Here is a 66,814-nt window from a genome sequence, read left to right as displayed (position 1 = left end):
AGTTTTGGCAGAAGAAGAGAGCTTTTCTCCTACTTGTAAGTAATTTTTAGAAGAGTCTTTTGACTAGATAATAAAACAAAGACAACCTTCACTTCTTACCAATTTCTCACTGTCCCTCTTTCTCTTACTTGCTTGTTTTAGCTTTGCTGCCCCTGAAATGCCTCCTTGAATGCTTGTACCATAGGGAAGGGCTCACAGAGCTAAGAATTGAGATGCTGTCTTGACAGCAGGTGCTGTTTAAAGCAGGGGTTAATGTGCTTTTCTGGCCTCAGATGAACCCAGTTTCAGGGCACTCCCGTGTCCCAGCTGTCCTTTTCCTTTCCTGCTAAACATCATCCCTGCTTTGTATCTGCCACCATAACTGCAGGTTGGAGGTGCTCCCTAACCCAGTTCTGTCACAGTAATCTGGGTCAGCCTCAACACTTACAGTACTATGTTTATTTTTGTAACTCTCATCACTTCAGCAGTTGGGTTAGAGAGCCCTTTCATGTGCAGTTATGCTGACAAAATTGAGGGGGAAGTGAGCTCTGGAGGGGGTTGAATGGAGCAGGACAGGAGTGCCAGTGGCCATGACAGCAGGCTGACCATTCCCTAAAGCACACAATAAACAAACCTGAAGAGGAGGGACAGCGCACATCAGCTTTTCAGCATCTTGAGCTTTTGTCCTCTCCTGATAATGAGAGTGGGTGGGAAGTATACAGATTTAGAAGTTCATTCCTAAATTCATTATGTGCTTGCATGTTAACAAAGTCTAAGTTCTTTAGCTAAACTTGTTTCACCTTGCCACCAGCCCTTCTTCTCTAGCCGAAGTGACTGATTTGAGACTCAGCATTGCAGTGAGCCTTGTAGGGTGCAGGTACCAACCTACAAAAGATTTTCTGAAGAGATGGTCATTACAGTTTCTCAGGTATGCCATCAAGTTGCTGAAAACGTGCATGGGCATCAAAGTAGTGCAAAAGCTGATGAGCTCAACCTCCATGGAAACAGCACAGCAGCAGATGGATTTGCTGAGGAATGTAACTGTTGGCAAATGCTAGGATTTTTTATTTAATATCAAAAAGGAGAAAGCTGCAAAATTTGGAGCTGAACTTCCCTGAAGTTTAGTAGAGGAGCTGGGAGGAACTGTTTGTATCAGAAATTTTGGCCTATCTCCTTTTTTGATATTTAACTATTGTCATCAGTGAAAGAAAGAAAATAAATCATCTGGACACTTTGCCTTATTATTAGCCATGTTTGGTATTTTCCTGTCTGCTCTTTCTGTAACCCTTCTTGCCTCGATTTCCATCCTTCATTTCACTGAGATTGTTCTACATTCTCGAGCCGTTTCTCTATAAAAAAGCCAGCTACAAAATCTTTAGACATTTGCCCCTGGAAAAGAAGCACACTGTAAATAATATACAGGAGTAAGAGCCTCATGAGGATCTGAGTCCAAGCAGATGTCACTAACTTGGTACTGAATAAAACAGCTCTACTACCTCTGAAAACAAACCAGCCCTGCTGTCCCAGCCCTGTCACCTCTTCAGTAATACCTGATCACTGGAGCAGGCTTGGCAATTCAAGGAAAGCTGTCCTTTGCTTCTTGTGAAACTGGCACACAGGCATATAATGCCAGCTCAGTGTCGAATTGTTATGACACTGGAGTCACTAAACATTTTACACACAGTTGGAAGCAGCTTTTACACGACTTCCATCTCCTCAGGCTTTTCAACCTCTCTTTTCAGCCTCTCCCTTTAGCCAACAGAATGAAAATGTCAAGAGTGTTCTCAGACCCACTCGCCTGGGTACATTCACCTTCTGAGTGAAAACGAGTTTGTGGCTGTGAGTGCAATATACATTTATTGAGCTATCTCCAGAGATACCTGTGGTCACTTTTTCAATTCAGCCCTAAATAACTCCATGTTGAGGTGGAAATAAGGCAGCCAGTGTAAATAAATAGATGTTTTGTGCCTGCGGTTTAGATAATTTAAACTGTCTTTTAGAGTTGAGGTAGAGAGTTAAGAACTGACTGTGGAGGAAAAATCTTAGCAGCTACTCACACCGCAGTACATGGCCAACCCCCAAGCAAGGATGTCCACAGAGGACAGTGCCTGAGTGCTTGTAAGTGTTTAGATTCACACTTAGGTTTATAGCAGTAGAATTTTCCTGTAGAGCCAAGCTTTTAAATGTTTAATTGAATGGATTCTCAGATTTATATCTGTATTTGATATGCACACATGCATGTGTTTGTACCCTCGTATACCCATGTGGTGAACTGCCAAAGCAGGTGCTAAATTATGCTTAATCTAACTTTCACCTTTGATCACCTCAGTCCTTAGCCCTGGTTGCTTGGGAAAACTTTTCTTCAAGAACAACTTTTTGGTTGTGAATCCCCCTGGGATTTTGTAGCTGGAAATCTCAACTCTAATTAGAACAAATTTATCTACTTGTAAATGGGAACATATATCTGAGGTTTCATACCTCAGACAATTTCCTTTAAGCTTCTCCACATTGGCCAAGAGCAAAAATTTCCTTTTCAAATACAAAATACTTCTTTCACTCAAAAATCAACAATCCAATCAATCAATTATTCTGTCTGCTGGTCTTGCTGTATGTACAATATTAAATCCCCTGAAAAGTGACACTTGTAAGAAACAATTATCAATATATGTCATTATGAGGGCTTGAAAAGAAGGCTTTCTGCTGCTGGGTAGCTGAGAATTCTAGAGGAGCACAGCAAGTGTTTCCAATTGTAGCAGGTTAGAAAAAAACAAGATTTTAAAGTCATCCTGAGTGACAGAACTGCTGTTTTAGGGAGTTCCTTAGACATTTTAAGATGCACTATTTTTATTTATTTTCCCTTCCAGGTCTCTACTAAGACAAATTAGCAGCACAGGTCAAGACATTAAAAAAGCAAACTTTAATAAAGTCTCAGATTTTGGGTTTGTGCCTGTAAATTTCTTGGCATAAACAAGAGGCAGTGGCATGGCACAGTAAAAATCCAAGTGTCAGTCATGCCACAGTGACTAATAGAACTCACTTGTGGCCTCATTAATCATTAGTGGAGCAGGCATCCCAAATTCATGTCAATAACAGCTTTATGTCACCCCGGCAAATAAGAAATCCTCTATAGATATCCTCAGATAGAGTGAGAAACCCTTTCTGGTGTAAACTACCTGAGCTCTGCAAAGGACTGACAAGCAATGATCATTTTTCTTAGCTGAGCATCTGACCCACATTTGCTATTCATTATTACTCTATTGTTTTTTGGGAGTCAGCAGAGTTCTTCTGGCTTTGAACAAAGTGTTTGTCTTGTAATCTAACCAGACCGGGGATGTCTCCAAATACTCTTTGGGAATTTTCTAAAAAAATTGCAGTCTCTGCTTCAGCGATAGAAAATAAATTGAAGGTATTTCTTGCCCCAGGTGAAACTGATACCATCTTAGGACACTTGTGATCCCTAGACAAGGGGATCACACAAGCAATCCTAACAAACATTTACCACTTGAGTTGTTAGACTGTGAAAGGGTGGTAACTAAAAAGAGAAATATTTGGGTAAACACACCTAGATTTCTTTAAAAGCTCTTTGCTTCCTCTTCTTCCAAGTTGTGCATGTGGAAGATTTTGTTGCCTCTCCCTATCTCTGTACCTCTACAGCAACAATCATTTGGGGTGAGGGAGACGTTGCTCATGTCAGTAATACTGACCCAGCTGAAAAGCCATCACTACGTTTTTGGTAGGAGTAGTGTCCAGGTGGATTAGGTCCTTGCTCTGTGTGACCTCACTGTCACATGCACAGAAGGGAGAAGGGAGGCAGAGGAGAGACAACACAGATGTTGGGCTAAGGGCAGGACCCTCCACCTCTTTTGGAGACTGTCTACATGTTGGCCAGCTTAGTCTAGGAGCCAAAACATTCTGTGAGGAATGCGTAAAAAAATCCATTTCCCTTCTACATCCCCTCTATGTATATCTCTATATACTTGCTTCAAAATTCAAATTCTGATCAAAAAGCTAATCACAGAGTGGTGCTGATCAGGAGTCCTCCTGACTGCTGTACAAGACCTCCATGTGGCCCTTAAAGGCAAGACAGTCTCCCTTTCCAGCTCAGAGGGAGCTGCAGTTCGGACTGCTGGGCTAGAGCCTGCAGGATGCCTGTAGGGCTGTGCCAGCCTCCTGGGGCTGCATCCACCATGCCTGCCTCAGCAGCAGCAGAGGAGCATCTGGAGGAAATGTGAGTTTCAGATTTCATGGAGAAACCCAAAGAAAATGGCACAATGGACTCTTCCTTTCAACACGAGCCACCGTGCAGGGTGACAAAAGTGCAGCTGATGGGCCACATGTGGCTCCTGAGTGTATCTGCTGCTGCTGCACATGGTGCTTGGTGAAAACCCCCAGTGAGGCTGGAGTGTGGCAGCCAGATGTGTCCTCACCTCCTTCCCTCTGCTCCATACGGTATCATGGCGCAGGAGGAAGAGCCAAAAGCAACAGAGGACGCATCACCAAGCAGCCTGATTCTCCTTCCCACTGGAAAAACAAAGCTTCCTATAGGCAGAAAACTGGTGTTGCAATATTCCTCCCAAATCCCAGCATGTTTAAGATGCTCTCAAGATAGTTGAGTATGCAGTTGATGATACTTAGATGTCTGTCATTGGGAAGGTCAGAAATTTTCATCTGAAGTTGATAGGCTGGTCATATGGATGAATGGAGGACGAAAAAGAAAGACATGGACCAAAATGGTTTTTTAGATGTTTAGTGAGAAGATAAGTCATTCCTTCTCCCTAGGGCAGAGCAGCTCATGGATATGATTACCAGTGGTGGGGCATGGCAGTGTGTGAGCTTAGTCTGGGCAGCCTGGCATGCTGCAATGTGGGAGAGGATCAGGCTGCTAGCAGGCCTGTAGCTTACATCCCAGGATGCACAAGTAGCCAGTGAGGTGCCTGGTGGAGCAGTCACCCATGCACTCACATGACATGCAAGAGGCATATCTTCGTGTGTACATGCCTCCATCAGAAAATAGGAGCCAAGAGGGATAAAAACAATAGAAAGAAAAAAAGGGAAACCAAAAAAGTTAAGAGGTTTCTGGTTAATCTGGCCTAGTGATGAATTCAAAACCATAGTGAAGTATTCATTATTTGTGGGCAGTAATATTTATTTCATGCATTTACAGAGAAGAGAGGGAAAAAAAGGTACTCTTGAACACTCAAAACCAGGCTGGCATCCCTACTGGTGTTGTCTGTGTGTTCTGCATCCCCTGGATGCTCTTGGTCCACAGAAGCTGCAGTGCTTCCCACGGAGATATAATGAGTCCTTTGGAGCCAGGCCAATTCATATGGTGTTTTTCATACTGCTTATGTAACCTTCAGGTATGAGGCTTCATTTAAATTAAAAGGACCAAATGAAAGGCAGCATGTCCCTGGTGGTGATTGTTCTTTTGGCTGCAGTGGCGACATTTGCTTTGCTATCAGTGAAATTTGTGGGCAGTTGCTCACACTTGTTTGCACATCCTGAGCTGACTCAGGAAAGACCTACTTCACACCTCTGAAGCTACAGCAGATGTTTCTTGCCCTGGAGTTCATTCATGCTTTGAAAAAAGGCCATGCCCAGTCACTTGATAATGACTTTGGTACCACTATTGTAGTTCCAGAGTATAACTCCACCTTGGTGGTTGATGTGGTTCTCCCCCACACCTCGTATGTGGGGAGAAATGAGGTACTTAGGGTCATACTATGAACTGATATGAAGGCAGGTTCCTGGTGTTGAACCCAAAGTGGAGGGGCAGTCAGGGGTTGAGCTAAATGACTGCCCCTCTGCCGAACATCCTCGATTAAGGTCAGTGCGTGGCTACAAGCACTCCCAAGGTTGAGCGCTGACATGGTGGTAATTTGATCTCACTGGGCTGGTCAAAAGGGAGTTCTACTTCGCAGCGATTATTGCCTGGGGGAGGGGAGAGGAATGGAAGAGACAAACCCCCAAACCTGGAGGCAGGGAATTAGAGTAAGCGCTGATGAGTTGGCAGATGCTGCCGGATCAATGGCCGTATCATGGCAGGGAAAACAGCGACAGCCATCTCAGAGCCATCAGTCACTGTTGTTTTGGGTAAATGCCAGCAAACAGAGCAAGAGGAGAGAGAGGAGAGATGGGAGAGGGAGGCACAGCATGCTGGGCCACTTTTAATTACTTCGGGTCACATCAGACAGAGAGCTGCCCACAGTGACAGATCAGTGCCGCTCAGAGGGCTTGCACGCAACCCAGGGTAGCAACCAGGACTTATGTTCACAGAGCTCCTTTAATCCAGAAAAAACCCTCCACAATGCAAAGCACCACAGCCAAGCGACAGGCAGAAGCATATTGTGCTCATCTATGCATCCCCGTGCCGTGTGGGGCTTCCCTGGGCTGGAGCAGCAAGGGGTGTCTGTCTGACAGCGTGTGCAGCAGCACAGCACGGCTCTACAGGCAAGAGGGAGGGCAGGGCAGGCTCGGTGGTACCATAGCTTCCCTGGATGGGAGCCAGAACATTAACACATCTGAGGTAGGGCTTGTGCCTCCACATGGCTCAAGTTGCTTGCCACAGCCTCCAGAAGAGGAACTTGCCATTTTCTCACTCTTTTTCTCCTTCAAAGCCTTCAGTGGGGCTTGTGGCAGCACGAGTTCTCTTCAAAGTTTTATTTATGAGTGTTTTTTGCACCAGCAGCAGGATGTTGTCATAGGAATGGTCACTGACTTTCTGTACTTGATTGCCATCACTCCTCAGAAGCTTTACAAAATGGAAAAAAAGACAAAGAAATATCACTATCCCGTAAATATTTTTATAGCAGAATTCATCACTGCCATGTATGAATATCATCCTTGGTTTCTTCACGCACAGCAATTTCCTGTTACCTTCACTGGGATCTGCATTTGCATTCAGGTTGCACGGTCAGGTTGTTAATTATGCAAACTCACCTGGTCCTCCCGAGCTCAGCACAAATTCAAATGGACATGCCCTCATGAAAATAAGTCCTGCATTGCCCTGCTGCAGATTTTAAAATACTAGTTTCCCCAGTGGAAACAGTATTTGGTGTTTCTAGAACACTCTCATGATGTGTGGCTCCTCCTACTTTCTTCTCAGTCCCTGTTTAGGTGATGTTTAGTTTCAGGCCTTCTGTCCCTACATCTGTGCTTCAATGTGATTGCTTGTGGTTTTTGCTGGGCTTTTGACCTTGTTAATGACTTGATCCAAGTTTAAATAATAAAAAAAGGCAGGGTTGGTTTTACAGTGTGAACAATTTTACCCATAGATAATGCAGCGATGGAAAAAAATAGAGGAGGGGTAAAAATGATTTAAACTGAAATTTGCCATGATAGTATTAAATTGCAGTGGGAGCCAAAATTAAACTGCTTGTCAGCCACACCGGTGCAGATAGGAGAATTAGGCATTGTTTCTGTTTCAAATCAAATGGGTGTATAGTCCAGGGGTGCCAGTTTAGCTCATATAAAGGAGAAGCCTTCATTATAAATCTGAGAGGCCACTTTAATGAGCTGTTTTAATCTGACGTAGTTCAACTGATTGTGGTGGCTTTGGCACAGGCGTTGCTGTGCTGTGTGGGGGATGAGATCTGCTGTGAGCTGTACCCCCAGCAGAAGGTGTGTGTCCCTGGTGCTGGTGTCATATGTGGGTGTGTGCCCCACAGATGTTACAAGCACACCTGGCTGATGGGTTTTCACTTGCCCCATTTGACTTGCTATTTTTCTCTGCAGTTTCCACTCTCCACATTTTCTTCAGCTAGCTTGGTCTGGCTAACAGCTTTGGCTGGGGGGGGTCTCAGGAATGGGCAGCTTTTGTTTCCTGAAACATAGCAGCTCTAAATTACTGCCAACCTGGTGGTTTGTTTTTTGTTTTGGTTTTTTTTTTTGTTTTGTTTTTTGTGGGTTTTCCCTCCTATGATATTCACAGTACTGAGTTCTTGTGCTACTTTGTCATTTAGGGGGACAGTCTTTCTGCTGTAAACACACTGCTTCCTTCTTTCCCCAAACACCTTTTAACTCCAACAAGGTTAAAGCCTGGCATTCATATTCTTAGTCTGTCAGGCTGCTGCAAACAGTACAAGTGAAAAAGAAGAAATTTTAGTGCAGTCCTAGACTTTCTGTGCGACTTCAGAATGGTTATTGTAATGGCAGAGCTGATCAAATACAGTAGAAATGTTGTTTTAAAATATTTATTGCTATTCCAACTGATGACTATTCAACAACAACTCATACTTAATTTACTTATTTGTTTGCTATTTGAGCATCAACCTAAAGAGATTTTTCTTGCACAGATACTAGGGGAATGGCTGTTCTTCCTACCAATGCCCCTGTTCAGCTTCAAGCAAAAGTATTTGAGAAAAGACAAGAAATGCATGTTCTTCGCTGTTTTCCAACTGCTCTTCTTGATACATTATTGCTATTACTCCTAGTTCTACAGAGTCAGAAGGTCTCTGTTAGGGTACAATTGCTGTCTGTGTGACCTGGGTGAGAGCTGTTCTGACTTGCTGAGTTGGGTGATCTAAATTTGCAGGTCAGCAGCAGGATCTACAAGGCATTGTACAATCCCTTGGGAACAAGGGTCTGCTGTGAAGGTCTCGCAGGTGAGAACTCCCCTGCTTTTACAGGTTCCAGCATCAGACCAGTAAAGAGGCTCATTATCATTTGGTGACAGGAATGCTCAGTACAGGAATAAGAGCATGTACAAGCAATCACAGATACAAAGGTTAAAATCAAGTTGATAAATTTCAATGAGGAAAACAAATCAGCAATTAATGTATGCAGTGTTGGGGGTAAAAGAGGCTTGGAGGAGGAGAGGAGTTGATATATTAAGACAGAAGGTTAGTGGATGGGAGTGCTCTCAGAAGAGGATTAGAGACTTTCCAGTGGGATAGAAATATTTTTCATTTGTGGGTTGAAGATTCAGATAGGTACTGAAACCTGCAGGGTGTTCCCTGGTTGTTGTCCCACTTTCTGGTGGTAATTCTGTGCCACAGAAAAAGTCCCCAAAATATTTGTCCTCCTTCTTTTCTCACAGTCTCTGCCATATTCAGCTAGAGAGGGAGGATGGACTTCTTCAAATTTTTCTCCTCTGTCACCTCTCCTTTTCACTACAAATGTCTGTCCAGGTCAGAGCACCCTAAGATGCACATCTCTCTTCCTGCTGGATGTGGGATGGGCATTTCTGTCTTTGTGCTCTCCTTGGATGCCAGAGCAGTAATATTTTTTCCAGGAGTGCTAAATTCTTGGCATAACTATTTAAAACAAGTGAACAAACATTTTTTTTTGTCAAGCTCTTACTGTATTACACTGTATTGTTATTTTTAATACAATTACTGTATTGTTGCCCAGTGGCAACTTTTTAATGACAAATATTTCCTAAGGTTTCTGTTCATGCTTGGACACAGCAATTGCATACAGAAAACGCATTATGCACACATTGGACTGAGCGTAACAGCACCTGCTGCTGCTCCTGCTGTTACTAAAGAGAGAGCAACTAATCTCTTTAATTATTGGAAAAGAATTAGGGCTTTGATTTGTCTTATTGCAGAAACATAGATATTTCCCCCCTGTAGGCTGGAAGAAGATGCTCTTTGCCTTCCTGTGTTGTGTGAATGAGGGACTTAAACCATTGGGTAGGTGGCCCCCACCAGCAGCAACCAAAGGAAGAGTAGGGCTGTATAGACACCCACAACTCCATTGTCTATATGAGAATTGGCACCCATGGGTTTTATCCCACAATGTCAGCACTACATGCAAGACAGTGGGGCTGGTTTTCTCCCTGGAACTGTGGTAGAAGAGATTCCGTTTGGTCCCATGGGCAGCATAGGGAACAGGCTGAGTGCAGTGTTAGGCTCTCTCTAGGAGCAAGGCGAATGCAAATGGCAGCAGGATTGTCTGGGCACTGCTGGAACCTCCTTGTCTGCAGGCATGCTGCATGTTCTGGGCACGCCGGTGAACCACAGGACCACGAGCACATCAGCTGTCTCCAGCAGAGAGATGGGCTCGTCATGCAGGCAGCACATCTGCTTCTTTCCCCTGGGAGGAAGAGGTGGTGAATCCAGAGTAGAAAATAATCATGGAGAAACTATCTTCTTGATAAGGATTTTGTAGCACATTTTTAGGAAGATCTTCTTGGCCATGTGCTGCAAAGTCACTCTCTAAGGGGCACTGGGAATTAGAGGAGCTCTTGAAGGACAAGGGAGGGTCTGTTACCAGTCATTCCCCACACTTGAAGCTGGACCAGACTGGGCTGTAGTGGTCTTCTCTCAAACACTACCAATATTTTGTTAGCTTCCTTGTCTCAACTCCCCTCCCAGTCAATTTTTCTCCGCTTCCAGACCCTTATCTCCTTGTCAGAGTTAAAGCAAGAGGAGTGGAAAAGAGCATGGAAAAGAGAAAAATAGATCCTTTCCATCTTTTCAGCTCCCCACTGCCCTCCCCCCGCTCCATCCCTCCCTTTCCACAAAGGAGCTGCAAGTACAGCTGCACCACAAAAAGGACCTACCAATGGGTCTAGGACAGAAAGAGTTAAACTCAGATGAGCACTAGCTCCAACACAGTTAATCCATATAAAGCTCATGGATTTCTCTGCAGTGATCTTTGTGGTTGTCATTTGCATTTTTTTCCTTTTGTGAAATCTTTTCTTCTTTCCTTTTACACTCGTATGCATGCAGAAATTAGCATATTGTACCGAGAGTGGGAGATGTAAGAAGCCGACCCCCTGCTGTTCAGCGGATTGTGCAATCTGCAGGCGGCATCAATTTTTCAGCAGTTTTCTCATTTCTCATTACAGTCAGGGCACCGCACAGCTCCCGATTCAACACAATCCCTAGTGGTCCTACAGACAAGCATATGGGCTGTCGAATAGCCGTACTGCTACTTTCATAGCATTAATATCCTTGTTTATGTTTCCACTGTAATTAATCCTGGTATTAATATAGTTTGGGCTTAGCTTTACTAATTATGTATGGGCTAGCGGGATAATTATGCCAGCAGACTCCAGCGCTGCTACTTGACAGCAGTTTGGTAACCTTAGGAGCTGCACATAAACACTTTGGCTGATCCTGCCTCGGAAACAAGGAAGGCAAAGAGACGAGGAGGAGGGTGTATATGGTGAATCGATGTCTGATAACTATAAATACTGTTTTTAAAATAAGGAAATTTCACAAGTGCAATAAAGTTGTCCTCAGGTATCAAACTCTGTGGTTGTCATAGTGATGTGTGCATTATTAAGAGGGTGTTGTTCACTCTGGCATCTAATCTTATAATGAGGACAGCTCATTATCGGCCCAATGAGAGTTCCTTTCCCCACTGACCACATTGGAGCTTGATGAGTGCTTGGGGCTGAGGGGAACTTTTTTCCCGTGTTCCTTCCCTGCCCTCCATCCCACCCCATCCTGAATAACCTCAGCAAGCTCTTGGTACAGCATACTGCTGTGCAGGGCTAATGAACGCCTAGTGCCAGGAAAGCCATTTCCCAGTTTTCCTCTGGTTTTGAGCATGCCTGTGACTTTAATGGGTACAGGCGTTGGCCACTTCAGGCTCTTTGGCCTGCTTGTTCATTAACATTGCAGATTGGGGAGTTTAAAACAAGCCATTAGTTTGCTTTTATTTCTGCACCTGTTTCTGCTGCCTGACTGTTCCCAGCAAATATCCTTCGTGGGGTCAATGATGCCCCTTTGCGCCAGGCACATGGCTTAATGGAGCTTCCTTTGCTTATCATTAGCCACTTTGCATTTTTATAGAGCACTATTAACTGGGATGCAGACTTGCTTTTAATTCCCTTCTGAGGTTTGTACACAGTGGTCACATCCCTCCCCCGCTCCTCAAACAATCCAATTATCACAGTTTGTCACACAGACGTGGATGACCCACACACCACCTGCTCTGCTGGCGAGCCCGATCCTCCAGGATGGCAGCCCAGCATGGCACTTCGAGTTTTGCCTCAGAGGGACCCTTTAAATGGCTTTAAATATTGTATATCTGCTTTTGTTGGCAAAACCAAAACCAGAACCTGAAATCAGCTGTGAAATTACATTATTCGAAGATATGAAAGGGATGTGAAAATTATTTAAAATAATTTAATTCTTCCTTCTCTCCCCCTCTTTTTTTTCCCCCTTATTTTTTTCCTATGGAATAGATCTATGTCTAGACAGAAAACCTGTGTGTTGTTCAGCCCCATTAGGCAATCCTGGTGTTGTAAGGATCTGATAATCTGGAAAGCTTGAAAAGTGAAAGTCAGTGAGAATGCTGCTGTTGGCCTCCTATACAAGTATGTATGTAAATGTAAGGTCAGAATTAAGGATCTGATTAAATGTTGTCATCAACTTCAACTGGATTTATTATGTGCTGATGCATTTTCCTGAAATGTCTCCCAAATCTGAACCCCAACACATGGGTGGAAATATTCTCTATATCTTCAGTTCATTTTGGAGCAGGCCCTTTGAGCTTTGCCATTAAATCCCCCAGGTCAGACTTTTGTCTGCTCAGCCCTCCCTGTGTGATTTCAGCCCCTTACTAGCAGCATCTGGCTTTTGGCCTGCAACAGCCCAAGGGGGTCTGGCTCTTGCTCAAAAGTGGCTGTACCAATGCAGAGCACTGGTATAGTGCCTTGGGTCCTGCCCCTGTACCTAGACTTTTAAATTAAAGGATCACTTGCTAAACTGGTCCTAACACCAAAATATTCATCCCATCACATGCAGAGATTGTAATTGGAAACAACAGAGCTGTGTGCTCTCTTTGGCCCCAAACCCTGACATTTTCTTTGCCCAGCAGCAGGGTTTCAGGAAGGGTAGAGCCTAAATCTGAGTGGCCAGTGTGTGACCTCACAAATGGAGGTGCTGAATCCATGGCCTGGGTTGATCCTGCTACAGCTAGCCAAGGGTGAGCTGTGATTTGCCCAAAGAAGAGGCAGTCCCCCTAAATTCTCCACAAAGCGTTTGTGAGAGATGTCTTCTAACGGAGACTTTTGTGTGTTTGCAATTGCACCAGGGGTTTTCCACAGCTTCCTTCCAGTTTTGTTTTATTTTTTCTTTTGGCCATTGTATTTCAACCAAAAGTAATGAGGTCCTTCCAGTAAGGGTTTCATGCTGCATGTTCTCTTTGTCACACAAAAATCAAAGGGAATTTTGCATGTGAATAAAATAAGAGGCCCTCAAGCTATAGCTAGAAGGTCCTGGATTACTCCATCAGTGTACAGGAGAAATCCTCCTGCCCTGAAGCAGTCATCTCCAAGGAAAAACTCTGTGTTTTTAGACTCTGGATGGAACTTGGATACACTGTGGAATTGCATGAAAGTTTTTACCTTTTCACGAAGTCCCACATTCCAGATTCCAGATTCTGAGATGCAGATTGTCTGAAAGTTATGTGTTATTTAAATGCTGGACATTCCTCTTGTTCTGTATCATCTGAAGGCTGAGAGTCAGTAGCAAAATAAGCCAAATGTTTTAAGTGTGTGACTAGTAAATGGATTGGCATTTTGTCTTGTATTTCAAAAGGCTTTTTCTACTGGGAAGTTACTCTCTACTCATAGCATTGGAATAATCTGCTTATAGTCCAGTTCATCAATATCTTAAGTACCCACATGCTTTTTGTCTACAACAAAGTAACAGACTGCTTGTTAACCATCTCAAGTAAATTTCCTAGCAGAATATGGGAAAGTTTTAGCCAGCTGTGCACACTTTAATAGCACAGACTGAATAGGCCTATCAGTGGTTACGTTTTCCAGATACCAGGAGCTTGTTAGACCCTCCCAGTACAGCTACATTTCTCTCTATCCTCAGGATGTTGCAGGCTGACAAGATGCTGTAGGGGAAGAAAAGGGCCTGGAGGAACATGGACATCAGCATGATAACGTGGGTGCTCAGCAAAGGTCCACTGGCAGAATGGAGAGATAACAAATTGACATCATAAGTAGCAAGTACCTTTTTTTTGGCTCATTCTTTAAGAGCTACTTCAGACTGCAAACTTGGTCTCTTTGGATTCTCTGAAATGGTGGAACATAGTCCTCAGTTTCAGATTTCAGTACTCAGTGACAGCAGAAATGGCTCATGGAGCTACAATTGGGGTTTAGTGTGACAGTCCTGAGTGTACATGGTTTTAGCAAAGTTCAGGATAGAAATGGGGATGGTAGGTCTACTGGTGACTAAAATACAACCTGAGACCCAGAGACTGCCTAAACTGCTGACAAGCAGGAGCTGTGAGGGCATATCAGGAAAAGAGATCTTTGTACACAAAACAAGCTTCTGTTCTTTCTAAACATGTGCTTGACCACTGTCAGAGAGAGGCTACTGGGCTAAACAAACTCTTGTTTTGAATCAATATGTTCTTTTGCGATTTATTTTAGGGGATGATCTTGAATGCCCAGTGCTTCTGGCTCTGTGGCATTCCTTCTACTGCAGGTAGTACTGCAGACACCTGGGCAGAGATCAAGGCACTTGTTCTCCATCTCCATGAGTTAAGACAATGCAAAGTCACTTTCATCCCCCATGGGGGCAGAAGTAGCAATGCAGAGTGCAGCCAAGGATTGCCCTGTTGCTCTGGGGTCTTGAAAAGGCAGTCTTAGGAAATTGGAGTGGGTATTAGCCTGTTTCTCATCACTGCCCTGAGTTACTACAATGGAGACGCATTGGACCAGAAACATAAATGAAGCATAGGAATTTGTATTAGTGCGTGAACACTGAATCTACTACTGATGGTGTATCGTTTACAGTTTTAGGTTATCTGCTGCATGTATATTCGTCATACATAAGTATCTGACAGCAATTACACTTAGTGTCACAGTTGGAAACCAGAATCATATCTTCTTTATGAGTTTATAAAAGGACCATTTCAACTTTAAAACCCCAAGTTAGCAAGACAGTTATACATGTGTGTTATTTTAGGCATGTGCTTTAATCCAGCACCTGTCCTCTAGATGCACGTCAAGCTGAGCACATCGGGAAGTCCTTTGCTCAACCAGACCTAGGTGAATTTTCCAATTACTCTTAGAATTTAAAAAGGTGGAGTTGTTTTAATATTCTTGACTCTTGTCTTTGTTAGGAAGCTACACTCTGATAAAGTGTTGGTTAATTAAGTGAATTGGAGGAAGATAATTAGTTTTGAAACAGCTTCTGACTTTTGCCATTTGTTTTTATTCTTCTCATCCATCATGGTGGTGGTGGTGGATGAGTAGGTGCACAGGCAAAGCACCAAAGGTCAGCTGGGTTATTGGGTTATTGACTTCTGCCCAGAGCTTTGTGGGTGACCCTGGCTTTTTTTTCCCAGGCCATAGCTGTAGGTAAGCAGTGCTGTTCCAAACCTGATTTAGATAATATTGAAAGTACTCTCTTTTGAGAGACACTGAATAGGTGAGCTCCTCCACTTGTTTTTATTGACTACTACATGCAATTTTTGTTGCACATGGGGACTTAATCTAGTCTGTGACAGCACACAAATATTTTCTCACTTGTTTAACTTTTCTCATGGAAGGTAATTTGTCTCAAAGTGTTTGGGCTTCTGCAAAGTGGAAAAGTCACCACAAATGTCCCTACAGCAATTTCTGCTCTTAGGATTTCACCTTTTCCTGGTGACGTGAGTAAGGGCAGCAAGGGCCTGGCTGCCACTTTATCCTTTGATAAGTGCTCTTGGTGATGGTGTCCTGCTCCTGCACAAGCCCCAGGTGTGCCAGTGGTGAGCTGAGAGATCTGGTCTTCACTGTAAATAAAAGAAGTCAGGACAGAAGGAGTGGTCTCTAATGAATTGCATGCTAAAGCAGATCCACACTCTGCCAGTTGCGTGATTATATGCTGGGACATGATTTTTTAATGGAGATGGAAAACAGACATTTTGACAGGACTGAATTTTGCTCAGGGCTATCTATGTGCTACTCTCACTGAAGCGTCTTGGCTGAATTTGTTCCTGGTTTGAGAAGACACAACTCTGCTGAGGTGTGATAGAGCTGAGTTTGATACTGAGATGCAGCTGAAGACAAGTATTCCATGCTGTCTCCTGTCAGGGCAGGGAGGGGAGCCCTGTGACATGCTAGTTATGAAATCCTGCTGCTGCCCTGTACCTGTTTGGCTGGCAAGCATGTAGATTTGAAGAACAATGTTTTCGTTCTCTAACTGATCTTTAATTTCAGCTCTTTTAAGCATGTCTTGTTGAACACAGTACCTGTGAATAAACTGTTGTTGGGACTTAACCTATTCTGAGAACTCAGAAAATCTCAAAGAATGTCTAACCTTCATGGGCATAGAATTGGATTGAAATATAAATAAATGAACAAACAGAGAGAGAGAGAGAGCGAGAAAGAAAGAAAGAAAGAAAGAAAGAAAGAAAGAAAGAAAGAAAGAAAGAAAGAAAGAAAGAAAGAAAGAAAGAAAGGAAAGAAAGAAAGAAAGAAAGAAAGAAAGAAAGAAAGAAAGAAAGAAAGAAAGAAAGAAAGAAAGAAAGAAAGAAAGAAAGAAAGAAAGAAAGAAGGAAAGAAAAGAAAGAATGAATTGCTGAAAGGAGTAATCTCTTATAGCATTTCAACTCCTGCAATACAAGAGGAGGAAAACTTTTCAAAGTCCTTGGGTGTGGATCTTGCCAGAAGGGATCATGTCAGAGCAAAGTGACATTTTTTTCCTTTTGGTGATGTGCTAGCAGGGCTTTGGAAAGCAAGGGTGCTGTAAGTACTGCAGCATTATCATGATAGAGTTATGGATGGTATTTCTTTCCCCTTTTAAAATGGTGCTTTTTCTGAGATGCCTACGCTGATGCTGAACCATCTCTCTGGAAGACTTGAGGCCAAGGCTGAGACTGTATTGAAAGGGGAACTGTAGACAGATACAGGAGAGCTTGGCTGAACTGCAGAAGGGTAAATGTGTCAACCATATTGTTCTTTGGCCCATATTAGACAGGAAGTTAGATTAGGTTATTTGATAAACAAGCCTAAACCAGCTACTGCTGAACTAATATGAGACAGCAAACTTCTAAGTTAATGTCAAAATATCAACAATGATGTGTTCCTCAGAAGACTTTAGGAAATACTGGAAAGAGGTTTAAGGCCAGCAAACTAGATTGCACATACTCTGTGCACATTTGGCAATTCCACTGAAGGATAGCATTTACTCTTGTCTCCTGCCTGAGCCATGTTTAGCTGCCTTGGTGGACTATCAGATTAACATTATCCTGCAAGGAAGAAAATAGGGTCAAGCCCATTGTGGCCTCAGGGATGCGAAAGGGAATGGTTTGGCAAAATGATTGGGCTCTTCCCCATACAATAATGTATGTATAATGTTGTTAGAGATGGATCTCACCACCTTCTGTTGGCAGTCCTTGTACTCCATAGATAGTCCCACCTAACTTTCATTTAACTGACCTGAGCTAAAATATCCTGCAATGATGGTACTGGGAAATAGCACCCTTCATTTATACACTGAACCCACTGAATGCTCCCTGCTTCACCTTGCCCAGCATAGCTGTGGTACCCTGTAGAGCTGCATGGGAAGCTTGTATTTTATATGATAGCTCATAGGAGCTCATATCAAGTCCATTTGAGTTATCTCCTGAGAGGTTAAAAAAGCCACTGCTGGATGGTGGCTAGTGGTTATCTGCCAGCTGTGGTAGCTGGAACTAACTGAGGTCACTCTATCTCTTGCACCAAAACTGACTTTACCACCTAATCCCCTCCACTGAGCAGCCAACAAATGAAAACAAATTTAAGTCTTTTCAGTCTCTGCATGGCTCAAAATGAAGGTGTAGAGGTCAAAGCTCTCCTGCTCTCCATTGTGTGTAGCAGTCTGTTTACTGCTTATTTCTGAAAGAGCATTTCTTTGGAGTTTTTTTAGGAAAAGTGAAATATGACAAAAGTGTGTGGAAAAAAAAGGATGGAATCAAGCTGCTTGCAATGAAAGGGGAAATAATTCTGAGAAACATAACAATTTAGACGTTAAAGTCTTCTTTCTCCATGAGAGAAAAATTCATCCATTAAAACAGTCATAAAACCCTTTAAATCAGGCTCAGGTACCTTTTAGGAAGATGATTGCCAGTTCAGGATCTGTTCAATGTGTAGAAGTACAAAGGTACCAGTTTTAATCATGATAAATAACTTCTCTTTTATCAAATCATCTCTGCTGGAAATAGTTTCGCTCTGTGCAGTAATGATAATTTGCGCACTTATCATTCAGTTCCTTCCCAAGACAAGCAGCCAGCCATGGGATGTAATTTAACGACTTATCAACCACAGTTTCATCCAGCCCTTTCCAGCCAAAAGGGCATTTCACACTATTTAAGAGACTTCACCATATATTGCCATCAATTTAAGGTTTTACCAGCCCCTAGTCATTAAAATTTTCCACTCAGCACTTCACTTTATAACCTGGGGATGTAGCTGCTGAACGGCACCAGCAGGCCCACAGAATTATCTGCTTTGTGCAGGTGATGGGATAATTACCGAAAGAATGCAAATCACTTACTGGCTATCAAAGGACGAAATCATGATTAGCTGTATGTGCCATGTACAGAGGATGGAAAGGCATTGGGGGAAAGAAAAAAGGAGGATCTGTGGCATGCTTATCCCCCTCCTTGTGTTTTCCAATGGAAGTGTCTCTCTGGGGTTGTGTCTGTTGAGCTCTCAGAGTGTGAGATCTCACATCAAACTCGGTGTGTTGCACATCATCTCCAGTGCAGCAGAGAGGCAAGGAATGTTGGAGAGGTCCCACAGTTCACTCCCCTGGGATCCTTTGTGGTAGGCCCAGGTTTGGAAGAGCCCTGGCTTCAAGGTCACAGTGTGTCTTCGTGACTGGTGCAAAGGTGTTATTAAAGTGCTGTTAAAGCCAGGGATACAGGAGTCATGTTCAGAAGTGGTCACTCATTTTGGTCCTAGTGAGGAACTGGCTGGTGATGGACACAGGAGAGCACTTCTCTGTATTTAAGGTGCAGGGCTTTGAGTGAATTTGGGATCTCTGATGAAATACCTGCTTGGTGGTGTATAATTTCTTTTTGGATGACAGGTTCAAATGAAAAGAGGTTAGAGGGACTTGCCCACCTGAAGAAGGTTTTCCCCATCCCAAATTTTTACAACAGTGACCCTAGGCTTCCATTGTAATCAGGATACACAAAACTATCATAGTCTTGGGTCTTCCCCTTCTTGTCCTCATGCCAGTCCTCAACCCTACACTTGTTTTTTCCCTGTTTTATAAATAAAGATGGGATGAGCAGCTTAGAAAGACTTTTGCATTGCAATATGAATAGTGAGAGAGTCTTACTTGCTCCCATTGGAATAGATTTCATGAGACTGAGGGCCATCCCTGGCCTTTGTAGCAGCCTAGTGACAGTCCTACCAGCACTTACTGGTTTTTCTATTACTATCTGAAAAAGAAGCACAAGCACTAGGCTTTCTGGCCTCCCAACAGACAGAATCAGGCCCAGGGCTCTCCAGCTGGCTATTGGAGCTGTAGCAAATTTCCCCAAAGCCTGCTAAAGCCTCACTGCAGCATCCTCAAATTCCTAACTGCACCTCTCACTCCTCCTTGGAACCACACTGCTCATGGCTGCTTCCTTGCTCTTCCTTCCCACTCACATCTCTTGGATGGGGAGACTGGAAAAGTAGTGACAGCACTCATAGTTATCAGCACAGTGGATGACCTAACTTGGGGCTTTTCTCCTCTGATGGCTACCTCAAAGCTCACAAGAATATGAGGTGTCTGCCCATTTGGCAAACCTGGCTGAGCCTGACTAACCAGTCCAGAAGTTTGCGGAACTGGTCTGCAAATCTTGTTTCCTTGGGAAACCATCCTTGTTTAAAACTTTGCTTCATTTAAATAGAAGTCTTTCCTCTCCTTCAGCTACTTCTTGCTTTTAAAAGGTCCTTTGGACCGGAAGAAAGAGCATATAATCCCATCCATAGATGGTTCAACATCTGTTTTAAAACCCCCAAAAATCTGAAGAAGTCATCTGCTTTTTCCCTCTTGCTGCTGTCACTTGGGGATGTCAACATAAAACATACAGCACAGGAACCAGAAGTCAAAGATCCAGATCAGCCTTTTACGGGCTGGGTTGGCATTAAGGAGAGAGAAGGGATAGAAAAGGGTGGAGGAGATATAAGAGGATGGAGAGAAAAAATGTTCACATGAAGATGAACTCTAGATGTATTTTTTCCAGTCATTTTTCATGCTGAGGTGACTTCTGAGCAGATCATCGTGCATGGCAACTCATCCACACCTGTTATAGCAAAAGCTCACGGTGCAGCATGATTTAATTACAAAAGAAAAGTTGTAGGATTACTGAGCCTCCTACCACCTCTGTTTTGTGGGAAGGCATGCAAAACTGGAGGCTGAACTGTCTGCTGTCACAAGCACCCACATCCCTGGAGTCCCTGGTGCCTCTTTTAGTCATCACTTCATTTTTTTCCACTGTGCACTTCACCTCCCTTAAGGCTTTGTTGCCTCATGTGTAGGCAGTGCCTGGTGTTTTTGTGGTCGGGTACAAGCTGTAGGAATCAGGGAGGGGGTGAGTGAGAGGGCTGGGCATGCTCCAGCTGTTTGCCCTGGCACTACATTAATGTGCTGATTTGGGGACCATCTGGCTGTGTGCTGCTGCTTCCTTCTGCAGTGGCATTTAATGCTGGAAGGTGTGTGGGCCAAAGCACAATCTCACATTGTTCTGAGGGTACCTTTTATTTTTTTGCCAGCTAACTAAGTGACCCTGCCATCGAGTTGGTAAAATGCCACTCCACTGTTTGAGAAAGGAGGAAAATTCCCATTGCCAACTGTAATGAATATATTCCTGGGTTTACACCTGTGTAAACATGAGGAGAAAGAGGCTGAGCTTGGCATGACAGGGCTGGAAGAAGATTTATATCTGAGAGAAAATTTTAAAAACATGGTGTTGAGAATAGAACTCAGCCTCTGCCTTTGCAGCCAGGATCATTATCTCTCATTGCCATAACTTTGAGGTAGGCTGCTTATATTTGTGTAGCTGTTTATCTTCCAGATGGCCTACAGGTGCTATACAGAATCAGCATTAAAGTCTGCTTGCATAAGGTATTAGGGAGGGAATATTTGCTTGAAAAAAAACCCCAGCTTCTCAAAATGCATAATGGCTCTGTTATACCATGTTATTAAAATGCAGAGATTGGGCAGTGGATCTTTTGGAGCCAGAATCCAGATTTTCAAATGGTTTTTTGTTTAAGAAGGGGGATAGGCTTTAAGATGTCCCTTTTTGCCTGGTTGGTAACATCCAGGCAGGGTCTACACCAACAGCAGGTGCTTGGCGTCATGCAGGGAGCTGCTCAAGGCTAGAGTTTCTGTTTTACAGAAGCCAGTGGGTACTTTTGAAGTCTGATGTCTTCTGAAAACACGTCTGGGTTGTTCTTCAGTGAGGTACAGAGACCTGAGGATGTCATTAGAATGCCTGGGGGAAGGCTCTTTCCTCAGCACAGCTTCCCCTCTCTGAGCCGCAACCTCAGAGGCTCTCCCTGTGCTTTTTCTCCATCCAGGTAAGTGGGGGTATTTTTGTACAGGCTCTCAGTCCTGGGCTGTATTTTGGATTTCTGAAGGGGATCTCTGCTGCCTACACTGCAGTGTTTGTGTTCAGTGTTTAAGACCTTGCTGGGGGTGTGTATTTTTTCCCAGAATTCCTGAAGGAAACCTAAGGATTCTATTTTCTTGTAGCTGTCAGCCTCTTGAGAATGTGGTTAGGATGCATGTACCTGCTCTGCTCCTGAGTGAGCGCAGTGCAGGATGCACCCTCCCATCTGCTCTGCCTTTAGTGTCCATGGAACACCTCTGAACATCCAGGGGATGAGAGACTCCACCCTGGCAGCCAGCAGCACTCATTCACACAGGCTGGGATAACTCAGCAGAGCATTCCCCTCCCTGACAAAGCCGCTTGGCTTCACCTCGTTTCTTCAAAGAGGGCTCTGGTGCAGCTTCATAAATCATCATGGCCAGCAAATACCCTTTTGAATCGCACAGTGTCATTTCAAAGCTCTGGACTGTATGTGGTCTTTTGGCAAATACCAAATGTACGTTTAAAAATGGAAGGGCATTTTTCCCCCCTGAAAGTGGTCTGGAAAGGAGCAGGTTGTCCTTGGATTGTTTGCAGAAGCTGAAGTTCAGCAGCTCTCATTTGTTTGGCTTCTTCCCACCTCCAGGACTAATGATATCCCCGAAGGCAGGATGGAGATGTGGTTTGGAGGGGCTGGAGCAAGAGGAACAAGGTTTTGAAATTGCTAGCAGTTTAATACTTTTCCATACAAAAGATCTCTCTTCTCTCATCTCTTGAATGCATTGTGCTCATTTATTATTTTCTTTGACCAGAGGCCAACAAACAGCGAGAAACACATATATATTTTGCAGAACAAAATTAAGAAGTGGTTTCAGGTAATAAGTCTTGAAGAATTATTAAGGTGTCTATGTTCACCCTGTGTGATAGAAGGGGAGGAATCAATACTGCAATTGCTACTCATAAACAACCCAAAAAATTGCAAAACTTCCACTCTTTGAAAAGGAAGGTGAAAAGGATTCTAAGCAAGTTTAAATTGGTAAATGTCTTTGAAGATCTGAAACAAATTACTACAGGGAGCTGAGAATGGAGCAAATTGTGGTTCACTATTTAGATACTTTGTAACAGACTGAGATTCAATGAACTTTGTGCTCCTGAATGTGTAAAAAATTAAGAACCCTTATCATTTTCTAGTTGAAGACAGTGGAACTTTTGACTTGGTCAAACAAGGGTCAGACCTAAATAAAGGACTTCAATTTTCAACAAAGCAGGTGTAATGTCCTACAAGTTATGGGCAAAACACCTCTGTCTAATCAAGTAGATCCTGTTGTCCTGGCAAGAAGCCAAAGTTCATTTCATCAGGAAATGCTCTTTTCTTGCCTTAGGAGAGCAGTCTTCCAGTGACTGCAGCTGCCCAGAAGAATATCCAATTGCAGAAGGCATGAAAGTCAGTATCTACAGCAACCATCCCACCACAATGAACCTACATTTTATTTCTACCTTATTCATCTGGTGCCTAATTTCTACCTAATTCATCTAATTCATCCCCTTTCAAACCAATGAAGTGGGTGATGAAATTTACCCTTGCACAGAGAGAATACAGCACCGTGAGAAGCTCAGAGAAGCTGGGCAAGGAAGGCTGTAGCTGCCTGTCTTTTCCAAAAAGGAGCAAATTCCTTTTCTCTGATATTCCATGCTGGACCTTGATGGTAGTGGGCTATGAACAGCGGCAGGTCACTCTAGGAGAGTGCATGAGGAGGGTGATGGGTACAGCATACGTTTGCATGTTGAGGGATGCAGCAGTTTGCTTCATCTGAGTGTCTCTTTCCACTCTCACAAGCATTGTCCTCATGAGTATGTACATTTGAAACAGGCTGTACCAACAGTTTCAGTCACTTTGAGGCTTCTACCTCAAATTGTGCAAAACTGCAGGTACGAGTTGTGCAAAATTCTCTTTAGCTATTTGTTAAACTAGGAAAGGAAAGAGAAAGATATGTCACTATCCTAACATCTAGCCCAAACATGAGTTTGTCCTGAAGGCAGCCATATACATGTTTGTCTCTGTATCAGAGAATCTAAGTTAATTTAGTTTTTGGGCTATTTCTTATGCCAAGGATAACAAACCAAAGGGCTCCACACCCAGCAGTGATTTTGTAGAGTGGTATCATGAATGTGGATCAAGTTTACAGAAACAGATTTTTATAGTGCTTATCCCTTTTCTGGTAATATCTAGATTAACATTTGAGGTGGCAGGCCATACAATCCAGAAAAGGCAAATGATACATCACCATAGTCTCTCCAAAATGCTCTCCCTCACCTCTCTTTTAATGGCAGTGGCTCTGAAAAAAGGGCATTAGTTTTACTTGCTGTCCTTAAGGCTAAAAGGAGAGCACATGTGACTCTTTGGTCTTACAAATAAAATGAACTTTATTGCAAAATGTTTGTTCTTTCATTGTCTTGCCAGTTGGGTGGCTTCAGGAGCTTGCATAATACATGTGCAGCATTGTACAGTAATTGTTCCCCATCCTCAAAGATTTGCAGGTTATGAATTAATAGATAGATAGTTTGTGCAGCTGATCGTGGCTTTGAGCTTCTCCATGGCTAGGAAAGACTGAAACCAGTGCATACTGCATGTGTACAGCTTCAGTGAATCCGGATTTTATATTTATCCTTAGCCTAAGTTAGCAAAAAATGCATCAGCCTCAAGTCTACTACAAAGGGTACATCAGGGCAGCAGGGTGTGAAGCCCAAATTTATTCTGAGTACCCTTAAATAAAGAGAAATCTAATTGAGATGCCTGGTTCAGGAACATCACCAGAGCTGCAATACCTACAGCTGGTGTAAGACCATTCCAGAGGGCAATGAGATTGGGATGCATCACCCTACAGGACTGCTTTATCTATCTAGGGAGAAGAAAAATAGAGCTCTTAGATGACCTACGAGTAAACATAGTATAAGAAATGCGTTGAGTTGACATGTACCAAGGCCTGTGTGTCTGAAAGTGTTCAGGTCTGGCCAGAGAGAATTATAGAGCAAGTGAAGTGTCAGAGTAGCTGCTGTTGTGTTCCTAGAACTGCTCAGACCTGGGCAAAAGAATGACCTCACAGCTGGAGGTGGGAAGGAAAAAGGAAAAACAGTGAGATAAAGACAGAGGAGCAATTAGGAATTATGAATGAGTAAAAGAAGGAGGAAATGCAAGTAAAGGTAGAACAAAGAAGCTGAAAAGAACTCAGCAGTGTGGTAAGAGCACTTTATAGTGGTGTACATATCTGGAAACCTGCTCTGAGCAGTGTGTTTGTTCCTCTCTCAGCAGAATGCACGGGTGCTTCAGTTCCTCACCGCTGAGCGCCTCTAATGAACGCTCTTTTGTAGCCTCCTGAACACCTCCCATGGCTAATGCAGGGTATGCTAACATATTTGTAAAGGTTTGCTTAGCAATGAATAGATCTGCCCTAACTTCAAAATACATCAGTGGCATGTAGCCTCAGGACCCCCTGTATCTTAAACACGTCCCTGGTGGCAAGCCAGATTTGACTGCACACAAAGTGATGCTGCTTCCCTTCTTTAGGGCACTGCCTCCCCATTCAGCCAGAGGAGCTGCAGCCATCCACAGCACATCACCCTGACGGGAGCCCACAGGGAACAGAGGCATTCTCTTCACAGGTGAATTCATCCCTGCATCACATTGTGGGCCCAGGCGTCAGCTTCAGCACTGGAAAGATTTATATCTGATTACTCCTCTTTTAAAAGAATGTCACTCTCAGAGAGAATTTCAGTGCCTGGGGGCAAAAGGAAAGGATTGTTTGGGTTGTTTTGACTTGAGTGTTGGCTCTTTGCATGTCAGGGTACTCCGCTTAAGTTTCCCACTTGTGGGCTCTCTGTCTGCCTGCTGGAGTCTTTCAGCAGACCTCCCTGGTAGCAGTGCAATAGTGGAGTGGATTAGTGACAACTTTCAGAGGGTGGGAAACTTGACAGAGTATTTTTCTCTCTGAAACAATGCAATTATGCCTGGAGGGAGGTCCTGAAGACCTGGCAGGTAGTCTTGGTACAAAAATTGCATAGAAGTCTCAGTCCTAGATCTCATCCCACTGTATGAACACAAATACTCCATGGAGGATTCCTTTAGGATGGACGTTGTGCATGAAGAAGTAGATTTTGCAGGGAGATATCTCTGAGCCTCTGAGCACTGTGCATGAGTGAGGTGTGAGAGGCAATGGCACTGGGGGACTGCAGCCTGTCTGTTCTTGACTGCTTGACAGACCTCGAAGGCTACTGCCTCTGGAGAGTAGTTTGGAGCAGCCCTGGGTAACATCTTGAGCAAGGGGATATGGGAACCTCCTCTTCAGTTCCTTCATTTCTCTGGTGGTCAGATCTCAATCCCAGAGGTGTGAGGATTTGAAGAAACCATCAGCTGCTCTCAGTCTCATAAATCCATGAGGTTACTGAACTTAGGAAAGCTGCTGATGAGTATCTGTAAAAGGAGGTGGTGGCTTCAGAGTGAGGATTTGCTTATGCAGAGTGGTGGAGAAAAACATCATCTGAATTAACAAAATATGTGAATTGAAAGTGGATTATCAATGCCGTATAAATGGATGAATTCCTTAAATTCTTCTCTTCAGTATTAAAATTATCCTAATTTGTTTCAGTATAATTATGAAAGAGAATGTTATACAGGTCTTTAATGAGATATAACTTACTTACTGTAAAACTTAGCTTGGGTTAATTTTTTTGTGTCTCCCAGTAGGGGTGAGATTGGAATACAGGCCTGGATTTTTTTTTAACAGGAAACTTGTATTGTCTTTACTGGGGATTTTAGTAACTGATTCTAATAATGTTAGAATCCATTTTTATTACGATTGTACTATTTATAACATTGGGATATGAAATCTCTGAATAAGCGATTAATTAATCCTCGCCACATCCCTGTGAGGATGGTAAAGACTATGTAGCAACTTCTTTGTTCATTGCTGTGCTATGTCTGCTTTTAGCATGGAATACAGCAAGGCAAAGCAGTGCTACAAGATATGGGAGGGAAGATGAGAACCAAATGTTATTGGACAAATGGAAGAAATTAAGCAAAAAAAAAAGTTGCTGCCCAGCTTAGAATTTGGTCAAGCCACTGTGAGAAAAAGTCAGGGGAGTTTTAGCAATCAGGGTGTCTGCTTTATGTCTAACCAAATCCACACATAAGGGTGCCACACACACTGTGCACTGTGGTGAAGACTGGCTTAATAGCAGGGGGTAAATATTGTAAAAATAATTTATCTACTTTCTTTCTGTTCATAAAGAGGATTTATCTTCTTAAATTACATTTCTTAAAAAAATTAAAATTTAAAAAAAACAACTCTCTGAGAAGATGACTGCTCTCTGAAGGCTTATTCTCCGTTGTCATAGCTTGCTCCACTGGTGTTGCAGTGCAACGTGGTACTCCTCACAATCCCTTCTCCATACGAGCAACTTCTTTCTTTCCCTCGGAAGACAGTTTATTTTCTACCCAATGCGAAATCTCATGTTTGTCTTACTTCTTTGAAAGAGCACAAGCACTGTGCTTTTGTTCTTCTCATTTTCCAGTGCCTTTTTGCTGATCTTCTCTGCATGTATCTGAAAGGTCAGAAAACAAATCAATATGGAAAAGGACCTCCTGCCTCTTTTAACCTAACCTGTAGGAGGGAGGGAAGGGAAACAGCCAATTATGTGAGGGGGATCTTTAAATATACTTGAAAAAAGCACTGTGGGAGTGAGGGTTTGGAAGGACAGGTGTTGACAAGACCATTCTCTGCAGTTCACTGGGTGCCTTTATGAACTCATGGTCTTCTCCTCCACATCAGTGTATACAAGCAGATCCATAGAGCTGAAACATATCCCACGAAAGAGGCTTACATAGGTAATGGCCCTTGAATTTCCCCATGAAGGTCAGGCACTGGGTGCTGGACTGGGACTCACCACGTAGTTTGAGGGCTACCAAAACTTTCTGTTTTCTATTGCCTGGGTTTTCTTCAGCACTTTCTGGTTACCACTCCCTTATTTCCATTCCTCAAGGTGACCGGCTCCTTCTTCTGCATGTAGCCCCCATGCACATTCCAGAGCATCCGAGAGAGGCTCCACATCTGCACAGCAACTAGATTCCTACTGCACCATCACTGGTGCAGTAAGGCCTGTAATTGAGTTCTTGTCTAATCTCTAGCCTGAATACTACAGACATGTTAACTAATCATGGCCTCTGTTGCCAACATCCAGCCTCAAACATTCTGCTGAGAGTGCTCCTGGAACCTCCTCTGCAGTCAATGGAAAGGAGGTAGCTCTTCCTTTACTTTCCAGTGATGAATACTTCCCGATTGCTCATATTTGGTCGTCATGCAAGTGTCTTGTGATAGGTGCTAACAATTTAGGTCTTAATCTCTGGAATTATTTTAGCCTTTAAACGTATGCCCTTGAATTTAGCCTTGCTTAATCTGTCAAGGGCAAGACCCTTGAACACCCTGTTAAGGTACCTTCTTTTCTCCCCAGCCCCATCCCAGGTGCCTTTTTAAAGAACAGCTTTTCACTTGCTGCTTATTTAGCTTGCTTATTTTAGCTTGCTTACTGGTGTGGAAAAGTGGCTAACTGCTCTGCCCTCCCTCCAGAATCAAGGTGAGAAAACAGAGAAATGCAGAGAGCACAGTGAGTTCACCTTTTAAAGCACAGAATTGGAGTTCTGTGCCATCCAAAAGAGCAGCCATCCAGCCTGGATAAACAGTGACATTTTGCACAGGTATCAGCAAGGTTCTGCACCCTGCACTACCTGTCTGCTTTGGTTGTGGTCTCTCTTTGGTGTTACATTTGTCTTACCGAATCAGCAGTAACAAACAAACCCTTCCCTTTTGCATATATCTACACATATAACACTCTTGCAGGGGAAGACAACGGTGCCCATGTGTTTCAGAAAGCTCAGTGTTTGTGCTGCTGAGTGCAGGATGGTGGTGCTCCTTCTGCATGCTGGTAGTGTCAGTCATCAGAGCAGAGAGACAGAAGCAGGGGGCAGAAACAATGACATAAAAGTATTTTACTTCCTCCTGATGTCATCTGTTGTACTACTGAAACTGCTTCATTAAAAGCTTTTAAAGAATACCTTTGCAGAAAAAGCCTTTTGCAAAAGACAGCTGTTAGAAAAAGAACATTCTTTTGCAGATGATAAAAGCAGAAGCCCACATAGTAGATGTTTTTCCGTCTTCACTTTTCTTCCTCGTTTGTGTCCTGCACCAAGCCATTACACTTTGGGCCCATTCTGGCAACTGACTGCACAATTCCGATGGCAGAGCCAGGCTGAAATCAGATGATGCTGGTGTGTTGCACCTTCCATTTTGAAATGTCTTGTGTGGGTAAGCTGCTGACATCTGCTGTAAGTTTGCTGTGCCTCTTGGGACACTGTTTTCATACAAAGATTGAACTCTAGGACCCCAAAAGAAGAAACCGAATGAGGAAACCATTCAGGATCTTGAGCTTTTTGAGTGAAATTTCTTACACTGAAATAGCCTGTGTTGTCAGAAATGAAAACTGGAATTGGTCCATTAGACTGAGCAGAGAGCAATTTGCCTGCGGATGCCTTTACTCTAAATGAGAACACAGACACTTTACTAGGCAGAAGCAACAGACTTTGAGATAAGATGGGACCATGAATTTTGCTTCCTGTTGCAGATCTAGGCAGTTCTGGTCTTCTTTTAGGTCTCTGGGAGGCTTCAAAAGGCTGATATTAAAGAATTATTAACACAAAAGCCCCTTATATTGCTGCATCTTAGACATCTTAATGAGCCCTCCCTATGGAAGGAGGGCAGATTTTGATCCCAGTGGTGTAAACCTGGAGTAGTGGATTTTTGTGAATTTCAGTGGGACTCCTCTAGAAAAATCCCTGTATAATGAAAATGAAACACTTTAAAGCAATATATTTTTATACTGGTTAGCTGCCCCATCCTTCAGCCTAAAAAAATGGTTTGGGATTCTCATGTTGGTTTGATATGAAAGAAAATGACACTGAACAGCTCAGAATCTTTCTGAGGTGACGGTGTGGTCACCCATCTGTATCTTGCCTGGAAGCATTTTGCAGATCTTTTGAGGCTTAGTTGCTCAAAACATCATAAAATTGTGTTTTGCCTGAACTTCTGCTCATCTTTATCTCTCAGTGGAGACGGCAGTAGCGAAGCAGTAATCTCCCCTGGGACTCCTTACCTAATGCACGCTCTAAGTGATCAAGACATGCTGCTTACCTTCTCATCCACAAAAAGAGAAGTATGTGGCTTACTAAGACTTGAACAATGAAAATCAGAGCAAAAGGCTGTAACGAAGCAGACTGATGACAGAAAAAATGGGTAATTAACATGTAAAAGTTAATTGTTGCAGGCATTACACACGGACTGAGCTGTTTTATGCTGTTTGCTGGGATGTAGCAGGGTACACTGAGCACTATGGGCTTAGGCAGAGTCCTCACACCTCAACTGTGTTTATTCTGATGATCAGATAACTGCTGGCAGTCATTGCCATCACACCATGACATTTAACTTGTACCACGTGCTGAAGTGCTTGTGCTATGGCACAGACCTGAGCATTCCACCACTAAGCTGCAATAGCAAGTATGATGAAAAATCATCTTCTTGTGGGAGTGATCATCCCCCTGTACCTGGCACTGGTGAGGCCACACCTCAAATACTGTGTTCAGTTTTGGGCCGCTCACTACAAGAATGACATTGAGGGGCTGGAGCATGTCCAGGGAAGGGCAGCAAAGCTGGGGAAGGGTCTGGAGCACAAGTCTGATGAGGAGAGGCTAAGGGAGCTGGAGTTTTTTAACCTGGAGAAAAGGAGACTCAGGGGAGACCTTGTCACTCTCTATAACAGCCTGAAAGGAGGGTGCAGTCAGGTGGGAGTTGGCCTCTTCTCCCAAGTACCAAGCAATAGGACAAGAGGAAATAACATTAAGTTGCACCAGAGGATGTTTAAATTGGATATTTGGAAAAATTTCTTCACTGAAAGGGTTGTGAAGCATTGGAACAGGCTGCCCAGGGAAGTAGTTGAGTCATCATCCCTGCAGGTATTTAAAAGATGCATAGATAGGGACATGACGGACCTGACAGTGTTAGGTTAATGGCTGGACTCAATCTTAGAGGTCTTTTCCAAATAAACTGAATCTATGATTCACCTTTCCTCTCCTCCTATTTTAACTTTGCTGAAAATTGGCACCATGTTCCAGAAGCTAATCAAGCCCTTGTCTACTCTACTTTGCTCACAATTTCCCTTTAGAAAAATGCTATGAAGAGCAATCCACCATGGGAAATGTTGTAAAATTATGCTGAAACTACATGCAAGGTGAGCCTGCAGAATTGAGATCCTGATACCTCTGGTGGTTTAGATTTAAGGCTTTATCTTAAACCAACAAGAGTATATTCTGTGTCTATGTGTGTATGCATAACACAATTGTGTTTTTACTGCACACAGATTCATACATGCATTGAGACAGAGCAAGCTGTCTGTCAATTTGGATTCAGGAAACAGATGTGCCTGTATCTTGCAATGTCCTCAGACCTCTAAAAGAGACAAACTGCAAAGATCAAGAAGAGAAATTACTTAAAAAGTTGATCTCCGTTATTCCTGAAGAAGGCATGAATGAGTAGTAGATATTTGCTCTGAAATTCTACGAGGTGGTTTCTAATCTGCAATATAATTGCATTTGCTTATATCATAACAGAGAATCCTGAAAATTTTACAGGTGGCCAATAGACCTAATAAGTGAACCTCAGCCATCTTCTTCTGTGAAATCCTGGAAACGGTGAGACCATGCAGCACCACCATGCTTGGGGTCAGACTCCTCCTTCATGGAACAGAACTGACAATGCTCTGGGTACCTTCTTGGAGGGTATGGAAAACTTTCATGGGTGACTGAAATTTTAAATTCCTAAAATCACCAAAGGATTCTGAAATCTAGTCATTGCTGATATATTTGTCCACGTATTTGCTTACATTGGAGAGGTAAACTAGGACCTTTTTGAGTGGGAAACTAAAACCTCTTTTTGGAGTCCTCTTTCCCTGGCAGGCTGTTGGGATACAGATATGATCAGATCTGGATTTGACTCATCCATAGTTTGTGGTTTAGTTTTGCAAAATGTGAATCTCCCACTTGAACTTTCCCAAGAGCATCTTCCAATGTTACCTCATGTCTGATTTCCCCTTGTGCTGGCATGGCTGAGAGCAGCCACAATGGGCAAAGGGAACCTCTATAACCAAGTGATTCCCCTCGTGCTGGGTGATCTTGTGGTTCAGTCCTTCATCCAGCAGTAGGGGTAGATAGCAGGGGAAGCGTGCAGGCTAGAGCAGCAATAGATCCATTGACTCTGTTACTAAATTTTCATTTTGACTAAGCTAGTGCCCTTGGAAAACACTAAAATCTCAAAAAGTAATGCAGAACAGCACTTAGCTTCTTTAACAGGTGAGCAATGTTGTGTACCACCTGCATTCTCACTCTGCATTAATAGTAGCAGTAGTTATAAGAATAACAGTAACAACAACAACAGTAATAGTAATAGTAATAATAATAATAATGCACGGAAAACCTAGTTGGTGTCCTTCATTGTGAGTTAGAACTACAATAAGCAACATCTGGTTTTTGTGTTTTTCCTGTTCTAGGTTTCCAAGAGCTGTTTGTAAGTCTTACTGAGGCAGTAGCCTGAATCCTTGGGAGGAGAAATTGTCCTTCCTTGTCCTGAAGCAACCTCTCTGACTAATCCAAGGCCTCACCTAACATAGCCCTTGGCATATCTTCTGGCTGTTCGACAGTTGGTAAAAGGTAGTGAGGATTGGAGGAGCCTCTGAAAAAGTCAAGTGCTTCAGACCCAGCACTGTGAGTGGCTTCATGTGGTCTAGGGGCTTATCCCTCTGTAAGGGCCAGAGCCTGACAGCAGAGAGGCTGTGCCACTCCAAATTACACCATGGATGACTCTGCTATAATTTCTGCCTAAAATTTGTGTCACAGCACAACCTTATTGCTAATTTTTCCTCCTCCTTTTATTATACAGGCACCTTTCTGTCTGCAGGCAAGTCAGGCAGTGAACTTTTCAGAGATGGCAGCAGGCCACAGTATTTACTGAAGGGAGCAGAGCTGTCAGCTTGGGAACACATGGGAAGACTGAAGGAAAAGGGAGGCCAGTCCCTCTCTCTGCCTCTGCTCCACTCAGACTGGAGTCTTGGAGGTCTGAGTGAGTCCCAGGGACCCTGAAGAAAGCAGGCATGAAGAAATCTGGAAGGGATTAACAAAGTAAATCTGTGTATGGTCACTCAGCAGTATTATAGTCTGTCTCACTCCAGATACTGAGGCCAAATGCATGGGAATGATGTGCTAGTGTGATTAAATTTGGGGGTGCCAACTCCAGCCAGCACTGACAGGAGCAGCCATGGAAACAACCAGCAGGGTCCTGCTGGACAGGATGTCTATGGCAGGGCAGGCTAGCACTGCCAGCAAGAGGAGATGGAGCCAGAGCATGTCACCACCAGAGCTGTTGACCCAGCACAGCCTGGTCACTAGAGGTGAATCCACTTCCATCAGCAACCCAGGAGTGCTCAGTCACAGGCTGTCTGTCAGGAGCTGTGAAGGATCAGGAGCTGGATTCTCGTGGAGTAATTTGAAGCATCTGGAATGCTGCTCTGGGTTCTTGGGAAGAGAAAACACTACTGGTAAAGTCATTGTTGGGTCCATACGTAACCTAGCTTTGGAGGAAATCCCAGAAGTTTTGCTGGGATCATTTCTTCAGGGCTGGGAGAAAAGCTTGAATTAGGCTTACAGGTTTTGTTTTCTAACTATAACTTTGATTTGCTCTGACTTCATATGAACAGTAAAATCTGCTAAGCATCTCTCCTTATAACCTACTTACTTGGTGGAGAGTCAGACAAACAGTGCCATACAAATTTTGAGGATAAAAAAGGTTGATTTGTAAATGAAACTGCTTTGATTGCCTGGTTACTATACACTTCACTTGATTTTGGTATCCCTCTCCTTTAAACCTGAACACATGCTTTGAAATAATGGTGGAGATTCTAGCTTTCAAAACACCAGCTACCAACTTTTTTGACAACACAAATTCCCCAGTCTCAGCCAAGTTCAGACTTTGGCAGTTGCTTTTCAATCACTCTGGCAAATGCAGGAGCAGAATGGGATCCTGATAATTAAAATCTCTGTAAGGCATTCCTTACCCTCCGTGACTTAAGGGAAGAGGCTGTAAACACTGCATCCAAAACTCCTTGTTATGCTGGCTCAGAAAGTGCAGACTGTGAAACCATTAATTTTCAGCTGTGGTGCTGAGGACTAAATTTTGCTCTGACACTGGAAAAACAGTGCAACTCTGGATTTACATGGGTGAGGTTATGTTCTGTCTGAGACCTTTGCAGTTGAATAAATTGGAGAAGATGTGGGAAGAATTACTTTTGAGGGAAAGGGAATCAGCTCACCTTAATTCTGAAATGGGGGCTGAGACTAAAAGGTACAGTGATTGATTCCTAATACTGCAGAATAAGAAGATGAGACATCCTCCTTATTTCTGTACTACATAGAAAAGAAACAAACAAAAGCAGCTCCCAGGAACACTACTTTTGGCCTAAACTTCACCAATTCCTTGAAAAAAAAGGGGGTATGGTGAATTCATAAATACAAAGCAAAATTCTTTGGGAAAGAAGAAAGAACAGGAGTTATTGACACTGTTTCCCAGCTTCTGGATGTACTCAGGCTGGGGTTCCTGGAACACTTGTGTGATGGCATTTCAACAATCAAGTAATATCATCACAATGACGTGGCATGACAGGCCTCTTATCATACACAAGCTATGTGTGTTGTCTGCATAAACACACTTATCATGTGTCTCACAATAGATGCTGGCACAGGGGTGCCAGGTTCTCTGTTCTTAGCAGTAAAGCAATATTAATCCCACAAAAAGCCTTACATGAACCCTACGAGTCAGTCAAAACTGGTTTTGCATGGTGTAGCTGCTACTTGTTTTGTTTGGCTTGTTTGGGTTTTGTTTTTAATTTTAATTCGTATTCCTGTTCCAACATGACTTGCAGAAGTTGCCTAGAAACCATCTCGCGTCAGCTCACTCATCCAGGACACACAGCTCCCCATATGCAGGCAAAGAGATAAGCTGAACTTCCTTAATTTTTCAAGAAATGCAATTAACTCCCCCGTTTCTCCTCTCATGGATGTGATATCTGAAAACTCAGTTAGAAAAACCCAGCATCACTGAGGCAGAAAAGTGTGGCATGTGTGTTACACGGGGAGGTGTGAATGGAGAAGGTTGTCTTGAGGTGATGGCAGAGTCAGAGCCACATTTGCCCCCCCAGAAGGTCCAGCAGGCTTCTAGTGGACCCTTCACTGCTTCTGGTGACACAAAACAGCCATAGACTTTGACAGTTTTGCATCCCAGCATGTAAAAATGCCAGTTATTTCCACTGCTCTGTATTCTGTCCAAAATCTTCTCTTGGCTCTCCCTACATCCCATAGTACTTGTGACCCACTGCTCTTGTGAAGCCAGTACATGTTAGGGAGCCAGAAAATTGATGGGGTTTCTTGTGTTCTTCCAGGATAAAATACTTTACATGTGATAAATCCAATGGAGCTGATAGCACTAAGCACAAATCTGGTGGTGAAAACATCCTGTGCAAATAGAGCTTGGAAAATAAAGGCCTTGTCTGGGCACCAGCTGGTCTAAAAGAATTTGGGTCTTGCATCAAATACCAAAGGTTTTGTTAGGCTCTCTGGGAAAATACAAAACCAGAAAAATAATTTTGGGTTGACCTGTAGCACTTTATTTAGAAAATATTTATTTTGGGGTGTCTAGCCTTTTTGCTTGTAACTTGGAATGCTTTTCAAATGAAGAATACCATCTCAGAAAGAAGTGCTGAAAGGAATTAAATACTCTTTAAGTTGAAAAGTAATGTTTCAACACTGGGGGGGAAAAAAAAGCTCCCTTTGTGGGATAAATTGAAACAATTAAATTTGAATTTAATTTCCCAATGTTTCTTGTCTTCCCAAAACTGCACTTTCTGGCAAGGTTTGCTATGCCTTGGCTGTGTTTTATGTGCATGCAGATAGTAAGTAGAGGTTTTAAGGACAAGTGTGAACACCTGAACAATAGGAGGACTTGTCTTGCAACTTCCAAATGCAATTCACTGCCAAGTTTAACCTGTACCCCCTCACTCCTTCCTCTCTCTCTTACTGCCTCTCTCCTGCTGCTCTTGCTTTTTTGATGGAGTGCTTCAACCTGTTCCCCATGCAATGAGCTTTCCCACCAGCACTTCGTGGGGCTGACAGGAGATGTGGCTTGTGCTCCCACACCATTCAGCTCCAGAGGCCACACCAGGATGTGGTTTGTATAAAGGAGGCTAGTGAAGAAAAAACTAAAATTGTACTGCACTTGTGGTGTGGTGGAGGTGGGCAGGGAAGGAGGCCTGAACTCCCCAGGGTCAGAGCTTGCCATGCCTGGGGGGAAGAAAGGGAGACTCCTCACTCACCATTCAGGCAGTGGAGGCAGGAGCCTCCTAATTGACAGAGGCTGGACAGCATGTTCAAAGTAGCAAATGGCTAAAAAAAGTATAAATGGCTATTAACCAACTGACTGGCTTTCAGGTTTTAAGCCAGCTTCTCTGCTTGCCAGGCAGTAGTCTTAGCACCAGGGTGGGATGGCATGCAAAGCTTTCATTTAGAGCTGCTGGCTGAAGTGGCACGGCTGGGGATTTCTGAAAGCCTTGGGAGCTTGAGTGGTCTGGAGTATAAAGGGTGAGTAGAAAGGGTGAGTGCTTGATTATGGTGTGGATCATTTATCTGAGTCCTGATCCTATTTTCTTGAGCATTTTATCAGGTGTTAGGGTCAGGAGGAATGGGGACTAAGCTTTAATCATTAGGTCTCACTGTTTACCTGTGACTCAGAAACCATGGGTAGGTTTTGATCACTGCAGGGTAACAATGCTCACTTTGTTCTCCAGGTGCACCCAAAATACAAAAGACTAGCTCTCACCTGTTCCAGAGTTCATGAGCAACCGTTCATGAGGATGGTGGAGAAGGTCTTTCTCAATAAGTGGTTTAGGGAGCATGTTGCGCTGAACTCTGAAATGTAAGGGATCAGCTGTTTATACCTTCCTCTCCTCTGAGAGTGATGATGAACTATACGAGTACATGACTGAGGCCTCTGAATTTTAACTTGTGGCTACTGATTGTTCCCACCTTTCACAGGGTAACACGTGAGCTCTGGAGAGACACGTGATTTACAGGCATGGTAGAGGTCAGGCAGCAAGACATTGCTGATTGGAAGAGGGATGCTAAATCTCCTTACAGATTTAAATGCACACATTGCTCCTGGAAAGCCATTGTGTAAGACTTGGATACTGACCTAAGGAAATACTTACAATACAAAGCAAATAATTTCTTGGAAATTAGGGCACATTGTGGACCTTTATCTGAAACTGTGCAGAATATAATTGTTCTGATGATCTAACAGACTGAAGACAACTTTTAATTGCAGTGCCACTGGCACTGCTACCACTGCATAAATGCTTAGCTGCTCTGAGCTCAAGGAATCCAGAACCATTTAAGGTGGAGTTTTATTTCAATAATTCAAAGATGAAAAGCATTCTAGGGAACATTTGAAAGAAATCTTTGTATGTTGCTGTAAAAACAGTACAGATTAAACCTGTTGAAAAAATCCTAAGTTTGCCCTGCAAAACAAATTTAAAATTTTAAGTAAAAAAACTTATCTGGAACAATAAGTGGTCAAGTCCCCTCTTGTATGGTAGAGTGGCTTCAACATAAACATATGGTGTCATGGTCTCCCTCCACTGCTCCTAGAGAAAACTTTGGAAGCTAATTTAGACTGGGTGCAAGTGGAGCTAATAATCCACAAGGAATTCAGAGTGCTCTTGGGTTGCCACAGTGCTCTGACCATGGGCCATGGCACATCCAGTGTTGCCAAGAAAGCATTGCTGCTTGTTGCTGGGCACAAACTATCAGGCAGCTGTGGAAATGATTGATCAGATGGGTGTACCTTGCCAAAAATCTATAACCTTATATAGGTTTATGTAAACTTTTATAAATCATTACCTGCTTAGCATAGTTACAAGCTAATGTCTTCAAATATAGCCTGGAAACACAAGAGTTTCCTTTTTAGCTGTACAGGAGTGTTAAGCAGAGGACTGGCAGAAGGTTAAGCATCATAGAATCCAAGTCTTTATTTTTAACACAAAGCATTGTTGTAAATGTCCTGAAAATCCACTTGACACTCAACATGCTGCAAGTTTTCAGCAGTGTGAATGCATTAATCACAGGTGAGGAGATGGAGTTGCAGTTTGCAGTAGAAGGAGGGAACTGGTGTTTGAAGATCAAGGTGTGGCTGGTGCTTCCCCAGTACAAACAGCTGTCCCTTTTGGCTTTTTCTCTGTGGCTTCAGTTCCCTTCCAGTTATGCCCCCATATCTGTCCTTGGCTATACAGGGTATATGAAGAGTCTCCTGTAAAATTAATCAAGTTTACAAGGCAGAGTTGAGCTCTGGTTGAACAAGTTTTCCTTGAGAAGAACCAATAAAATTTAAAAAAAAAAAATTAAATTTTTGTGGAAGAGCCACAAAACTAAGATGGGAAGCTAATTGCAGACCCTGGAATTTGCCACCCTGTTTTTTTAGAAGGAACATGCATTATAATTCAGAAATGTAGTAAAACAAGTGCTGTTTTGGTTTTTTAGTGCTGTGGTATATTTGTATACCCAAACCAGGCCTCTGCTACCAAATCTCTGAATGCCAGGGCTGTTAGGTCATGCTGTTATAGTTTCTAAATAAGCAGTCAGCTAAATAAATTCTTTGGTGTAAATTCACATGTGCCTTTTGTTGTGTCCTGCAGATTCCCCTACAGCTGTGGTTAAAAATTGTAGCTGCTGTATTCTCTTGTTTTGTTTGCATGGAGCACTCTGGTTACTATCAAAGGAGCAAAGTTCAGAGAGATCACAGTGCAAAACTCAAGAGCTGAAAATAAAGAGCAGGTTAAATGCTCAACACAAAATTGGGCACAGTAACCACTGAAGTCAAATGCAGCTCAGCCTCAGTTCTTGCCCGTCTCTATCTGCAGGAACTCTCATATCAGGCTTAGTGGCCATAAATTCTACAGTCTAATCTGAATTTAATAAACATTCAGCAATATGTTTCACAGAGCTCTGACTAAACACATCCTCCCATGCTGTTTTGGCAGCTGTTTCCTGTGTCTCCCAACCCTACAAAAGCAACCTTAGTAAGGTGTCTGGCTGCTTGGACTCAGCAACCTAGCCATAAGTCCCTAGCTGTCATTTCTGTGCTGAAAGCTGTCCAGGGGCTGCTAGAGGAAAAATTATCCCTAGCTTCAGTCTTGCCTTCTGTCTCAACATACTCTCCTTACCTGGCATGCTGTGGAAGTGAAGAGGTATTCTGGAATGCTCACTGATGCTCCAGCTGGGAATTGTGGTAAATAGAAAATATTTGAGAACTGAAACTCAGTTTACAGCTCCTAAGTGCACCAGAGGTGCACAGCACCTGCAGCCTTGGAAGATGGGCTGGAAGATAAGTCAATTTTTTTCATACACTGTGTAAGGTTGTTAGCAGCCTCCTCATTATGGGAGATAGTTTAGGTAGTGAAATAAAATGCAGGAATCCAGGCTCTAACGAACAGAGGGACAGGTCTGTGGATGGGATAAACTGGGGTGGATAAATTGTAGCTGCAGCATCTGGGAACAGGTGAGGAGGTAGCAAATGTACAGCCGTGGACTGAAGCGAGGTCTGCACTTAGATGAAACATACTCCTTAGCAATATCAGGGCTGCTGTTGTGGACTCTAAATGGGTTCCTGTGATGAGCCTGATCTTTGATGGTATTGGATTAACATCACTGCTCATTGCAGCTTATTATGTGTCCTGCAGTACCTGTCATGTCTCTCTGCCATCTACTGCAAATAATGACTCCAGCAATTATGAAGGCTTTGTACGCCTGCAGATCAGAAATACTGTCTCACAAAGGGCAGACTTCCCTCATCTCAGCACTGCAGATTCTTCCTCCACGTAGTGATTTGGCCCTTTTTGTCTCCCTTTTCCTCTGCACCTGCTAGTTTGTGAAACAGCAGAAGCTTCACAGAAAAGAAAAAAAAAGAGAGCTTCATTTCCTGTACTTCCCATTTTTCTACCCAACCCTTCTCTTTCTCTCTGGAGACAGAAGAGTTTGGTATCAGACATGCAAGTTCTGCTTCACCCAGGGTCTGATCAAAAATGCACTAAAATCAATGGAAAAATTCCTGCAGACTTTGCTGTTCTCTAGATTATTTCCAGCCCCCATCTGGCTATGGCCCTTTGACTGTATGGGCATGCAGGGCAGCTGTGGGAGCTCAGAGGGGAGGATTTTCAACAAAGCAGCCCACAAAAGGGAGTCTTGTCTCTCTTTGCAAAGCATGAGGCTCTTGAGGTTTCCACTGGGTCCAAATCTGCAATTCATCTGCTTTCCCATGCTCCACTCACATTGTAACACACCACCCGACAGGCACAGAGCTGAGCACAAGGCAGTTGAGAGGAAATTTTTACTTGCTGCTCCTTTTTTCTTTCATCTTTGGTTGCTCCCTGGTTCCCCTCAGCCCTGCTTGCCTCAAGCCTGCCCATCCGATGCACTTCCTCACCTCCAGTACATCCTCCATCTCTGCTGACACCTGAGATGGCTGTAGGGTTACTGCTTCCTAATGTGATCATGAAATCCAAATCAGAGCTTGCTTTGCCCTCCTGTCCAGCTGCTCCTCTCATTGTCCCTGAAGTCGTGCCACTTTGTTGACTATATCTTCACAAAATGATCTTGAAACCAGACATGGAAACAGAACAACAGGGGCACATGGGAACAGCCTGCTCAGAAATAAAGTATTGAAGGTAATGCTTTGCATTTGACACAGATGGCTTCAGCATGGGAGCTTTGGTTTGGCAAAAAATATGGAAATAATAATAGCATTTTTGATCTTCAAAGGGCTCTTCATTCACTAAATAAGGAGTGTAATGTTAGGCTTTACGAATTGGTCATACTCTGAAAATACATTTGGTAGCAAAGACAAAGGGTCAAGCTTTCTGCTACTGTAATGCCTTTGAAATGTCGGTGCCAATTTCATGGTGTGAAAATTAAGGACCAAAGTCCATTGTAAGGGTACAACGTCTTGTTTAGTCAATGGGAATTTCATGCCTGTTAATGAGAGCAGAATCAGATCCTAATTAATTTCAGGCTTGACACATATATTCTTCCATTTTAATACACGATTACTGGCAACATCTGCCCTCACATGTGAACAGACTTGAGCTTTGAAATATACGACTTGGATATTGGTCCTAATATGATTCTTAATATTTCTCACGGTTTCTATGGGATCCTTTGCCACGAGAGAGAGGATGAGCCAGAAGTACCCAGCCAGCGTCAGCTGCACAATGTACAACTAGTGTGTGTTTATGTGCACACACCCCAACACACACAGCCTCAGCTGAAGCTTTGTGGACACCCTGGGGTACCCAGGAATGAGCCTGGGATGTCAGGTCCTTGGTTCATCCATACAGTCAGGGGTCTAAAAAGAGCAAGCTGCACTAGCTTTGCTGCTGATGGATGGATGATATGGCCAAGTCTCCACTCATTCCTGCAAGGATTATAAGAGGAAGGGTCCCACCAAGAGCATAGCATGGAAAGGGCAGGGGCTTTCTCCAGGGGCAAGACCTGAGTCCCAGCCTTGCAAAGTAAATATGAAGCAATGTATTTTTAAAGTTAAAAAATTATTCAGGACTGAATAATTTAGCTCTGCAAAGTACAAGATCCCTGCCTGAAATCAGCATCAGAGCAAGGTAATGTCTGACTCGTGGCAAGCAGGTCCTAGACTGGCTGTGTTTAAAAGCTTCAGACACTGATTCTCAGTTCTCTTGGGTGAGAGACAGATCAGCATTGTGTTTGTGTTTTCAAGATTAAGTATCTCAAATCATAAATGTCAATAGAATTATGAAGTACATTGAAAGCTTCCAAGTTCTTTAAAATTAAATAACAACCCTGTAAGGCAGCCAAGCTGAGTATTGCTCAGATCCATTCGACCCTTACAGGAGGCAAAGGAGGGTTTCAATTTCTTTGTGCAATCACTTCATTAAATTCCAATTCTTCTTAAAAGCTTGGCAGTCCTAATTCTCTCCCACTTACTTCTGATACAAGTTCCCTTTGGCTGCGCTCAGATTTCTCATGCTTTCTATGCTTACCCACCTTCCTATATGCCTGAGCCACACCGAGCCTCAAGGCAGAGCTCTAGTAAAGACAGTTAAAGGCATTTTTGTTTGAAATTTGCTTGTCCTGTGTAGCCACTGCGTTAGGCTGTGCTGTGTCTGTGTGCAAGCAAGAGAAACGCTGCTCCAGCTTTTTGCGGGATTTGCGGTGGGAAGTGTGCTGCCTGCTGTTAGCCAGTGATGCCTTTGGGGAGATAAAAGTGTATTGGCCAGCCCTTGCCATCAACAATATGCTCCTGTCAGTGTGGAAAGAACCCAAACTGAGAATCAGGGCAGTCATGTTAGTGGAGTTGCATGAAAAAGACAAAAGCTCTGACCTCAGGAGCATTGTTCTTGCATAAGAGGCAAAGCAGGGCTGAGCCAAGAAATGTCCTTCAAAATCCCAGCACTGCTACCTGGTGAATGTCCCTGCCACCCTGGTCAGGTTGGTTTTAGCCTGTAAGGAGCACCACTGGAAAGGTCTGTGGGCTCTCCAGTACCAGGACATAGCTCTAGCCCATGGCAGGTACTTTTTCTCCTGTATGTTTCCCTCTGAGAACAGGATTAGTATTAGCATAATCTATGGTAATAGGGAAATACAACCAACAGGCTGCAGCTCAACCTGAGCTTGGACTTTCATGCATGGGATTAGTTAGCATTCCTCTTCCAGGTCCTCAGGGACAGGCAACAGCAGAAGATACTGTAAGACCCAAAAGTAAACAACAAGTCCTGAAGGATGCCATTTTTCTCTTTCTAAAAGTTCTATTCACAGCTGAAATTGCCTTGTACTTTGACTTGCACTTATAGCAGTCTGTACAGGTACTGGGCTTTGCAGCCTCTGATGTTTTCTCACTTCTGCTAGGCCATTCCACCATCACAACTGTGGTGCCTGGGCTTATTTTCTTTTATAATCTCTTTCTAGGCTCATGCTGAGATTTCCTGTCTTGGGGGACCTTTCTGAGGCTGGATGGATTACTCAAATGTTCTTGGTCCAGCTCCAATTCCGGCTTTAGTTTATCTCTAGCTTGACTGAGAAAAGCTACCCTATAGATTAGTGAATTCTTAGTGAATGAGGCCTAGGAGCTGACATGCAGCAAATGAGTTGGTATCCCTGTGGGCAAGGCTCACCATTAAAGAGCTTGCTCACAGCATCTGCCTGAAGAGCTCTTGCCACCAGCAGGGATAGTCCTCCTAAGGAACAAAGGGAGTGGTTTTGCCCATTCCCCGAAGTAAGCAACAGGATGTAAGCTGTACAGTTCTTTGCCCATGGGCTTCCACACCACCATACCCAATGGAGGAGAAAGAGTCACCATTGCACACTGTTTGGACACTGTTAATGAGACAAAAATCAGATGTGGGGAGAGGAAGTTTTCAAACCCTCAGCATGCAATGTGAGGGAAGATCTCATGTCTGCAGTACAAGGGACTTTTCTGGGTTGGTGCTGGGTGCACAGATCCTTTTCTGTGCCAATCCTTGTTGATTCGGCTTTGGGTACAATTCCTAGGCAAAGACACTCATGAAGGTCCTGTAGAAATTGGCATGGGGGATACATACTGTTCTCCTATAGAAAGTATTACACCGATTGTGATTTCTGATTTTGTGATTTGTGTTGAGCTTACAGGTCTCTCTGTTAAGAGAGGCATTACTAATGGCTTCAGACAGCAGTTTTGCAAGGGCAAGTGAACTCAGATACCTTGGAAAGGCTGGACATGAGGCTGACTTGGCAAACTGGTCCCAGGACCATGCTTGAGGCATGGGCTTTGTCCAGCTCATGTCTTGATGTGGTACCTACCTTTCACTAGTTCAGTGCAAGCTGCAGATCACTCAAAGTTTGTCTGTGCAAGTCCCAAATGTTCTCCAAAAACTAAAGCTCCATGACTTGGACACATACTGAGATGAACCTGTGGTTCATTCACCAAACCTTTCACCTCTCCTCATCTGCCCTCACATCTGTGATAATTAATTTTAAAGGTTTGCCTGTGCCAGACAAAAGTTAGATATGACATCAAGGGCTCAACATACTCCTGATACTCTTAAAACTCTATCCCACCATGCCATATGAAAACATATATTATTTATTATGTGTGGCCAACAACATACATTTCAGTAGCCTAAATTTACCCAGCAGGGGCCAATAGTGTATGTAAATCTATCTGAGTCACCATAGGATTTCTGAGAGTGATGCTTAATTCTCTTAGCACGTATAGAAAAAGACCTTGTGATTCCCCTATAGGGATATTGTGTACAAGCCATACTAACTGCTGAAAGAAGTGGTCCCAGGACTGTTCCAACTGGCTGATCTAGTGACATGAAAGTGTTGATGTTTACACGCTCTGGAGAGCTTCAGAATGGAAGAAAGATGGATGGTTATTCTTCTTGTGCCTGCCTAACAATATATTTGATCCTGTCACCTGCCCTGTGTGAACTGCTTTCTTTAGAAGTCAGTATTAATGATGCAGATCAAATCTAGATGCTGTCACTTATCCTGCTTGCTCCAGCAGCCTCTGTTAAAAAAACCAAACTAGTCTTTTTGACCTTAAAAAGTGGAAGTGGTATTACTTTTGTAAAATTGTTAGGAGAGGTTCTAAGGACTAGAGAAGTGCTTCTTTGGAAGCATGTATTAGCAAATGCTATTTGATCACAGGGATGCTTATATCCTTGGGAGGACATGTAGAAAACAGACATCAGCTGTCATCAGCTTATATTCCTCACACATGGGCATCACTTGTTCTCACAGTGACTCTTGCTCCTGGGTCTTTAAGGACCCTTAAAAAAGCACTGCTTGACTATGCATTGAGTGTATATTTAGCAGATAGCACTCAAGGTCCATTACCACCTTCCCCCTCTTCATCCCACAGTCTAGCCCCACATCATTACCACCCAAAGGAATCATCTCTTCATCAGACTTTCTCAGCTGGAGCTGACACAGGAATTTAAGTGTCCGACTCCTCAGGTGTGTAGGTTGCCTACAACATCTGTCTAGCCAGGTGTGAAGTGTCTCTCTAGGGCCAGACCCAGCAGCTGCTTAGTGCTGTGTCCTGCTTCCAGCAGTGGCCAGATGTGGGTGCCTGAGGAAGCCTTTGAGCATGTCAAGCATGAATTTCCTGAGAGTGCTCCTGGCCTTCAACTATCTTCAGGGATTTCCTCAATCAAAAGTGCTTTCTGTGTATTAGTAACACCCAAGGTATTTCTCTTCCACTGACTTGCCTGCTCTCTTCTTAAATCTCTGTTCCAGCTGTTCACATTGCTGACTTATTTCAGCTGTTTGTCCAAATTTTTTCTCCTCTCCTCTCCTCTCCTCTCCTCTCCTCTCCTCTCCTCTCCTCTCCTCTCCTCTCCTCTCCTCTCCTCTCCTCTCCTCTCCTCTCCTGTCATAACTTTTTAACCCACATCCTTATCATCAGTTGTTACTGCTGTGTAACTTTACAGTATCTGTGTGACTTTGAATTGTGCAGTGATTAAAGATCCAGCAATTTTTAAAAAGTCTTTATAATAGTAGTATGTTCTAAGGGGTTTTTTTGTTTGTTTGTTTTGTAATTTTTTTTCTTTGTTTGGTTTTTTAAAAAAATATTAAGCTGGTGGGTTTACAGGTTTGAGTTTGGAAGTAATCAAACAATCTGTTTAAATTGGATAAAAAAGGTCAGTGTGATAACTTCCCTTGGGGTGAGGAAAGGCTGGGACAATGAATTGTGCTTGGGAGTGGTAACCTTTTCATCTCACTCAGCAGCAACTGGAACAGTTTGCTCTCAGTCTGCTTGGCTTGCTAAATGTTCAAATACTCCATGAAGAGTGGAGTTGCCTGAATTTACAAATAGCTTTGGCCACCCTCAAAGAGCAGTTTTCATTTTATTTCAAATTTCCAGCAAATAAATTATTCACCTGCCAAAAATATCATAAGTATCTATCACAACACCACCAGCTGTTCCTGGGTGTCTACAGCAGACCTTGTAGTCTTACAGTGGAGGAGGTGGTGGATAAGCACTTTTGTCCAGGCATGGTGAGCTTCCTACCAGGGCATTGCTGATCGAGGCTGGGCTGCCTCCTTCTGCCTGCACCAGGGGGAATTAACTCTTCCTTCTCATGCAGGAACTTGGAGTTCACCACTCGCCACAGAGCTAATCATAGCAAGTGGACACAGCATGCAAACAATTGGGAGGCGGAAATTTCTTTGCCTGGAATACTTGCCAAATAGCTATGAATAGAGAAGGAGTTTGTGTAAAAAAGAACCTTGCTTGCAAACAAACTATCAATGCTGAAGGACGAAATCTTGAAAACTACTTGTAACAAATAACTTGGTCAGTTCTATGAGCCTCTGTCTAACTCTTGCACAGAGGGAAGTCACTCCTTTCCAGAGTAAACAGAGCAGCCCAGTGCACTCTGGGGTTACCAGGCAGGAAGAATGCAGTACATTTTCTGTGAATATTTGCTCTGACTTAAAAGCATGCTTGTCTTATCTGTGTTGACACCTCTCTTGCGTTCATGAGCTGCGAAGACTCAAAACAGTCAAGATCTACTCCTCTGAATATCTATCGAAAGCAAAACTAAACCTCATTATTTGCAAATGAAATAATGGGTTTTAACATGGGATCCTGTTTTCAGGAAGCCCTGCCAGGTCTCTGGAACAAAGGATATGAAGTGAGCCAGACATGGGTGTGCCAGTCTTTTGTAAATAAAAACATGCATGTTCATAAGTGCGTCTAACAAGTACTCAGACAGAATTAACTGTAAGATCCATATCTTGCCAACAAATCTGTTAAGCAGATTAAGTTTGGTGCTTTTTTTTTCTATTTCTTTTTTTTTTTTTTTTAATAGCAATGCCTCAGGCAAAGGTCTGTGTGGCCCAGAGAGGAAAATCTGAAAATGGTCTATGCAAAACTTGTAGTGATGGTTTGTCTGCCTCCTGTTCCTAGGCAGTGAAAGCCACCAAAGGGCCTTTTGCAAAACCTTTTCCTGATTAGTAAATTTGTGCCCATCCAGGCAGGAAGCTAACACTGTCAGGGGACTTGGGTGGCCTGTTGCTACTGGAGAGGACATTTGTAAAAAACTGTTAGCAGTCCTTCCCTAAAAGCAGGACAAATACCTGTAGCTTCAAATAGATCTGGGAGGCTGCAGTCTGCCAGAGGCTGATGCATAATGAGTGCCTAGTCTTGTCAGGTAACATGTTTCTGGCCAATGTTACCCTCTCTTTAGGCATGCAGAGCAGGGGGAGAAGCTCATTTCTTCATTGCCTTCTAACTCAGTGCATTGAGAGAACGTGTCTACTGGTTGGTGGAGAGATAACTCGCCCAAACCGTTTGGAAAGGTTTAGGAAGATGGCAGAAGTAACTGGTGCTGCATTCTTGTGTCCAGTGTAACTGTGCTGCCTGTTCCCAAACCTCCCAAAAACCTCACCAGAGCAAAACTACTGATATAGTTGCCTGGGTACTCTACCTCTGTGACTCAGATGATGGGTGTTGTGCTGTTCTGCCTAGCAGATGTCTTATCTCTCTGCTCTGTGGTTTGCTGTCTGGCTTGCACAACCTATGTGGCTTCCCTGCTCCCAGCAGTGCTCTGCACACTGTGGTGGCTGAAAATCTACCTTGTGTGTGTGTGAATCAACATCCTGACACGTACAAACTGCAGAAGAGGGCTCCTGCAGTTATGAAATCCACTGATCAGAAGTTAGGAAATGCTGCAAGTGTCTGTTCACATCTAGGTTCTGCTCCCATTTGCCTCCATCTTGGGCTAAAGATCAGGCAGGGGTCCTATGGAAAAATACAGCATTGCACTGCACACGTGTCTGTGGAAGAAAAAGTGTTCTGGAAAAGCTGATGTTTCTCAAGTCCCAAGTGTTCATAACCTTCTTGACATTCCTGCAGGGGAAGTTTTTTTGTGTGCAGTTTCCCAATGGCAAACAGCATCCCTCAAGCCAGGCCCAAGAATAGCTGCCATGACAAAGCCTTTGTTTGTCAGCTTCTGTCCTTTTCTTTTGTTTCCCTCCCTCTTGCTTTCCTCTTCCCTCAGTCCCCAGCATCCCCAGTGCAGTATGTGGCACTGCTGTTCAAGCAGTGTGGGGTCCCAGCATCTCTAGAAGAGGGCACTGCTTTGCTGTGGGGTGTTTTGGATCAGTGCTAGAAGGATTCTGTTGCAAACTCAAGTGATGAGGGAGAGACAAGTAAGGAAAGGAGCAAAAGTTATTCATTTTTAGTGCTTTATCTACTGCCAAATTGGGATAGTAGCTCACAAGTCTAGGAAAAGACATGGCTTTAGCCTGAGGGCTCTTACCTGCTGCACTTGAGATCTGCTGCAAATAATAGTCATCTCCAAGCATTTCAGGAAACCTTCAGCATTTGTTTATAATGCAAAATGTTAGTCAGGCAAAACACAGGAGTAACAGCCTGCATGATCATTCCTCAGACTGCTTTTTATGCCTCTTTCTAAACCAGTGTTTGAGTGCTCTGAGCAAGTGCTCTCCTCCCCCACTTCACCTCGGCAGGTTTATCAGCACCTGGGGATCCTACTAGCCACTTGCACGCTATAGAAGATTTCTAATTTGGTGGTCCCAATGATGTGTCCATGTTTCCTGTTCCTTGGAATGGCGAAGTAAGACAGCTATCAGGGCAGGAAGTCTTCTTGGAAGTCAGTGCTGGCTTGGCATGACTGAGTATCAGGGTAGAAATGGAAACCTGCTGACTAAAAAGGGCCTGGATGCCACTGCCTGTCTCCAGCTGGGGTAAGCTGAGCAGGAAAGGTCAGCACTGGTGATGATCTGTGAACCACCTCAAGGAGATGGGAGGATGCATAAAATAGGTCTGTGGGCCTGGTGCAGGAGAATGCAGAAGATGTTCAGGGGGAGCTTAGGAGCTAGACAAATTCCTTTTCATTCAGTGGTAAACAGTATCATGAAAAGGTGTTTGCAGAGCCAAAAATGGAGCCTGGGGACACATAGAGATGAAGTAAACAAAGCACATGGGTGGCTGTTGTGCCAAGCCAGACCAGCATCAGACCTCCTCCTCTTCTCACTCTCTCTCATCTCACAGTTTCCACTGCTCCTTGTCTGTGAATTGTGTCTTTTTCCATCCAGGTGGTCTGCAGCAGGCTCCATTCACATCCTTTTGACTGTAGTTCTTCTTTTAAAGGCTGTACCCAGGAAAGCTTGTGAAAATGCCTTGTCACAAGGATGCAGATAGCATGTATCTGTGCAGAAAAGGGATATGGGGGAGAACAAACTCCACTGTAAGTCATCAGATCAAGGCTGTCAGAAAAAATAGTATCATGGAAATTATATTAGGGAAGTCCAGTGTCCTCTCCAGTCCAGTGTTGTATCTGATGTGAAATGCTCATGGAAACAAGTGAAAAGCCCCTGCAAAAGGTAGATAGGGAGTCTTCTACATGTCCATTATTTAAATCAATGTAATCATGGACATGGGGCTTTTATCACTCCTGAAACTCTCTTGGTATTTAGTTGTGCATATGAAGATTTTGTGATATGAGCTGTGGGAGAATTTCCCCACCTTACTGCTTCTTCAGAAAAAACACCCCAAACACATTCAGCATTTCCCAGTATTTCCTAGAATCATAGACTTATAGAATGATTTATGTAGGACAGACCTCCAAGATCACAGAGTCCATCCATTTCTGAGGGGTTTTGTATAGATGGAAATGAATGATGCCCAGGAAGCTAGATTGCCACTCTGTCCTAAAGCTCTGTGTCATGCTTTTCATGGTCCCTTGGAGGACTTAGTCCTCACAACTAAGCACTCTTGGGCTCTGTGAGGTGACAAGCACTGGATTCCTTCACCTGAATACTTTCCATCTACACTGCTGACTCTTAGCTAAACCATAGATTGGGCTCAAAGTTTCCAACTTCCAAAAGCTGGCTTTGGGATTACTGCAGGCAAATGAGTCTGTAGCACAATCACAGCAGTTCCTGCAGATCCTAGGAGCAATGTGGATCTGGGCAAGGGCAGTGAGTGCTTAAGCAAGGCTCAGAGCTTGACCTGTGTGCATGTGGGACTGCAGGCATCAAATGGAAATAGTGAGCCTGGAGCTGAAAAGATGTTTAAGGTGAGTCCAGGTGTACTCTGTGCACAGATGCAACCAATACACAGGACCTAGGGCAGAGCAAGAAACCTTTATTTCCACACTCATTCCGTCTGCTAAGTCCCCCTAGAAGCAGACCTTGACTCTTGTCTTACTGCTCCATAGCCTATGAACCACAGTAAACCCCTCCTTGCTCTTCTCAGGATATGGTTCATGTCCATTTTGAGCCAGCTTGTTTCTAGACATATGATCTCATCCTATTATACCCATTTTTTTCCATCCTTTCACTGACAGACAGCCCTCACTTTTACATCTTGAATTACAAGCTTGAATTCCAAGCTGCCTGGAAAACAATCAGCAAATAAACATTGGAGGAAATATTGGGGGGAAAAAAACAACCGGTGTCTAGCAACCAGGCTTGCTGCCTCCAGACAGGTGCAGGCTGCATGTGAACAGCAGCAATTCACTCAGCAGCACTTTTGAAAGCAAGGGGCTGATGGTGCTGGGAAGGCTGAGTGATGTGATGGGTCTGGGGCCAGGGAAGCATTGTGTGTGGATGCCAAGTAGACGGCTGAATTTTAGATGCTGCTAATTTTAGTTCAGTGTGATTTGCTTCACTGAGCTCTCCTGGTGCTTTGAATGCTGTCATTCAGGCTGATCATAATTCTTTACAAGGCTTAGAAGTCTTGGATACCCAAGAATCTGATCTGAGCTTTTATTTTTCCTTAAGATGCTGTTTTCCTGTGTGTTTTGACTTTATCAGGAATGCATATTAGACCAATACCAGTAATCATGAACCTGCTGTTTCATATTCTCTCCTCCTCATGATATTCTTTAACCTATTTTACATGTAAAATATTTCATAATATGCAGCCAAGTGTTTAAGCATTCAATTCCCTTCCTTCACTGGCCCCTCCTGTTCTTGCAGTTGGTTGCAGATCACTGCCTGGAAGTGAGCAGAGAGAACAGGCAGCAAGGTGAGTTTTGTTCCTGTGAGAATAACCTCTTTCAAGTAATTCTTTTTCCAAGGTGACCAGTGTGCACTGATACTGTATCTCAGTGGAAAGCCTGGCAATTTCTGACAGTGCAGTCATCTGACCCTACCCTCAAACAAAGCTGGACTCTGGTCCCCAGGAAGGATTTCTGCAGAGAGAGAGGGACAGGCACAAATCCTCTGTCTTCTTTAAATCCAGTAACTTTTCCCTGTGTTAGTCTGCTGGGCTCAGCTTCCCATGTGTTTGCAGCAGGGAGAGGGTCTGCATGAAAATTGCTCAGGTGTCAAAATGAGAAGATGGTTAAAATGCGATTCAAAAATAGACCCATGCTAATTGAGTTTCATTTAATCACCAGGTTGCCATTCAAGATCAAGTTTGTGTAGGTTTTGATGAAATGTGGTTTCCAACAGACAAGTTTTCAGTGCTTCGCATAATGAAAATTGGCACTTTGCAGCAATTTCTAAACAGGTGCAACTGCAGCTGCCATGGCAGGGCTGAGACCATCTGTTCCTCCCAGAAGATGCTGGCCCCTTCCCATGGCTCTCCTCGTCTCCAGCCCCACTGTGTGTATCTGGAAGCATCCATGGACGTGGGGCAGGGAGTGAGGGGGTTCATCACACTGCAGTGGTTGGGGGCAGAACTGGTGCAGGGAGCCTGGGGCTGTGGTTGCATGATTCCCGTGTATTCCTGGGATCTCTTACTCCAAAACTGTATGTTTTAAGTAGGAGTTGATGCACAACAGCAGCAGGAAATCTGTGTCGTTGCCAGTCTTCTCTGCTTGCCCTGTGTCCTTTCAAAGCTGACTACTTTGCTTTGTGTTTCTAGATTCAGTCTATCAGGCTCCACAAGCTATTATTGATTCAGATTTACATCAGAGCCATGCCTAGAGAAGGCCATGTCGTATTCATTTTTTTGTTTTCTTCTAGCAATACCTCCTCAGCATAGTGTAATCAGGGTGTCAGGAGTTCTGGACTCCTCAGGGCAGGAAAGACATGGACCTGTTGGAGCAAATCTGGAAGAGAGACACATCTCCTGTGAGGACAGTCTGAGAGAGTTGGGATTGTTCAGTCTGGGCAAGAGAAAGACCTGGGAAAACTTTATAGCAGCCTTCCAGTACCTGAAGAGGTATTTTCCTATGAGAAAGATGGGGATAAACTATTTCAGTTGTGCCAAGAGCAATAGAAGAAGGGGTAATGGTTTAAATCTAAAGGAAGGTAGATTCAGACTAGATAAAAGGAAAAGGTTTATTACAATGAGGGTGGTGAAACAGTGGCAGAGATTGCCCAGAGAAGTGGTGGATGCCCTTTCCCTGGAAACATGCAAGGTCAGGTGGAACAGGGCTCTGAGCAGCCTGGTATAGTTGAAGATGTTCTTGTTCATTGTGGGGGGGTTGGACTAGATGGCCTTTAAAGGTGCATTCCAACCCAAACCCCTGTGTGGTATGATCCCTGGGATCTGATTACAAGAAAGACTGGGGAAAGACGACAGTGTTTACGCCATACCTCCCACTGCCCTGGTGTGTTCAGTTTGTTCCTGGAGTAGTCTCTGCTACAGAACCAAGGCAAGAAAGAGTTTTATGCTCCTCATAGATATATTCCTAGCTTCCATTAACATCCAAGTTTTAAGAAAAATTGCCTGGAGATCAGGTGCATGAAGCTGGTACAATTTTCATGCAAATATGAGTCCTAGCCATCAAATTTTAGCTACTATAAATTTCAAGACTGGCTCATTTATCAAAAAAATAGGCCTTGTTGTAGAGTTCTCCCTTTGGTTATGAGTCGCCACATGATGCAAATTTGTCTTTCAACCTGGACAGAATCACTGCTTGTGTCAGCTGGGTTCCTGTCCATGTGGAGGTAGAGGGAGAGGAAGGTGAGGAACCACCATGCAGTGCAGCAAGTAGAGGTTTTGTGCAATGCCTTTGATAATGGTGTTTCTGGGAGCTGGTCCAGGGCCATTTCATAGCATCAGTATAATTTTACTGTTTTTTCTCGGGTTGAATTTTGATCCATGGGGCTTTATCTTTGGAAACAACCATTTCCCAGAGCAGTGTCCCTGTCCTCATGATGAAGGGCTCTGCTGCACATCCTTCAGTTCTCTAAAACATGGCACTCTTCACACAGCTAAAGCATCTCCTAGCTGATTGATGGCTACTCATTTAATGCAGCGTGTTGGTGTAAAACGATGAATATATCAAGCTGTGAAACAATACCTTTTTTCTTCTCAAGTGTGCTTATCATGCATCGTTCTTACCTAAAATGGAGGGTGCAAACACATTTTATCACCTGTTTGCAAAAACTCATTACTAGAGGCTAAAAAATTTACAGGCAGAACACCTGAAATCTGATGTCTTGACACACAATAGTTTTATTGTTTGCTTTATAGCGCTGACAGAGGCACAGGGAAAGCAGAGTCCTCTCTGGCCAGGCAAAGGTATACTGTCAAAGTATGGATAGAAAATAAATCAGTGTAAACTTCAAGTAGGTTGATAGCTCCAGAGCACCTGCCTGTCTGCATCTCACCACCACTGCTGCACAGGAGGCTGATGATAATTTTTAAATCAAAGGAAGGTAGAAGAAGATGGTCAGAGATAGGCTGCATGATCCAAGGATGACTGTGGCAGGCGGAAAATGGGAAAAGATGCCAGGGGAGATGCCACTGTTCATGCAGGGGAGGTATGGCTTTACTGCTGACCATGACTCTGTCCAAGGCTGGATCCTCTGACTTGCAAGCAAAGAAAATAACTGATTATCTGCTTTTCAGCAGTTTATTGGCCAAGTGTGTATCTGGTGTAATCAGCTTTGTCTTCTTGGGCTTAAATTTGAAAGACATTTCAAGCAGTTTGTCTCTTCTGTCATACTACATGCAACAACAACCCCATGACTATGGAGTCTGAAGGAATGAAGTTAGTGCTGTCTGGTTAATCCAGGGCTCCTTTTGAACACCACACATCTCAAAAGTTGAATTTCATTTATGTTTGCTGGGTCTGGGCTTGGCTCAGTTTTGCAACCTTCTGAGTTAAATGTCAATATTGTTGATAAAAACTTGACTGAGTATTTGAGAGCTTTTTAACTTTTCAGGATTTACATCAAATATAGCATTAATAGAGTTTTTTTCTCTGCATTAACCCATATATAACAGGGGGTGAATGCATGCATAGCTAACAGCTTAATTTATGTTAAACACATATTGCATTGTTAGTAAATAGCAACGATCTACACAGTGACTAAAAGGTTCTGTGCATCTGAGGATGTTGCACATTCTTACCAGGGTTTCAGAAATGGAAATAAGCAAACAGAACAATGTGTAGTTTTCAAGCAGCCATCCCCAGAATGACTCTCCCAACAGATTAGGCTTCAACACTGTGGTTGGGTTATATTTTGAAAGAGATCCCTGAGCCTATAGCTGCCTGTGTTAAATACACACCACTCTAATGCACAGAGGCTCAGTTCCAGCTCCTGTGGCCACTTTGCTGAACGTTTGCATTTCCTTTGCTCTCTGTGACCGTAACCATAGAACTACTACAACACTTGGAAAAATATAATCTTTGGCATTTTGTACAATTTCTCCACCCATATACATGTGCACTTTTGAAGAAGCAAACAGAAAATCCATGTAACTCTGGTGTGCATAGCCAGGAAAAGTTATGACAGGGGAGAATAAAAAAAAAAGTAATATTTACTGAAGGGAAAGGCATTAATTTGGGGAGTTACAGCCTGGCCTCCAGTGCTGCACTCTGCCAAGTTGCATTGTGCCATTCTGGCAGCACGGAAAGGCTGCTAAGGCAGAAATAGTTTCGGAGGTTGTGCCCAGCATCAAGGTGCTCAAAACAGCACCCGAGTGGGGTTTGGACACTGCACAGGGCTTGTATTGGCCATTATGGAAGAGGTGAGTTTTAATGGAAAGGAACACAAATAGCTACTATGAATGGCCCCAGGCTAAATGGCTCGCCCAGGTTATTTTGGCAAATACTTAGGAATGAAAAATATATTCACCCATCAGGGCTGGCTCAGCAAGTAGGCTGGATTAATGATAATGAATTTAGTGAATAATTCAGCTGGATCTACTGGACTGAGAATGAATTGTAGCGACAGAGAAAATAAGGAAAGTCAGACAGATTTCCTGGGTGCTGGATGGCAGGGAAAGAAAAAGAAAGAGGCAAGTAATGGAGAAAAAGTATTGAACACATGGATGCAAGACACAGATGTACCATATTTCTGCTTGGAGCTGGGCATAGCAATGTTCAAACTGTGAAGCTGCTCTGATGTTTTTCCTGGCAAAACAATGCAGAGGAGAACAAGAAAGACAAGTCAGTCAAGACCAGGTCCAGGCAAGGACCTAAGGAAACTTTTCTAGACATGGATGCATTTCCAAGGGAAGTCTCAGTTTCTTTGAGTCAGACTTTTCAAAAGTCAGGCCATTTTGTCCAAAAGCCCTTGCCCAGAAGTTCAACTGCATCACTTTTGCATTTCATTAAATCCCTGTAGCTGGTACCTTTATGCCTGAATTGGCATGGCCTTAGCTGCACTTTGCCCAAATGTTTCCACACCTATTTCCCCATCCTTTCCCTTCCCAGCCTCTCTGTCTCTTCTGACCATGACCTGTCCCCTGACCAGCCCCGGGAGGGCCACTGAGATCAAGTGGATTTTGCCTGGGAGTGGTGATCTGCTCACGCAGAGAATGTTGAAGGATTTAGGGCTGACCTTGTTAACACAGTCCTGGGAGTGAGAATAAGGGGTCAGAGCAGCCACTGTGTTCCTAAAACTGCTCCTTGCAACAGATTTAGCATTGGCAGCACATCCCTTTTCACTCCATCCTGCTCTCCAGGCTATAGGGCTAATTCATGCACCAGTCTGGAAAAGTCCTCCTTTCAGCTTCATCTTTTACTGCAGCACAAGGAGCTTTTATATTAATTTTGGTTAATCAGGCCCTTGTGCTGCTGTTTCTGGAGGACTAAAATGTAAAGGACTCACAAAAAGGCAGGTAGGTCATCACCCATGGTTTCTGCTCTTTCTTCTGGCATCACATTTTGGGGATCCCCACATTGTGGGCTGTGTAGGACCTATTTTAAAAGTTTTCTGCCTGGAGAGGAAAGGCTCTCTTTTGCTTACAGAAACCTTCCTGGTAGGAATTGCTAGCTAATTGGGACAGATAATGAGGCTGGCAGAACAGAGCTGTAAATGTCCAGGTGACTGGTAAGGTTACTTTAAACACAGATCCTAGCTTTGTGTGGAGAATGGGAGCTTGGCGCTTCAGCATGGGCTACTGCAAGCTCTAAAGGTGAAGAGGGCAAACCATGGTCATTCCCACCAGAGAAACAGGAATAGGAATGGGGGAGCAAGCTGCTCTTCTCCATGCACTGCTGCAGGTCCTGTATCTTCTGATGCTCTCCACCAGGATGCTGGTTCTGGATGGGGGAGCTTGGGGTGCTCTACCTCTTTCCCTGAAATTTCAAGGTAGGAATTGATGCTGCTCAAACCAGCTTTTGAAGGATACCCTCTGAACTCCTGTACCAAGATGTTACCCAGGAAGCTTCAATTTTTCCCCAGTAGCAGCCAGGAGAGGCAGTTCAGAGATCCTGGAGAGCATATGGGTCCCAGTTTTTCTCTACCCATTCTTTCTGGGGATGCAGCTTGGTGGGGACAAGGACACAGTGAGCTGGGTCCAAGTCTAGGACATGTGGTGTGACTGCTGGAAAGGTCTGAGCAGTCCTGGCACAGGGACAGCCAGCACACAGAGTAATGCCTGTGTGCAGCTTAGGAGAACTGTGAATGAACTCTTGCACTAATAATAATAATAATAATAATAATAATAATAAAAATAGCTGGGCCTGTATTTCACATTTTTCTCTGCCCTTCCAGCAACCCTTCCTTGAAAAGTTTATGTCTATATTACAAGAAATGGTTGCATTTTGAGGCAGCCAAGTCCTCTCCCTGATGTTTTCCATAGCTGAGCTGGCCTTTGCACAGCCTCAGCAGTCGGGTGCCTTTCACAGACAGAGCTGTGTTTGTCTCAGAGGCATGTTGAACTTGGCAGGTCCTATATGTCTAACTCCAATTTAAACTACCACCTTTCCGAAGAAAAAGACTCTCCAGTTCACAACGGCAGCCACCACAAGGAAAATCTGCTGGCCGGGCTGGAAAACCCCAGCAGGGTCATTAACAGCAGTTTCTCTATCTTTTCACACAAATTTACTCTGCAATCTCATAGACACTGAGCAAGCTGCATTTTGCTTCCAAGTGAAAGAGGCTAAACCGGGGCAGTTTGATTGCCATCAACACAAATAGACTAATTTTTGCTAAACCAGGCAGAAATAGAACCTTAAAAAACACAGACCAGGCTTGCCCTCCTCCCCTCTTCCCCAGAAATATCTGTGGTGCATGTGGATCTAAGATCAAGCCTGCTGTGCTCCTTAACAGCCCAATCCATTCCTGTGGGTTCATCACTTCCCATGAACTGCAGCAGAATCAATGGTGTGTTTCTTTGGAGCTTGGCCTCTGTGATTTTTCCCTCTTTCTCTGGGAGGAAGCACAGCCTTGTTGCAGGCTGGAAAAAGGATGATGGTGGGTCTCCAAAGGTGGCAGATCCTGTCCTGGAGGGCCCTGTTGGCTTGCTGATGGAAAAGGGGAAATCTGGTCGTCTTGCACAGGAAAGAAGCATCTTTTCTTGGAGGGGGAGCTTTCAGGAAGAGCACCCCTGCTCAGAAATCTCCTTGGGACACGCACCATGTGCAGGGACAGAGAGGAAGATCACTATTTCTGAGCACTGAAGGCTGCGTGTGCCTCACCAAGGAGTAGGATTGTTTTCCATCGCTGTTCCCACGTCCTCATTAGGCTTGCCATCAATAATACAGTGTTTCTTATGCAGCTGAGAGAGGAAAGGGCGGTCTCATGGGAGCTGACTCACTCTGACTCACATCTCCTGGGAACACGGGGTCATTTGGGTTAATCTCAGCCTGCTGCACGCCTAGAGACCCCCTGGGGCAGCAAGGGCATCCCCTCTCTGCTCTCTCTGCCTGAGTGTCTTAATGTGACCTGCAAAGCCAGATGCTCCTGGAGAAAGGAAAACTCCCTTCTGGGGACTGGGATGAAGAATGGATGAGGAAGCCTGGTCTGTGACACCAGTTTTCCCAGTCCTCCTCCATCAGTTCCCTCCTTTAGGAATGCTGGGAGCAGTACTGAGATGGGAGTGCTCTGGATGCTCTGGGTCAGGCAGACTGACCTGGGCAGACAAGTCTCCCTGGGTACTTTGGGTCAGCATCTTGACCAGAGAAATGCAGCTGAGCTCATTGTGCTTTTTTTTCTACTTTTGAACTTACCCTTTTGGGAACAGCAGAGCGACAGGGCAGAACAAGCTCCCAGGGAACAAAGTTTAATTTCCTACACTTTACCATTTAATGGTGTGAATCCCGAGGTTGATCTTTGCTCAGGCAGAGCAGAAATTTATTATATTAAATTTCTTCGGAAAGGAGGGTTTGGGGGAAGGGAGAGCACAGGACAGCCTGTCTGGCTGCTGGAGAGCTGTGTGTGCTGTAGTGCTGTTGCATGCCCAGGCTCTGCACTCCAGGCAAAGCCTGGGCTGAGGGCAACAGTCAGAGAAAGTCAGAGCTGATCTTCCTGTGGCTCCTGAGATAACACTTCAGGTTGCAAGGATCTTCATGTTAATTTTTCTCTTTACTTTTGTTTCACTCCAAGAACCAAAGGGTTGATTGAGCAGAAATGTAAAAGATCAAACCTAACCTGTATTACCATCTTTCTGGCAGGTGCCACAATGCAGAGCCCATCAAGTAGGAAGAACTGGGGTTAGGGAAGGATCAGGGAGGAAAAAGGAGTGCTTTCTGAAATGCTTGTCTCCAGGCAGTCTAGACCAAAATCCAAATTTTCTAGTTAAAAAAACCCTGGCAGTCTGCCTATCCGTGTTTTTTTGGTTTTTTTTTTTTTTTTACAGGAACTACTAAGTTTTGGAACAGGACAGCAAATGTGCTGGAGCAATAAAAAAATGTTAAAGTAAATGGGAATGATTGATATTGTGGTTGTACACTGATGATGCTTTCCAGATCCAGTTACATTTTCCTGTTAGTGGCATGATCCTCCCTCACCCTCTCCCTCTCTTTTTTTTTTTTGCCTGCCCACTTCCTATTTTCCATTTGCCCTCTTTCCAATCTATTCCTTCTGACACGGCTTTGAACCTTCATCCTTCACAACTTTTGATGTAGCCCAAAGGTCATTGTAGTTCAACCAGTGCAAATACTGTTTTCTAAGCCTCTGAGAGGTTTTCATGTCCTTCTTTGAGACCGTGGGGCTTTTTCCCTCAGTTCACTCTGCAGACAGGAGACCACCACTATCCCAAAGCAGGACCAGATCCAGTAAACTAGGTCCAGTCTAGGTTTAGCAGTGCTCAGGTGCCATCACTGGCAGTGTAGTCACTGTGAGTCAGAACTCAAGGAGGGCTGCAACCTGTTAGCAATATGAGCTAACCTTTGACAGGTTAAGGTGATTGCAGCCTACCAGAGTGCTGATGCTCTCAGCATGCTGCCCAAAAGGTTACCAGGATGCACCTCTGGACTGATATGGGTAGATTTGCCTGCTGGTCCCCTCCTTATTTTGTGAGTCTTTGGTTATTACTCTCCATTGCCCCACCCCACTGAATTCAAGCAGCAATGCTGAGCTGAGCTGAGGGCAAGGAGGGGCAACAAACCCACATGGCAGAGCAGTAGCACAGCAGGGGTAACAGATCTCCAGTGAAAGGAGTGAAGCCTCTGTCTCCCTCATCTCATCAGGATGCCTTGCATGGCACCCAGGAGAAACATTCCTCACACCAGTCCTTGTGTGTTGTTGCCTTGGATGTGTGGCAAGACCCTGTTATAAAGGTCTCCTCTTCTGGATGATAACGAGGGTGCTGATGCACAAAATTAAAAATCCGGTGGCAGTCAATTTCTCATTAGGGGAAAAAAACCACAAATCAAATACATCCTTTGAATAAGCCAGTTGTGTTAATAATATTGTGTGGCTTGTCCTCTCTCATCCCTGTCTCAGTCTCTCTTTATGATCTTTCCCTGCACTTTTGATTTCACTTGCCACAGCTGAAAATCACATGGTGCTTTTTTCCTCACGTGCAGCCTGTGCTGAAGTGCTGTGACAAAGCTGCTGCAGGGAGGCAGGAGGTGCCAGCAGCTGGGCTCTTCTCACTGCAGGGATGAGGAAGCAGCATCAGGCTGGGCAGTGTGAGTGGTCCAGCTCTCCTGAAGTGATAAGCACTTCCTTCTGCAAGAGTGTTGGAACATAGGGTCAAACCCAGCTTCAAGGATTAACACTCAGGGGTCTACCTACTATATGCCTTCAAAACCAAGGTGATTAATCATGTTTTCATTTGCTTTCTAGTTCTTGAGCTTTTTGTGCCAGCACTTTTAAACCTTTCTCTGAAACTGAGAGGAAAAACCATAATTTTCTCCATAGGCAGCTGAGCTTATTCTGTAAAGATCTGTGGAGTCAGGACTTTGAGAGGAACACAAATGTTGTCATACTTGCAATGTAGTTGGGGCACCTCACAACATTTGTCTCATGGCTTTCTTTGCAGCCTCTTCCAAACTCAGGGAGACAGATGAGAGTTAGTTCAACTTTTAAAAAGGAACTATATTTCTTTCAGCTAGAAAGTGTAAAACTTAAGTGTCCAAACTACATAGTCCAGATTTTGCAGTAGAAGCTGGATTAAATATCAACTGAACGGTTCCTTAAAAGTCATGCCTCTGCCGCAGCATATGTTTCTGCTTTCAGAGAGTAAATATTGCTCTACAGTGCTGCATTCCATGCACCTGGGGAGGTTGGCACTAATGCAAATATGCTGTGAAGCTCTGTGTTTCCTGCTCACCCTGGGCATCAAATTACTCCCACCTTGAAAAAGTTGGTTTTGCCATTATTTACAGAGCTGGTCTCATCAGCAATGTACTTCCCTGGAAACAAAGTTTCTTCCAAGAGTTAAAAATATGCATAACCCTATAAAGGGTTTTAAATATATCCTAGCACCATTTAGTGGAAGTGCTAATTGGTACTCCCACACAGTGCTTTGCAATTAATCGTGATGCTGCCGTTTAGAAAAAATAGGGGAGAGTCTCAAAGTCAGAATACAAAAGACAATAATGCCCTGTCTGAAAACATGGCACACAGCTACAGACACTATCAGTTATCTTTCTTTTCTGTGTCTCCTGATCACGATAAGACCTACTCTTCCCCCAGCCTATTCTGTGTGTGTGTGGTGCCCTGTTCTACAGGGGTGGCTGGGAGCTGTGCAGATGAGCTGCAATACGTGTTCCTCTTCCCTGCTATCTTCCAGGTCTTCCTTGCTGCACCATTTCAGTCCTGGATTCACTGGGCTTCTGCTCAGAGGCTCCTGAAACTGAAGATGCTGCTTTGGGCAGAGTGGGGGAGAGGACTGGCTGATGCAGAATCCCTGAGTCATGTCCCAAATTCCCCTCTGCAGCAAGGCTGCAGGGTAACCTTGAGCTGCGCTCCTCTCAGCACTGAAGGCACAGCAGGATGCAGCCCTGAAATTCTGCATGGGAATGCCTGCATGAGGACCTCCTCCAATGCTCCCCAGCTCTGGGCTAGTGAACAGCCAGCTTCATAACTTGCTGAGAAACAGCATCCTTCATTAAATCACAGAGGAACGCTGCTGTAGGGAAGGACCTATCCTGTAGGAAATGAGGGTTTCCTTCCTCCCTATTCCTCTAGATTTCTGTTGTGTTCAGGCCTGCTTCTCCTCACTGACCTTTGTGAAGTTTGCTTGGGATACACATGTTGGGGTCAGTGCAAGTGAGGGGCAATAGTGCCTTTGTCTTTACGCATTACTGGTTGATGAATGACATGAAAAAACAAAGATCACAGTCATGTGGAGTTATTAAAGATTATGAAGGGAGGGGATATTTGTCATGCTATCCAGCAACTGTGTGATCTTAGGCTCCAGTGCTGCTATTTTGCAGGGCATACAGGAGGAGAAAGCCCAGGGGCACCAGGGCTTTGTTCTGTTTGCCCCAAACCCTCCCCTAGATTAGACAGAGCAGTAAAAGCAAAAAATCCCAAAACCCAAGGACAGGGATTTCCTTGTTGTCTAGATCAGACTGGCTGAGCAATGCCCGGGGGTTTTCAGGAGGCTAACCATAAATTTACTGTGGTGCCTCGCCTTCTGAGAGCAGCATGGGTAGAAACTGCTCCCCTTTGATGCTGGACCTTGAATCCATTTCGTTTTCAGCGTATCTGTCCTCGTTGCCATGGTTGTCGCAGCTCGCAAAGGTGAAGTGGTGAGTTCGTGCCAGACTGGAAGAAGCAGCCCTGTCTCTTCCTCCTGCCTCCCGCAGCTCCACCCCACCCACCGCCTGTCCACTGCGAACTCTGACGGTGGGGAGATGCATTCAGTTTGCACCAAAGCATCCCCACCACATCCAGCTGTGCACAGCACCACATCCAGCTGTGCACAGCAGCGCATCGCCGCGGGATGGGACAGCCTGTGCCCTGCCAGCCGCCCCTGCCAGCCTGGTAAGAGTCTCGCAAGCCAGCCAAGCCCTTTGTGCGGCCACGGCAGCTCTCGGGAAGGCAGTGAGCGCAGGGCTGGTGAGGATCAAAGGCCGGCTGTGAGTCATTTCAGATCCACTGAATGATCATCGGTTGGGGAAGAGGTAATTAGGCTGGTTTCACTATCTTGCTGTTATGCTCAGGAGAGTAACCGGGGTGGTGTTGCTGCCATTGAAGAACTTTATTTGTTAGGAGTGACTCATTGCATATGAGTCACAGATTATACATGGGAAAAACTAGCCGTGCTCCCTGCTGGGAGCTGAAAGTCCAGTGCAATGTGCCCATATGATTCTGGCAGCTGACTGAGAATGATAGCATCACCTGGTGAGCGTTCCCTTCCTTTCATCTCACCCAGAGAGAATCTATTAAAGGCAGGTCTGCTCTTGCTACCAGTAACTGCATGGGCTATGTTCCTGCCCCACTGCAGAAGCCGAAGCGGAAATGGCTTTTGACAAAACCAGCAGAGAATCAAAAGAACCAGATGCAGACCCGTGGTATCCCAGGCTGCCAAGATCCCTCGAAGACTTTGTAGCCCTTGAAAAGGAACTTAACCTGCTGATCCAGGTCAAAACTTCATGACCGTTCTGTTTTGGTAATAAGCTACAGTGAATTTTCACTGCAAAGCCAACACATTTACAATATCCAAAATCTGTCCCCAGATCTGAATTTTGCAGCAGAAGTGGGCTATCTTTTGTTTTAAAAAAAGATTGGGACAACTTTTATTCTGATTTGACTGACTTTTATTGCAAGGACTTGCAATTTTCAGTTGAACTGGGTCTTCTTAGTAAACTCAATAAGCTTTTAAAACATATATTTCCTAATGTTTCTGCTTCCAGAATAACCTGAAGTTTGGAAAGACAGAGGCAATCAACAATAAATGAGACAAAATAATTGCTTGGATCTTTATGTTCTTTTTTCACTTTAAAACCTAATTTTAGATCTCAGCTGAGGCTTAATGTTTGTTCTTAATTTGCCCAAACTGTTTTTCTTTCTTCCAGTAGAACAAACCCAGTCAAATTGTGTTTGCCCTTCAAAACTTAGGTCTGAGAAATGCCCAGTGCAGTTACTCAGTGTAATGAATGTAAACACTGGGAAGATTACTTATTTCCTTTGTACATGTTCTTTTGAGCTGGAATTTGATTGCACCACTTGAAGAATATCCTCTTACTGTATAAAAACACAATTATGGAGATCTGATCCTCACCCTCACTTCAGTGGATGAGTGCTGCAAAGGTGTGTAGCTGTAAAGCAAGCATGTCATGTCCTCTGCTGGGATGCTGTGCTTTTTGGGGCCACTCTGTGGTGTCCGATTTGAGATGGCAGGTCCTGGTTCAGATATTTGTGCTTTTTAATGAAAACAGACTTTGCATAATCTCAGACACCCTAAATGGCTATTGAAGGATTTGGCCCTGAAAAGATGTGGCTGCAGCACAGCCAGGAGGTGGATGAACCTCTCTGCTGCCCACCCCAGTGACCCCAAAGCAGAATCTCTTTTTCTGTGAAGGTGCTCATCACCTCCAGCTCTGTCTTTGCCCTCTGCCTAACATGCAGCCCTTGCTTTGCTGTGCAGGGACACCCGGAGGGGACCTGCAGGTGTCTCTGTACTGGCACTGAGGCAGTATCCATATCCAGCTGGTCCCCTGCAGATGTGTTGCTGCAAGCCATTCACATCCACTGCAGCTGTTGGGAGTGCCTGGCAATTGCAGCCTCTGCCATGACTGATATGGAAATAGGTGAATTAAAGCTATCTGTTTGCAGAACACATGCAAACACATCTCTCTCTAAGACACACTCACACTTGCAAAGCTGGACAAAAAGGGGGCCAGAACTGCAGAGTATAATGTCCTGAAAATCCACTGGGGAAAACTTAATACCTGATCTGCAAAAATTCTTCCATTCTCATCTCAGTGTCCAAGAAAGAGATTGCTGAAACCGGGTGATCATTTTTCCAGGAGGTTTGGGAAGAAGAGAGATGATGGCTTGGTTGCAGGCTGGTAAGACACTCGGGAAAACCATGGCATGCCCTGCAAGAAATGTGCTGTGTTTTTGTAAACCCAGTTTTAATTTCTAGCCTCGAATATTCCCAGGGTTTCAGTATCTTACTGAAGCACAGACCCCACTCCCAGCTACTACGGAAGCTGCAGCCCCTAGAGCATGCCTGGCAGACACTGCCTTATCCAGGCTGGAATAGCTGGTGCTGAGCTCTCCGGAGCACTGACTGCCTTGCACCAGGGACTGGGCACGGTGCAGACACACCATGACTGATCTCTGCTGATCAGAGCCTCTGGGCATTTTTGTCACTCGGTGGGGAATCCTGTTCTGTTTTCTATCTGTCTCCAAAGTAAAAGCTCATTTTGCTTACCCTTCCCCCAGCAGCATGGGTGGCTTTTTTTGGAAGAAATTATACAGTATGAAAGGGCAGATCTTGAATGGATCCAGGGGCACGACTGCAACTGTGAGTGACATGAGGACAGGCATATCTCTGCGAGGCTGATCTCCTGAGCATGGAAAACAATAGGAGGGCAGATGTAGCTGTGGGGCTGCAGAGTGAGCTGTCAGAGGGAGACCCAGAACCAGGGATACACGCTGCGTTTTCCAGCTGGTGGGAAGCTCATGCTGTGCTGCTGCTATCTCTGCTGATGTAACCACGACTTGGCCAGATGTCCCTTGTTTTGCTGTGAAGATGTCTCTCTCATGGAAGAAACTCTCTTCTCCCCTCATGTTTCTTTCACTGCTTTCATTCCCAGTTCACTAAACCACCCCTGTATCATCTGCTGGTCATGTCACTCCTTTCTGAATTCCCACCAACAGCAACACAGGAGGGATGGAAGCTAATTGTAATTAAGGAAGAGCATTCACATCCACAGCACCAACGCAGAGGTGTGCAGGCACATATCCAGAGTTTGCAATGATCACTGCTCCTATGGGGCCACCACTGCCAAAAGAAGGGTGGATTACCCTGGTCACTGTCCTGCATGGGATACAGAGCAAAGGCAGCCTCTTGGGTGGGAGGGGAGGGAAGGAGAGATCAGATGTTGCCATGAGTTTTTTGTTAACATCTTGCTGAAAGCTGCAGCAGATGTTGGAGTTTAGATTGTTTCTTCACACCTTTTCATTTTTGTGGTCAGTTTTGCCAGAATTTTTGTGAAGCCACAAAAGGCAATTAAGAAAGCAAAGCCAGATCCTTAGCTGGGTATGCATCTTACACCAGATTGCCCTCACCAATTTTGTGGCCCGCAGTTTTTGGCGTGCTAAAAGTACTGCAGACACAGTCTGAATATGCAGAAGGGAACATTGGAGATACTCACCGAAATCAGTGGAAATCTTCCTGTCAGAACCAGTAAGGGACAGGATTTCACTGAATTTACTCAAAAGACAAAGACGATGGGGAGAAGAGAAATGGTGTGAACCTAAATCTTCTTGCACTTTTAAGATTGAAAATTTAGTCTTCCTCTAGTCCTTTCTGAAGATTTTTTGTTGAGTGTTTCTTTTCCCCTGCCACTAAGCTGCTGCTGCTGTCTGCCAAGGGGCTGTCAGTCTGTCCCACACATTTGCCAGGCCTCACACAGTTTGTCTGTCAGGGAGAAAGGAATGGTGATGGGGAGCAGCCTGATAACAAGTCATCCATGATCCCTTCTGACAGGCTGTCCAAGCGTACTCACTGGCAGAGAGACACTTCGTCTTTGGGATCTCCTGAAGCCTTAGTGAACCAGGGTTAAGCCTCTCCTTTCCCTGCTTCTTTATTCTCCCCAGAATGGAGAAGCAAGTGGTCTCCAGTCTGCCTTGAAACCTTAAAAAGTTTCAGGTGGACTTTGGGGAGAGAGGAGGTCCACAGCAGGATTGGGTCTCACAGTTTTCTTTCCTTGCCAACTGCAGTCTTTTGCATTGATACAAAGGGAAAATAATAAAAAGCCTAATAAATTTTACACCACTTACTATACTATTATCATGATGCGAAGTGACTCTAAAGTACATAAAGAATCTAGAAAACCAGGTTTTATTTTTTATCAACTTAGTTTTTAAAATAGAGTTTATTTTACGTTAGCTAGTCACTGCCTGACATACCACATTATTTTTAATAAGCCAAAAATCTGCTCCAAGATTGTTGTGGCTGAAGGATTAATAAGATAATGTTTCCATTTCAGGAAATCCCCTGAAAACAAAATATAAAAAAGTGTAAAAGCTACTAGTCTGATTTCCAGGGATCCTTATTGCCCAGGGCTCCCATCAGTCACTGAGACTGGAGGCAGCACATTTTCTCCCAGATGTCAGCTCTGCAGTGCTGAGGGGTTTTACTGGTGTGGATTGAACTAGAGACTGGCTCATAAAATGAGCCAGAGTTTACCCCAAATATTCCCATTTTTGTATTATTTTTGCCCCAGTGAGATGTGTCTCAGGCTGCTTGGCTCCCTGGTGATGGAGTGTCCATGGGGCACATAAATGAGCCTCTCCAGTTGTTTTGCCTAGCTCTGATGCTTGAAAAGCCATTTATTTGCTCCTCTGAAGAGGCAGCAG

General features: G+C 44.1%; 1 long non-coding RNA gene across 1 annotated transcript; it reads left to right on the top strand.

Moving 5' to 3' along the window:
- Positions 1 to 31,080: 31,080 nt before the first annotated feature.
- Positions 31,081 to 33,318, top strand: LOC146441278 (uncharacterized). Its single transcript, XR_014850427.1, has 2 exons — positions 31,081 to 31,330; positions 32,098 to 33,318. It is a non-coding gene; the product is annotated as an uncharacterized LOC146441278 (long non-coding RNA).
- Positions 33,319 to 66,814: the final 33,496 nt, after the last annotated feature.

Source organism: Lichenostomus cassidix, chromosome 2 (assembly GCF_008360975.1).
Source record: "Lichenostomus cassidix isolate B80296 chromosome 2, HeHo_3.0, whole genome shotgun sequence".
NCBI classification, from domain to species: domain Eukaryota; kingdom Metazoa; phylum Chordata; class Aves; order Passeriformes; family Meliphagidae; genus Lichenostomus; species Lichenostomus cassidix.
This window is presented reverse-complemented; position numbering and strand designations above follow the sequence as displayed.